Here is a 70,440-nt window from a genome sequence, read left to right on the forward strand (position 1 = left end):
GGAATGGAATGGAATGGAATGGAATGGAATGAATGGAATGGAATGGAAAAGGAAAGGAATGGAAAGGAAAAGGAAAGGAAAAGGAAAGGAAAAGGAAAGGAAAGGAAAGGAAAGGAAAGGAAAGGAAAGGAAAGGAAAGGAAAGGAAAGGAAAGGAAAGGAAAGGAAAGGAAAGGAAAGGAAAGGAAAGGAAAGGAAAGGAAAGGAAAGGAAAGGAAAGGAAAGAAAGGAAAGGAAAGGAAAGGAAAGGAAAGGAAAGGAAAGGAAAGGAAAGGAAAGGAAAGGAAAGGAAAGGAAAGGAAAGGAAAGGAAAGGAAAGGAAAGGAAAGGAAAGGAAAGGAAAGGAAAGGAAAGGAAAGGAAAGGAAAGGAAAGGAAAGGAAAGGAAAGGAAAGGAAAGGAAAGGAAAGGAAAGGAAAGGAAAGGAAAGGAAAGGAAAGGAAAGGAAAGGAAAGGAAAGGAAAGGAAAGGAAAGGAAAGGAAAGGAAAGGAAAGGAAAGGAAAGGAAAGGAAAGGAAAGGAAAGGAAAGGAAAGGAAAGGAAAGGAAAGGAAAGGAAAGGAAAGGAAAGGAAAGGAAAGGAAAGGAAAGGAAAGGAAAGGAAAGGAAAGGAAAGGAAAGGAAAAAAGGAAAGGAAAGGAAAGGAAAGGAAAGGAAAGGAAAGGAAAGGAAAGGAAAGGAAAGGAAAGGAAAGGAAAAGGAAAGGAAAGGAAAGGAAAGGAAAGGAAAGGAAAGGAAAGGAAAGGAAAGGAAAGGAAAGGAAAGGAAAGGAAAGGAAAGGAAAGGAAAGGAAAGGAAAGGAAAAGGAAAGGAAAGGAAAGGAAAGGAAAGGAAAGGAAAGGAAAGAAAGTTCATTCAGAAGGGACCTACAAAGATCATCTAGTTTTTCTTTCCTTTTCTTTCTTTCTTTTTCTTTCTCTTTCTTTTTCTTTCCTTTCTTTCTTTCTCTTCCCTTTCTTTTCTTTTCTTCTTTCTTTCTTTTTCTTTCTTTCTTTTATTTTTTTTTATTTTTCCTTCCTTCCTTCCTTCCTTCCTTCCTTCCTTCCTTCCTCCTTCCTTCCTTCCTTCCTTCCTTCCTTCCTTCCTTCCTTCCTTCCTTCCTTCCTTCCTTCTTCTCTTTTTCTTTCTTTCTTTTCTTTTTCTTTTTCTTTCTTTTCTTTCTTTCTTTCTTTCTTTCTTTCTTTCTTTCTTTCTTTCTTTCTTTCTTTCTTTCTTTCTTTCTTTCTTTCTTTCTCTTTCTTTCTTTCTTTCTTTCTTTCTTTCTTTCTTTCATTCTTTCTTTCTTTCTTTCTTTCTTTCTTTCTTTCTTTCTTTTTCTCTTTCCTTTCTTTCTTTCTTTCTTTCTTTCTTTCTTTCTTTCTTTCTTTCTTTCTTTCTTTCTTTCTTTCTTTCTTTCTTCTTTCTTTCTTTCTTTCTCTTTCCTTTCTTTCTTTCTTCCTTTCTTTCTTTCTTTCTTTTTCTTTCTTTCTTTCTTTCTTTCTTTCTTTCTTTCTTTCTTTCTTTTTCTTTCTTTCTTTCTCTTTCTTTTTCTTCCTTTCTTCCTTTCTCTTTCTTTCTCTTTTCTTTCTTTCTTTTTTCTTTCTTTTTCTTTCTTTCTTTCTTTCTTTCTTTCTTTCTTTCTTTCTTTCTTTTCTTTCTTTCTTTTTCTTTCTTTCTTTCTCTGTCTTTCTTTCTTTCTTTCTTTCTTTTTCTTTTTCCTTTCTTTCTTTCTTTCTTTCTTTCTTTCTTTCTTTCTTTCTTTCTTTTCTTTCTTTCTTTCTTTCTCTTTCTCTTTCTTTCTTTTTTCTTCCTTTCTTCCTTTCTCTTTCTTTCTCTTTTCTTTCTTTCTTTCTTTCTTTCTTTCTTTCTTTCTTTCTTTCTTTCTTTCTTTCTTTCTTTCTTTCTTTCTTTCTCTTTCTCTTTCTTTTTTCTTCCTTTCTTCCTTTCTCTTTCTTTCTCTTTTCTTTCTTTCTTTCTTTCTTTCTTTCTTTCTTTCTTTCTTTCTTTCTTTCTTTCTGTTCTTTCTTTCTTTCTCTTTTCTTTCTTTCTTTCTTTCTTTCTTTCTTTCTTTCTTTCTTTCTCTCTCTCTCTCTTTCTTTCTTTCTTTCTTTCTTTCTTTCTTTCTTTTTCTTCTTCCTTTCTTCCTTTCTCTTTCTTTCTTTTCTTTCTTTCTCTTTCTTTCTTTCTTTCTTTCTTTCCTTTCTTTCTTTCTTTCCTTTCTTTCTTTCTTCCCTTCCTTCCTTCCTTCCTTCCTTCCTTCCTTCCTTCCTTCCTTCCTTCCTTCCTTCCTTCCTTCCTTCCTTCCTTCCTTCCTTCCTTCCTTCCTTCCTTCCTTCCTTCCTTCCTTCCTTCCTTCCTTCCTTCCTTCCTTCCTTCCTTCCTTCCTTCCTTCCTTCCTTCCTTCCTTCCTTCCTTCCTTTTCTTTCCTGATTATATTTTACATTCCTCACTGTCCTGATGAACTGCTTTATGCTAGTAGCATTTTAAGTTTCAGCAGTGATGGGGGTACATTGTCTTTCTCTTTAGGTTATTGTGTGACCCGCAACATTTTAATGGTTAATATACACAGGCATCAGTAGCATGCTTATAAGCATTATGAGCATCAAACATTTATTCACCAAACACTCCTGAAAAACTTTGCAATAATTGACAATCATTGTCTCACTAGTGGTTAAGGTATTATTTTATTATCTTCTGTCAATCAATGCCACAAAAAATAATACTCTTCCAAATCTGCCTATCTTCTCTTCTGCTATTAATGGTGAGGAATTCCTCTGGTTCCTACTGAAGAAGAGACCAGAATGTCACAAAGGGTATTGCAGACAGTTTCTTGATTCATCTCAGAGACAGAAGCCAATTTTTACTGCAAAGTGCATCATCTCCAACAATTCCCTTTTAAAGAATTATGCTTTGCAGAGATCATGCAACACAACATGTGGGTTCTCTATGTCACACATTAGTCGCGTTACACAGTGCAGCTGGTACATGAAAAACACCAGACACTGCAAGAACTCAAGCAATTGCACAGTGGTACCATGGTCTAAACTAACCAGTCAAGGCAAAATTGCTAAACTCCCTTCTCCTGACCAGTTATTTTTCTAATGTCAATGACTACTGCCCCTCAAGTCTCAAAAAAAAAAAAAAAAAAAGAAAATTCCACCACCCCAAAACACCTAGCAGCCAGTGATTAATGCACCTTCATGCTCCTACTCTGTTCCATGGAAGCAGCTCTGAGGTGGTGAGGCAGCCCCTGCAGCAGGACTAAGCAGTCCCAGCGCTGGCCTCTTGGTGCTCTAACTGACTAAACAGGTCTGTCCTAGATCAAACAGTACACAGGGGAGATTTTTTTGAACTTTTTTTTTTTTTTAACATGTAATTTAAAAGACTAACCAGGCCACAAAACACTCCACGAAATTACTATCCAAAGTCATTCTTTCCTCTACAGGCATCAACAGTCAGGCAGAAAAGCACTGTTTGAGGGGGAATCATCGTCAGGGTGGGAATGGAGATTGACATCAAACCACAGGGTTACTGTGGAGGTGCCACATTCAGATTAACATACCCTACTGTTCAGCAGAACTAATTTGTTCAGGCAGTGTCTCACTGTCATGGTACCACTGCCTCTAGCTCCAGTACTATGGGCGGGGGGGGGGGGGGGGGTAGGGTCTGTGTTGCCTCCCACTCCACAGTGTACACATATGGTATCTCTGGAGATGAGATGCCAAATGGTGGGAGATGGTTTGTAGATAAAGCAGTAGTATATTGGATGATAAATTCAGATAAATGAACTCAACCAATTCTAATTCATGTAATAAAAATCTCAGCTACTTTTACTGTCCTGATGCTCATGCATTCTCAGTAACATCATAGTCATGCTTTCTCAGTAACAGCAACTTGTCCAATGGAAGTATTGTGAATCTGAGAGGTAAAGTTCAGTAGCAAAGTCCATTCTTCCACTTCTGTGGCTGCATTTCACACTAAGAAAGCAGGGGCTGACTGAATTATGTGGACAACTCTGCCATCTTGGGGAAAATTACAGTGTAATACTAAAAAGTCAATATTTTCTATGGGAACAAGATATCCCAATTAAACAAAGTCTTTTGTTGAAAACCCATTCTTCTCCACGAAACAACTATAAAAGATTTTCACAAAGCCCTCAGTGGTTTCACTACTGAGGAATTCATGCATGAGTCTATACTGATCCTAAAAATCCCATGCATGAATGGAGACTGACATGTGGAAAAGGTTTCTATATAGACTATTTTAATTATCATGAACTGTAGGGCATCTACACATGTTTAATTCATCTATGCCACTATAAAACTCAATCAGATTTAGGTTCAGTCACTTCCAAACCTGTATGAACTAACCTGGGGAAAAGGCTGTCAAATCATCATAAGAATGCACATGCTGAGACTCAAGCCACTTTAATGAAAGGTAAATGATTTTAGACTTTAATATATATCAGAAATATGTGTTTCTGTGGACAGATTCATAAACAGTGCCTTGGCACAGATTTGCTCTCAGATGAAACTAAAGCAGATCTTTTCTCAGAGGATGTAAGTTGCTCATCATCCTGAATTCCCATGGATTCCCTTGATCAAAGTTTTGATTAAGTATGAGGTTTCGTGTAAACCAGAACATTGCTTTTTGTGATGTAACAAGACAGGGAGCTTAAGAACAGTGATGCATTTGTCACATTTATCTCTCCATTTAACAAAGCTCCCTCTGAACAACTGTGCATTATTCATTAGGTCTGCACCAGTACTATGGATGCTGTTCAAGGTTCTGAGATTGTATTACGTACCCGCAATACACACACTTTTCGCTGGCAAAACCTGTGAGAGTATCCTATTCTTGTGTGGGAGGTTTGAGCCAAGCAAATGTTTTTTAATGAATAGTTTATTCACACATGAAAAATAATATCAACTGACTCGAATTGTGAGTTTAACCTATGTTTACCAGGTAGTGTTAACCCTCTTCTCAAATGAGGGATAGAGAAGAGAATATTATTGTACATTTTTTAGCACGTTTTAGCATTTTAAAAAAAATAAGATGTTTCAATTCCTCAAGCGAGAAAGCTAACTGAGCAACTCCTTAATGGAGTTTGCAATATTCCAGTATATAGTGGTGCCGTATGTACATTATAAACCAAAGTTACCTTTATTTCTGGAAGTAAACGGTTTTGTTAAAAGCCTACACCATACAGGGAAAAAAACAAACAAATAGACAGACAAACATTTTATTCATGTTATTTTACATTTAGAGGAGAAAACTTCAATTACATTGTCTTGGGAGGATTAATAAATTTTGATGGAAAAAAAGAACCTAAGCTCTTTTGTACAGCTATATATTCTTAGTATATAACTATCCCCACACCGATGTACTACTAACGGTTGAACATTTCCTGCAGGATGCATACTCCCCTTCAGAAGAGCCATTGATTAGCTTTTTTTCACATAACCTTTTTTCTTATTTTTTTTTTTCTTCCAGCCATGCATCCTATGTGGCTAACAAACCTAGTTTTGGCTTTGTAGGATGCTGCAAGTCTTCAGCTTGTTCTGAAATTATCCGTTTATTGGACACTTAACATTATCCATTTATGAGACATTTATTGAACACTTAACAGGCAAGAATGCAACTAACTTGAATAGGTCCTTGGAGAATGTGTAAGTAACGGACAGAAAACTACCCATTTACGTTACCTACTCAGTCCACTTTTTCTAATAGGATTGTGCCCCATACCATATTCCCCAGGACACCTGCTCTTCTGAATACAACTCAGAAACGTATTCTAAATGATGCAGTTTCATGGGACAGCAAGATGAGGATACATTTCCCAAAATATCCTTCAACTGAAATTTGTCATTCCATTTGCTACAGCTTCCTAGATCCGCTTTGCTTCCAAGTGACCACTATCAAAGTGGTATCAACGAGGTGATTTAATATTACTACCACTACTAGTTCGTTGTTTCAGGTGTGGAGGAGAGATCTGAAATATATTGTGACTGAAAAACAAAGAGATCCCTCACAATATACACACCTCATTCTGAGCTTGCAAACTGTCTAGAAAGGGCAAATTCAGAGATGACTCCTTTACCAATATGGGAAAGGGTCCTTCAGAGTACAGTGTATTCACTCACTAGGCTGTCTACTGCAACACCAGCAACACTAGCATAGAGTTCAGGCACCACTAGCTCAGGCACCTGCAGTACTGCATGGTCATTGCTGGTCTTTACAGCTTTCTGTAGCAACTGGATCAGGTCCGCAGGAGAAGGCCTATCAGTTGCATTCCACTGCCAGCAGGACTTCATGATGTTGTACCTGTAAGATGAAGAAGAGAGGAGCTGGGAATGAAAAGCACCAACACCAAATTTTACTTTACAAAACTTACTTTACATCTCATACTTAGAAAGTCTAGAGGCTTCCACTTTTTCTGCTTCATAGAAAGTCCTTTCAGTGAAATTTGCAACCAGATAATAACGTGTGAGGACAAAGGCAGACTTGCAGTTTTTTGCCAGGTTGTCAGTTGTGAGTATGGGAAAAGGGGAAAAGATTACATTTGGCATTACCTTCTGAAACAGTAACTGAGATTCTTATAGATACAAAAGCCTATGAATATTTAAAAAAAAAAAAAAAGTCTTCACGAGACGAAGTATAATGCCTCAGATCTCCCCTGTGGATGTTTAGATCATTTTGGAGATTTACAGGAGAATGACTACTCTAGAATAGCCCTATGCCTTGCATGGAAGCAGTGGAGCAACGAAATTCAAGGGCAGAGAAAGAAACAGAAACAAGAGCAATTTTCAAAAGCAGGAAGAGAGTTTTTGGCAGTCAAGGTTTCAGTAAGACGTGGCGGGCATAAGAACAAGTCTCCTCAACTATCAGGTTTCTATTTTGTACAGTCTAGACTTAGAGATCTTTGTTAAGATCCAGCTTTCTGTGTTCCACTTCCATCTATCTCTGCAAATCTCACTTTCAATTATCCATAAAGCAAGTGGCTTACATGGCTTGCTGGCAGCTTGAAGGCTGTTTCATAATGTTCCGTCTCTGCAGGTATGGCAAGATGTCAGAAGGTGGTACCTCAGGATATGGTGGAGCACCTGGAAGGGTAAAGGAGTAACAGCAGAAAACTATGAGATAAAGGTAGCAGCTTCTGTGTAAGAATGTCTTCATTTCCTACCAAAATCCATTCATTTCCTATCACAATTCACACTGAGAGAAAGCCTAAAAGCAACTGTCGAGACTCTGCAAGATGGAAAAAGACAGGATGCATAGTTAAATGCCCCAACTTTGCATTCTTAAATTGAGATTTTGGAATTTGTTAATTTGTCACTTCCTTCTTTATTTTTTTTAATTATTATCAAATCTTCTTACCTAATGTAATCATTTCATACAATAGAATTCCAAAAGACCAGCTGCAAGAAAAGAAAACAAAGCAGTGTTAAGTTTCCATTCTAGCTAGCTAGCTAGCTTAAACATATACAAATGACTAGGCATAACCTGCAGAAATGAGAAGAGAAGGTATGAGATGTAAAGCAGAGCATCGCACTGAGAATAGGTATGCCTTACTGTGAACTTCAGGACATGAAATGATACATGAAGAAGTGAAAGAGACAGGTCTGACCGACAGATTAATGTATAGTCCAAAAATAAAATCATACATGTCTGCCTTAATGCTAGGGGGTTTCTTCAGGAGCCGCTCTGGTGCCTGCCACTTTACTGGTACCATCCCTGTGACTGAGCTGGCACCGTATGCGTGAGCTTCATAGGCCAGCCCCAAACCACACAGCTTGGCAGTGAAGCTGTTCTGAAGGAGGACATTCCTGGCAGCAATGTCACCATGGAACAATTTCTTCTGTTCAAGGTACGCCTAAAAAGTTAGAAGAGGAAGAGACCTTCATCATTTTAAAAGGAATTCTAATAGACAGAAATTTTTACTGAGTTTGCACCCATCTTCCACAGTGCAGAACAGAGGTGTATGCTTACCAAAACGATGCAAGCATATTTGGCTCAGCTTTAACAAACTACATCCTCACAGCTTAGGCTAAGAAAACTTAAGCCACCATGCAGACTTGTGTTGCGATCAAGCAGGAAGCAAAAAATGCAGCAAATGTGAGCAGACTTACCAGAGCTGCTGCAACTTGCTGTCCAACTTCATATACTTGCCTCTCAGTGAGGTCATAGAGGATACCATTCATTGTCATTACATCCTAGAGATAAAAGAGCAGATCTTGGATCATAGCTGGAGGGTACTGAAAAACTTCACAGAATCATAGAGTCGTTTGGCTTGGAAGGGACCTTAAAGATCACCTAACTCCAACCCCCCCTGCCACTGGCAGGGATGCCACCCACTAGATCAGTTTGGCCAAGGCCCCATCCAGCCTGGCCTTGAACACTTTCAGGGATGGGGCATCCACAACCTCTCTGGGCAACCTGTTCCAGTGCCTCACTATACTTACAGTGAAGAATTTCCTCCTAATATCTAGTCTAAATCTATCCTCTTTCCATTTAAGACCATTCCCCCTTCTCCTATCATTATCTACCTGAGAAAAGAGTCCTTCTCCATCTTTTTATAAGCCCTCTTTAAGTACTGAAAGCCTCAATGAGGTCTCCCTGGAGCCTTCTCTTCTCCAGGCTCAACATTCCCAGCTCTCTCAGCCTTTCTTCATAGGACAGGTATTCTAGCCCTCTTGTTTCCTTTTAATCTAATAAAATGAATATTTTATAATCTTATGCTCCCTCAACTAATTTCATATATTGACTGTAAATCGGCTGAAAGATAAGGGTACAAGGATGGATATACGGTATGCTGGTAAGATAAGCACACTAGAGACTGATGAGTAAACCGGAGTATAGAGAAGAGATGAATAGGTTAGACAAAATTGGCAGAATACCAGTAAAGAATGACAAATACATATGAATGAAATATATATGAGTGAATGAAATACTACAAATTAGACTGACAAGTAGAAAAGCATGTCTGTAACACACAAATGAATATCTGTGATGAGACTAACAGTCCATCTCTCTTACTCCCCTGTGAGAACAAAGTAAGCATATGTTGCTTTTCTTGAGCAGTTTTCCACCCCCGACAATTTTCAATCTGAAGACTTCCCAAGATGGTTATGGTTTCAATATGTTCAGTAAACTTTAACAGGTTATCTTCAGTGAATTTATTCAGTCTTGTCTTGAACCAATTTGTAAAGCTTAAGTATCCACACTAGTTGGTGGAAAGGAATTCCATTAGTCAAATCCCTACTTTCTGAAAAATCATATACACTCATTTGTTTTGACCATGGCACTTATTAACTTTATTTGTTACCATCTTGTCTTTCTGCTGAACAAGACAAAGAGCAATCCCTCTGAATTTAGTGCTCTTGAGGTGGGAGAATGACAGATTTCTACAATAACATAGAAGTGTTTTGTTTCTACTCCTCTCTTACTAAGTCACAGAATATCTTGAGTTGGAAGGGATCAAGTCCAAGTCCTGGCTCCACCTAAGGCCACACAAAAATCAAACCATACATCTGGGAGTGTTGAACAAATGCTTCTTGAACTCTGACAGGCTTGGTGCTGTGACCAGTTCCGTGGGGAACCTCTTCCAGTGCAAAACCACTCTCTCAGTGAACAACCTTTCCTGATGTCTAAACTGAACCTCCCATTGCAGCTCCATACCATTCCCTCAGGTCCTGTTGCTGTCCTCAGAGCTCAGTGCCTGCCCCTCCGCTCCCCTCGTGAGGAAGCTGCAGGCCACCATGAGGCCTTCTCCCAGTCTCTTCTTCTCTAGGCTGAACAAACCAAGTGACTTCAACTGCTCCTCGTATGTCTTGCCCTCTGTGGAGTAAAGTAACTACAAAAATTAAACTAATATTCACATTTTAAAGAAAATGTATAGCATTGAAGAAGCTTTCAGGGTGGAGTGTAGCTGCCTACCTAAGCGTTCCCTAGGCTTCCAACCTTAGATGCTATTGCACTAGGGGAACCTGGTGTGCTGACTCTAAGGCACAGTACAGAGCGTAGAGCAGAGTGGAGACACCGCGGCTAGGCTCTGTGGCAAGATGGGAACTCGATTGTTCTTGTGCACACTGAGACCAATAAATTGCACATTTGCTACCCTGAGACAACAACCTGTCATGTTTTTGACAAAACGCTGTGCTCTAGTGAACTTTTGCTCATTATAATATCATTATAATACCAAAACACACCTCCATCCCAAAAGCTACCCACCTCCAAGGTGAAACCACCCCTCACTGAGCACACTCTCTGAATTTCTCAGAGCCTATACCTTTAAACGAAAGCAAGAAAACTTTTTACCAGTCATAACCAAGATATGCTTCACTAGAGTCACTCAAGTTCCACCTAAGGGATAGAAAATAATATAAATTGGCTTAAGAGAAAGGGGATATTAGGGAAGATACCATCAGGAAGGATACCTTCTGACATCAGTCAACGGGCTGAGCCTCTCTTCCCCCCTCCATTGGGACACCGTGGGGTAAGATTTGAAGACTTGGTTATACCAGGTATCTCTGCAGAAACTTAGGAATCTCTAGAGTCTTTGTGCCTTTTAACATGTTAATAGCCAGGCTGTGTACCTGTGTATTTCATGCATGTTAGATTGCTTTTGCAGACAGTGAATTTATCACCGGCAATCCAAAGAACCTGTGTAGCTGTTGCTGTAATAAATTGCACTTAATTGCATTGTTCCTAGCCATGATAGTTCTCACTGAACGCAGCTAGAGTGAGGGTGTGCTATGTTGTTGGTGAATCCACGACCATGATAGTTCAGTTCCTTGAATCCGACCAGACCCGTAACGGTTAATCGGCTACGCCCCTTAACGTGACACCCTCTAGAACCTTCATCATCTTCTTAGCACTCCTTCGGACACTCTCTAACAATTTTATGTCTTTGTTTTATTGTGGCACCCAAAATTGCACACAGTGCTCGAGGTGAGGCTGCACCAGGCAACAAAGTACAGTAGGTCACTTCCTTTGATTAGCTAGCAATGTTGTGCTCGATGCACCTCAGGGTACAGTTGGCCCTTTTGGCTGCCAAGGCACACTGTTGACTCATATTCAATTTGCTGTCAAGCAGAAGCCCCAGATCCCTTTCCATGGGGCTGCTCTTCAGCCTCTCGTCACACAGTCTGTATGTATAGCCAGCGCTGTCCCTTCCCAGGTGCAGGATCTGGCACTTGCTCTTGTTTGGCTTGATGCAGTTGGTGACTGCCCAGCCCTCTAATTTGTCAGGATCTCTCTGCAAGGCCTCTCCACCCTCAAGGAGTCCACATCTTCTCCATCTGCAAAGTTCCTTGGTATGCATTTGAGTCCTGCATCCAGACATCAAACCTTTCCTTTACAGAAAAAGCACTCTAAGAGGGGTGTGATGTAAAAGGCTTAGACAGCACCATCGATTTTGTTGTCTTGCTTTCTAAATTTCTAAAATATTGAATAAAAGCATAGGAAACAAATCAAAGCAAGGGGTTGCACATCTCCCATTTCTGTCATTCACAAAGCATGCTTAGTGTCTTATTCAAGCTGGACCTCCAGAGCAGCCTCTGGGAGAGTGCTGACATCGCAGAGCATTGCCTGGTTGCTCAGCGACTCTCTTGCACTATTGAAATCACAGAGCATTGCAAGTCTAGAGAAGAAATGTCCTAATATTTAGTTTCTTTTTTTGGCTTGTGGTGATATTTTCATGGGAGTGTATGTTTTCATAGAATGAGTCCCATGATTTTCACATTTCTTGTCAGCAATGGACCATCAGTATGTATGTGAAGCCAAGATTGCTTTTGTGCTTCTGTATTATTTCATTTTTGTCTATGCTGAATTTCATCTGTTTCTCTTTATTGTACAGTCATTCTTCTGCAACTGCTCAAGGTTAGCCCTTGCCCTTACTGGCTGTTGTCATTGTCAACCATCACCACCTCTTTCGCAACCCATTTTCTAAGATATTGACACATACAATGAAAAGCACCAGGTCCTTGCACATTTCCCAGCAGAACTTCATGGGTGACCCTTCTTCACTGCAAGTACTTACTTTTCACTCCTATCCTCTGTTTCTTGTCTTTTCATCAATTAGTTATCATTTAAGGACCTTCTCCCTATTGTCATGAGTACTCTGTTTCTTTAAAAGCTTTTGGAATGGGACTTCATTTAAAACTTTTGTAAATCCAAGTAGCTGTTTCATTCTCACTCTTTCCAATGCCTGTTTAACGCTTCAAGGAACTCCAATGGCCTGCAAAGTAGGACTCCTACTTACAAAATATGTCAACTTCTCCAAACTACAGCACATCTGTACAGAAATACACTACTTATAGACCAGTTTAGACTTTTGTAGAACATCTTTGGGGGATGAAAATAGTTTAGATTGATATAGATGGATGCATGGAGAGATTACAAGAATCTTACGCGACTTACACATAGATATTCACATAAGCAATTTAAGAAGATGTGCTGTCATCGCTTCTTTTGACTCACCTTCCGACATGTCCATAGAAATGTCAACAGGTCACCAAGAGATACATCTTCCATGATCATATAAAGTGGGAACCGGTCTACACAGCATCCAACCAATTCAGCCAGGTTCTCATGATGGCCAAGATTTTGATGGAATTTAATCCTTCCCAGGAAATCCTTTACTTCCTGGGGACCAGCCATATCTGAAAGAATCAAAGAAATCCCAGTCTAGCACCACATGGAGGCAGCAAAGAAAAGGGCAAGTAACTTAAAAATAAACATGACTGCAGTTTTCTTTGGTCCAATTAAAATGCTACTATGACTAGCTAACATGTTACTGAACACAGCTCTATCTAGTAACGACTGCAAAGTTCTGATCAACATCATGTCTTTGATACACAGATATGTATCAATACGTTTTCTGGCCATGTGCCTTACCTTGTAAGGCTTTCAGTATGACAGACGTAGTCTTCCTGGGGTTTCCAGTTTCCAATTCTGCTCTGTAGATGCTCCCATAGCGGCCATGTTTTATCACCTGGAAGGTGCCTGGTAAGAGTTTTTCTCGTGGTATCTCCAGTTCTTTCAGAGTCAGGGATGCAGAACTTAGTAGGCTCTCCACAGATGTTTCACTCAGCTGTATATAGTGGTTCTCTGGTGAGCTAGATTCCTGCTGGTTCCTGTCATTCACTGACGAAAAAAAAAATATACGTGATGCATAAAAACAGAGGGATGAACTCTTGCAGTAGGTGGCAATGCCCATCCTACTGTCTTTTGATTTTTGCTCCATACTGTTTTTGGAAATCAGGATGAAGTAAAGAAATGTTAGTGTATCATACTTACCCCAGCCCCTGAGGAGTTCAAGATCTTTATCTCCCACTCTACTTGATGAAAAGGCAGAACGAGTCTGGAGATCTGCACTGTATTTAACTATACAAACTTTCTTTCTGGATAAGACATAATTTGTATTTGATTCTCATGTACTGAAGCAACTGTCATTTTCTTTTATTACCACCTACTGTTTGTTATGAGAGAGACACACATAGGGTGCTCCCACACACGCCTTATCTTTGTTTTCAATTATTTCCTTTAAACTAGGCTGAAGATGCTTTTTTCCTGTGCAGAAACAAGAACAGTTCAGAACTGGACTTTGATTTCCACACAGCAGCATGTGCTTGCGGTAATGAGAACCCTTTCTTCACATTCTCACCGCTCCCTATTCTATTTCCTTTTGTCCCAATAGGAAGTGGAATACAGGAGTTTGAAATTAAATTTCTTAAATGACAATATATATAACAAGTTAACTAGGTGTGATCTGCATCCAAAAGACTGTCATACCTCTGTGAAACTCTCCCTGCATTAGCATCCATGAAGACTCTTACATAAGCACACTTTGCAGGTCTCACGTGATGTTACCACAGTACGCTATGTTGGTTCAGGTTTGTTGAGAACCATCTGTACTACAGATTCCATTATTGCTACCACAAGTGGGGTAAATGAGGGTTCCCCAATTTTCCTTACGTTCACTAGATTGCTGGATACCACTCGGGATCTTCAGAAACACTATTGCCTAACGGCTCAAACAATGAGGAAATGGGATTGACTTAGGACCAATGAAACCAACACGCTTTCCTCTGGAAACTATGATGGTTACCTTGTTGTCCAGATGGTGATGATTCCTCCCGCTTTGTTCGCAAGCCTCGACAATGGAGCCAAAGGATCACGGTTAGCAGGATGACAAAAAAACCCACTAGGAGAGCTGGGACAACAATCACTTCGGTCTGATATTCACGCACAACTACAAGCAGACAAAGAAAATGGGAAGCCAAGGCATAAGCATTGCTGTTTTGAAAAGGACTATGTGCAGCATTACCTGATGTGCACAAATTCTGTATTACATAGCAGTAATGAACCATTTCAGTAAACTTCAACCCTAAAGGTATGTGGGAGCATTCACCTGCTGCTCCTTGGAATAACAACGGAACACTTTTAGTGCTGCAACCCTATTCCTCAAAGGTGCTGAATATTTAAAACCTCATGAAGCCATTGGGACTCCTGCACCTCAGGTCACTTATTTAGATGCCTTAATACAGAGGTGAGGAACTGTAGCTGTGAGTGTAAATATCCTACCAGTGAAACATAGTTGGCCCTGGCAGAGGGATAGGAGGGATATGGGAAGGGCTGGACATTGCCGTGCTATCACAAATCTAGATAGCAGTGCTATACAGGTTCGACTACTTCCATTAAAACTATAGGGAGCATTTTAAAGAAAAAAATGTGGGATCACCTGATTTAGAATTTGACCCAAAAACACTATAATTAACAAGGATGTTGCAGGTGATCGACTCTCTTTTATCCTCAGATTTGGGGGTGGTGCTATTTTTGCACTGGGGCAAGGCACCATTTCAGTTTCCAAAGATTACATAAAGTGATGGAATCAAAATCTCACAAAATTGGTCCTTAGAAAAAAAGCAGATAATCTTACTGACTACGTCATGAGGTCTTAACCTCACCTTTATGACTCATTCAATGTAGAAATACTCTAAGACAGCTAAAATTATGTCAGATGAATCCCACCATAAAGGATGGAATCCCTATAGCAGTTTCCACCTTGAGACAATGCAGGGAAACCTCAGTCAAATCCTTCTGTTTGGGCTGGGATGCAAGTGGAGGAGGGGAAAGAGCTTGGTCCCCTTTTAGCAAAGCTGGCCAGCAAAGTTCAGCATATGAAAAATACTAAAGGAATCTGTGAATCTTACCACAGAGCTTGTCATTGCTGTTGCATTCCAGTAGCATGCGTGTGAATCTTTTCATGTCCCCTGCCATGTTCAATCACAAGCAAGTGAACCTCCAACCTCTGCCGTCTGCACTGACATGAAGAATATTAATGACATTTATCAGGAGGAAGGATGATTTAGGAAACAATTAGTGAAAAGAACATTGAGATTTCCACCCCTTAAGTTCAGTAGTAGTGCAAAGAAGCAGCACAGGGACTGCTGGGACACGGCTTAGAGAATGACAAAGGATATCTACTATCAAATCCCATGAACTGTACACTGTACAATCAGTGCGAATTTAAAATTAAGTTTTTTCTACAGTGCTACACAAACAATTTGGTACTCACAGATCTGAAGGTTGTCATATGCACAAACATTCATAGTCCTTAACTCAATCATATTTAAAGAGCCTAGCACTTCTTAGATGCCAGAATGACTTGGTCTTTTATCTTCTGGTCCATAATGAATGAACAAATCAGAAGCATGAATACAAAATGTCTGTTGTGCTTGACTAGAGTTCTTTTCACAACTCATATTATTGCCGAAGACTTAGCTTCACAAACAGTATCATCTAGAATGTTTTAAAGATGTTGGGACTTTTTTTTTCCTGGAAGTACTTTTTTTTTTTTTTTTTTTTTTTTTGCTATGGGTTTAAGGCAATTAATGTCAACAACAAATGCTAATAGTAATATCGGATTCTTATTTATACTAACATGACTTTATGGAACTTGGTGATAGATAAAACATTAAAGAGTTTGTTCTCATGCTTAAAATTAAGGGATGAATTTATGTTTTATCAGCTGTACAAAAGATGCAGTGGAAAGAGGAAAACAGAGTATATCTGCATTTTAAGATATTGAAAAATGTCTACTTCATTTTTTATTTCCTTTGATTCTTAATATGTTAGCAAAATCACCTGTTTCCAGAGCATGGCTACAAAATGAATTATATCAATGATACAGAAATAACACCAAGCTTTTCAGGTAAACTCTGAAAGCAAGCAAAGTCAAACAACCTTGACTATAACACATGAACATACTTACACACAAATACACAGGCATCACCCTAAGAGGAACATTCCTAGCTTCTTTCATTCTCAGACAAATACACAGATACAAAAGACAAGTGGGAACAGACACAATGGCATCACAGGACAACTGACTTTAGGACAATTAGCAAGCAATCATGTTGTATAATCTAAATCATAAACAGTCCAAGCTTTATCTTACCACTAGTCAACAGCTTTGCTTTGTACAGATGCTCATTAGAAATGCATGCTTATATTTAAACAAGGTGCATGCACAGGCTCATACAAGCACGTGCATACCAGCTGGCACTTACACAGAAACATGTTCATACGGTCACAAAGATCCACAAAAAAAAGCCTTGATGCAGCAACCATGTATATACTGCTCCCGTTTCTGTAAAAAAGGTTCCTACCTACCTTAGGTACCTCCCATTAGCAATGTCAGTGGGTGGCACCTGCATTTTCTAACCATATCCAGGCAGAACTATGTGATCCAGAAATAAAATCACTGGTGCATTAATTGCACTGGCACTCCCACTGGTTGCTATTGCTTACAGAGACGCATTGGTGTTACCAATGTAAAAGTCAGAGTAGATAAGTCCATTTACACTCTATCCTCTTCCAAACCTCAGAGAAATAGAAAAAGAAGCTGCACTTAGTGATACAATTCTGAAAAGCTTCTCAGTGCTACTTTCCAGGACAAGAACAAATGAATTCTTGTACTTAGCTCTGTGGCTTACTGGTCAAACATTAACAACATTGCAGTTCCTGCACTTCCATCCTGAGTTAGCACTCTTGTGGACTGTTCTGCTAACTCAGAAATACACAGATCTCATCTCACAGATCTCAGATCTTCTTATATATTTAATAAACATTTTTTACAGTATACCTGTAATGCACCCATTGAAGTTATGTGGAACTAACATTTTTAAATTTACAGGTGCATTCTCACCATAGAGCAGAAAGCATACAGACAGTGCTCAAATATTTATTTTAATATATGAAGTCAATTTTCCAGCATCAAGCAAGGATATGGGGAACAAAAATATGTTACGAGGTTCAAAACCTACACCTTATTGGAATTGTATTTTCCCTTGTCTCTGTCTTATGTTGTGCCAAGACCAGTGCTGTTTCAATCATAAGCACCTGGAAAACATATCCTGTATTATTTCAATTTAGAATTTGTATTGGACAATTTGTGCAATCACAAGTAAATATCAGTTTAGTTATTCTGCTTTTTTAGAACTCTTTTGCATATACTAAAATCTACTCGCTGGAACTCTTGGATCTTCATTTCTCTTAATTGTTTACTTCCAAAAATGCATTTGCTTCTCCTTGCCTGAGCCTATCTAAACTTTCAGGTTATTCTGATTTCCTTCTCCTTCTGTTGAAACTCATTATTTTTGTTGTTTACACAAATCCTTGAATTTCCTTTTTTTCCTGCGACATGCACTTTTTTCACCAGATGCCCTGTTGTGCAGCACATCAATGTGAGAACACCTTATACAAGAAAACTAATTGGTAATGAAATATAAAAATAAAATGTGATAGGCAACAACCACAGTACTAGGCTACTCTTCCTTCAGAATGCCAAAGATCAAGGTAACAGCCATATGTTTCTGTGCAGTTGCAGGCTCCGAAGACTTCCTGAAAGACACCTTCCCCTTGATACATTGACCAGAATGCAAATTAGCTTTCTCAACAAAGCTTCTCAACACAAGGAACTGAATGAAAGCAACAAGAGGCTGCGAAGTTCTCTGTAAAGAAGAGTTTTGAAAAGGCACCTGTTCCCCTGATAAGGGCTCAGAAAGAGGGGACAGGAGTTTCACTGAAAAGATCCGGTGAGACACGGGAGCTTTTGCTGTGGCACAGGGAAATATAGCTTTGCTGATAGTGCCCTTAAGAGTAATGCTCAATGCATTATTAACCATGTTCAGATACAACATGGCTCCATGTGGACTGTAACAACAACAATCAAGCCTTTCTTTGGCCAATACTTGAATCCAAAGCCCCACATCCAAGCTAAACACATAATCAAGACTGTGGTAGCTAGACATAGCAAAAGTAGCTGCCCTTAGACAGTGAGAAATACATAGCAATACTTAAGCAGAATCTATCCCACAGTCAATGGTGCTTGCAAAGTGCTACTAGGAGGCTACTGGGCAAGCCGCATGTGGAGCAGCAGTTCCACAGCCATTCCTTTGTTGACCGTGCCAGGTGAATTAGCCCCCATATCTGTCTTACACTGACCACTTACTAATTCCTCTGTGTACATCTGCCAACATGATGAGCACCGGGGAAAAAGGTGGTGTATTATCTTCAGCCAAGTTTGTTTGACAAGCTGGTCTGACACACTGGTGATTTAAACAAAGGATGGAGAACAACATGAGCACAGGAATAAGTAGCTAAAAGATGGCAATTGTGGGGGTTGCTTAAACAGGTTCAGGAAGCCCTGATGCTTAATACGAATAAGGTTTTGTGAACGCAGCTGACCTGAATTAAGTATTCACCACTACCAAACCAGTGGAGTGTCTTGCTCCTCTCTGCGCTCTTCCCACACCTTGTTTTCCTCCCAGATGTGCAACTGATCACATGGTAAACTGATTCAAAACACTATGCCGACAAGAATAATTCACTGCTATATTTGGCACGGTACTTTCCTACCATTTTTGTGAGCGGTACTAGTTCACCAAGCAATTTAACAAGTGTCAACACAGGCTCAAGGAAGTGGCAAGAGCATACATCCAGAAGCAGGAACAGGGAAAACAGATCTTCCACTACCCAGAATATTGAATGACTATTTTGTCTAAAGCTGTACCATGACACCATTCCCTGGGTCAGCACCAAGCCACAGGCACTGTATGCCAGCATAAGCCCTACTACAAATTTTTCCATTCCCTGTCACTCATTCCCATGCTCATGCTGCCCCTATAGTGCTAGCACAAGAATTTACATGGCAATGTGGTAAACTGAATCGAGCAGGTGATCTGCCCTAAAATAAATAATCTTCTCTTGCGTTTTTCATCAGGCTCAATTTATGCTTATTTAAGTGCCAGCACCTAAAAGTCATGAAGCCTAAGAGACAGACATTGCTGTGAAGACTGAGAAGTAACAGAAATATAAACTCTTATGTGTCAATGGAATATATGGGAATAACTGGCTTGAGAACTGCGCACACAAACTGGCTGCTGCCTGCACCTGACACATTCAGGAAAATAAGGTGCTGTATGTATTCATGGCACACAGTTTGCCAGTGAATGTATCTAACTTGCAACGTCAGTTCCCACTGTTAAAACAAATCCATGTGTACTGATTAGCTACTCTGGCTAAAGGAACAGGTGACTAAATTAATTAAATATGATAAAAATAAAGGCTAAGATTAATTCAGATCTTCATTAAACCGTTTAAACTGTGCTATGAGCTGATGTGGAAGTTAACGCACTTATTTCATCAGACTTCCTGACTTGCATAATTGCACACCACTTTATTATCACAATATGCTTCCAAATGTTTTTCTTGCACTCATCATAAGGACCAACTATAATATGACTGCAGGTAGGTAAGGAACAGCTGAGTAATTACTCTCTTCAGTCTAGCATACTGAATAGCCTGACTGATAAAAGACAAAAAAAAATCCTTTAACCATAATGCCTCCTATTTTATTCCTTGCAGCAGCAGATCTATACTCAAGCTTTTCCAGTCACCAGTTCTGTACTGCTTTTATTATTTTCCTTCTGTTGTATATGACCTTTGAACATTGCTACCAGTCAAGGCTATGACAGACGTTATGTGTGCAAGCGTGCTGCTCAGGTCATGCAGCTGGAAAGGAAGGGAGCTACTGGAAACCAAAATGGCAGTGAAAGCACAATGTCTGGGCTCCAGATAGCCAGGCAGCTGTGCACACTGAATGTGAGAGAGGGAGAAGAAAAATACCACAGAAAAGCAAACAGAGAAACAGAGACTTCTTCCCAGCAGTCTCCACCACTCTACATAAAAGCAGTATCCAAAACAAAAAACAGCTCCCACAGGTCTCAAACTGAACAACTCGATGCCTTTTATGTCTACAAAAAGCTATGCACCTGTTAGACTGCATGTCCTGTCCCTTCTGCCTTCAGAAGACTTTAGTGACTTTTTCCAACAGCCTGGCAGATCACAACATTTTTGCAAGGCTTCCCTGACCCACTGAGCCGTCTCACCATAAGGCACCTCTGAGCTACTTAGTCTGAGCAGCATCTCCAGCCGTGTAGAATGGGAAATTCTGACGGGTCAGTCCAGGTCATAACATACCAGAGCCACTTCACTTCTGTCCCGAACAGGGATTACTGATAATACCCTGTGGCTTACTGCACTTGCTGTCATAATTTCTCAGCTATCAAGATTCGGTATTCCAACTCACTTTTGCATCAGGTGGCAGCTGTAACACCCTATAAGAAAACAAAGTATTTCAAAAAATCCCATGCAGTGACTCAAGATTTTCTCTTGGTCCAAAATTAGAAGCAGTACCTGAACATCAAATCTAGGCTAGCTGCTACTGAAGCATATTAAGGAGTTAAAGAAAATCAGGATGACTACTTCTGAAGAGATATACCATGGAAAAAAAAGCAAATAATGAGGTTCATGCTACTATCTGGGCAGGTGGATCACTTCGGGCAAACCTGGCTCCTTTTCAAGGGAGCAGAAAAAATGGGCAAAGTCAGCAGTCAACACTGCACTGAAAAATATGATTGAAGAGGACTCTGCACTGTTGTGCTTTTATCCTAATGAGATTAGTCCAAACTGGCACCACGTCAGTGGAGATATGCAAGATTTCATGGTGCTAAGTTTAAGCAAAACTTAGATCATCTCACAAAAAATGAATTTATTTGTACAGCATGAGGAAGTCCTGAGTATAGAAGTGTGAAATCATACAGAAACTGAATGGTGATTAAGACAAAAATATTTTTTCTAATACAGACAAGCCCTTCTATAGTTTCTGAAATACTAACATACATCTTAATCACACTCCCCTTTATTAAGGCCACAAAAAATATTCCTCATAGGTAGTCCACAAAATAAAAGTTAAAATAATTTAAAAAAAAAAGTGACAAATATATTAACCTGAAGCCCTTAGTGAGAAAGAATATGAAAAGTCTAGAGGCCAGATTCATGAGCATACACTTACCCATTACCTTCTTTTTTGTAGTTCCAAAATCACAGGCTACTTTTGAAAGCACCAGCCATGCTGTATCTTTTTGACTGACTGATTTTGATAGCAGTAGCTGCAAGCACTTAGCCTGTACCCAAACCCCAGCACAAACCTAATACAGATATTCTGAAATACTGTGACAGAAAAAGCTGTACCAGGACGTAGGAAGAGTTGAGAGTTTTTCAAAGGACCACAAACACATGTAGTTCTTCTTGTAAAAAACACTGCATGATAAAAATACTGCATATTATGTTGCTGCATAATGGCTTAAGAAACAATGTGAACCTGCTTTCATAGACACACAGCCATATGGAAATTTAGCTGAAGTTATGCACACAACTTTAGCTTCACAAGTCCTTAACTTTTGGCTGTTTGTTGGTGCATTTAATGTAGATTGTCTTTATGCTTAAGTAGCTTATGTGCGTGTGCACATAGATGGAAACAGGTAAATACACAGAAAAAGCTAGATATCTGCACCACATACGATTATTTAGTTTCCTTACAATCAAGCAGTAGTGACAGAAATCAAATGCTAATCAATTCTGAACCCACACCTAGGCACGTATTATTTAACTGAGCACTGAACGTATTTACATACATGGGCACTGCATTGCCTTGCATTGTTTCAGTGAACTGAGACTGATTTTAAACAGAACTTATTTCCTTTCTTATTTTCTCCCTGTTTAAAACGTACCGAGAAGTTATTTCATTATTTCAGTTTTTTCATCAACCTGTGTGTAGAGGATATTACCTCTTCTATTTTCTCAAACCCCAATACCATTATGACAAGATTTTACCACAGGAACGTGTAAGTAACTTCTGTACAAGCAGTAAGCACACACATAGATGTACACACATGTACAGATTTTACAGTGCAGTTATATCCTAGTTCAGGTCACGTTTATGTTAATAGGAGTCTTTTCAAATATTTAAATAATCATCAGCTAGTCTTCTAGCAGCGTTTTCTCTCACTTACCTCAGTCACACCACTTCTCTTGCCCTGCAGTGCTCTTTCCCTGGAACTTGCCTGCTGCCAGCTCCCTGTTTGTCTGAGGCCACTCCTGATAGTGCTGACGGTTACCTCGTGCAGTTGTAATTCTTATGACTAAGTTCCTCCTCACTGATTTTCCTGCCCCTGACCTGCCCGGATTCAGTTCCTCACTCCTTGAGGTTTTCTCGGCCGTCTCCCCAGGGATACCGCACGAGCCTAAGCCCAACACGCACGCCGACAGGTAGGCGCACGCTCGTAAAAGGGGTCTGCCTGGCTTGCACACGCCAGCTGCTCTCCCACTGATGACAGACACAGGCAAGGCAAAGACTCCTTGGGCGGGGGCCTTCGAGCACAACTCGAAGGGCAGGCAAGCACCCATCGAGAGGGACGGGCTAACATAACAAGCGGAAACTGCGCACTTCAGGCTAATGGTTCGTGTTTAGAGATAAAATGGGTTCTCAGAACAGAACATTTGGACAACCCCCCTAAAAAACTCCACATGCTGAGAAAGCTTTCTAGCAGGAACACAACCTGGCAGAGAACATGAAAATGAACAAAGGGAGAAAAGATTAATAATACTCAAACAGATAGCTGCAAGGCAAGCTTTTTTCACATTCAGGCTTGCTCCCTGTATCCCTCCTGCTCAGGCTGTCCATGCATTCTCCAGCATTTTCCATCTCTGCTGTTCAGTTCTTCCCTTTCCCTTTCCTCTCAGTAGCCCAGCTTGGAGCTTCCCACACAGTCCTGATAATGACTCTCACTTACAAAGCCCCTTCAAAATCCATCCTAATCTCCCCAGTAAGTCCTGTTAATATTTTAGAACACACCCCTGCAACCTTGTCCTGTTACCATGCCCACGAAGTCACTGTTCAGCTCTGTTAGTGCCCTCAGTCCTGAGCAGCCATGTGGTGCATTTCAGTTCCTTAGTTCCTTCAGTTCAACTTCATTGCATTTCAGTTCCTCAGCATTTCTGCCCTGGGGACTTTCTTCCCAACCAACCAGTGTATTTGAATCCCAGCTGCTGGGCTGTAGGCTCCCCCTATCAGCTCAAAGACTGCCCTCAGCTATCACCAAAACATCTTGTGTTTCAGATTCCTGACTCCTGACTATATGAGCCTGTAGAAGATTATTTGCTTACCTACTTCACACAAGTGGGAGGCAGTTGTATTACATGAGGAAACAACATGAGACCTACCATCGAGAGACAAAGTTCATTGCACAGTCATTACGCTCTACTGGTGGCTTTGGAAAAGTAAAAAATCGTATGATCTCTGACAACTGTTTGAGCAAATCTGATTTATTCCTATTAACACTTTGGTGCTGTGTAAATTCATTTTGGGAAGTTTTTAGCCGTGGTAGAGGCAATAGCTTTAGATACTGAAACACAATAGTTAATTTATCCATAGGAGTGACTGCATATCAATGTATCCGTACAGCAGTACCTCCCAAACTTCTCTCTGGGAAGATTGTTCCACCTGGCATTTACTTTCTAGGTATACAGAATGGTTAAACTCATGAGTGGATCTCTTTATGGCTTGATCTCTACAGAGCCTGGCAGAAGTGAGCAAAATAATATTAGTGAAATAGTCACGTAAGGTGGACTTCCATACCCCGACAAACCAGCAGAGACAACTTCTAGACTGAAAATTTTCTTGAGTTACAAAGATCACTGCAGCTGCAGACTGTAGGCTCAGGCTCTGGTTTCTGTTTTCCTCCTCTTCTGGTGCTACCTTGCTTTGACTGTCAGCAGTATTTTCTCCATGAAAATGTAAAAGATCTGAGGATCTATACCTCACTCCTCATTAAGAAGCAGCTACATTGCAAAGGATAGTTCCTCATTTAAATGTGCTCTCTACTGAAATGTGTTGCTTTCCACAGGCACTTTCCCTAAGGGCAGCTGGGGGAACTTATTCAAATGTAATGTTAAATATAAATAAAATATAATAACTGATAGTCTTTCTCCGTTTGCTCTTTCTTTCACAGTTTCTACAGCCCACACCTGTAGAAATAAAGAGTAGGAAAGGCATGGGGTTAATATTCAAGGTATGCATATGCACAAGCAGCAACCCCTGCTGCTTTTAGTTTCTCCAGTCAATCTTTCTGCTGGGATCCCAGTCAGACTGGTTGGAGAAGATGTTTTAACAGTTCAGAGTTCAGACTTTAAACTACAGTCTTCCTCACAGATCATAACCCCCTCCCCCTGTTTGGTTAAGGGACAGCAGTCATTTATTGTCCTGTGAAAAGCAAACTTCTGCTACAAGTCTTCTATTGTGTGCACATCCACAAAGAAAACATTGCCTGTTTAAATGTCCTTCTGTTTTTTTCCCTTATGTAATTTTTTCCTTATGTATGATTAAGTGCACTGAAAGGTGATGGACTGTCAGTCTTGCTAACAAAAACGTCCTCTTTACCACATGCAGCAACCATGCAAACCACACACAACTGCTAAGTAACCTCAACAAAATGCTTCTGAGACTGAGTGGCAATGCAGCCACAAACCATTCAGTCTCTGTCCTATGTGATGAGACTGTTAAGCAGGCTGCTAATTTTGTAGTTCAACTTCCAGAAAGTCAGCAAACTCCAAGAAACTGTCACTGGTCCAGGAAGTAAGCTTCATATGAAGGGATCCTCTTGTTTAATCTTGCTGTGGTATCCACATTTTTTTCTGCAGTAACTTAGAGGCAGTAAGTTTTCTGACGTTTACTTTCACATCCTGTAAGATTTGAAAACCATGCCCATAGATGATGGACCATGACTGATCTTTTGATCAGCCGAAGCCCACAGAGGTTGAAAGGCTTAGTACCTCTTCCTTTGGTTCTACGAGCTAGCCATTCACCCCTGAGCAGGGTAAGAAGAGATGATCTAGAAGTGAAAGAAACATTCCCGTCATTATCCCAAGTCACTTCTGCCTCAGGAGCTCTGCCTCTCATGATGACAAGATATTCTGACTTGAGAACAATTCATTTGCCTCAATTCTTCTTGAAAATGGTGTGATTTTCAATTCATCCCTACTGCTTTTGTTATTTAAAATTTCCATAAGAATGAAGACTAGGAGGAGCTGCATTACATGAAGAAAAATGAGGAGAAAAAAAAGAGCTCTTCCATATAAAAACTAAATGACTGAAGGATTAATCCTCATCAGCCAGTTGAAGTTCCAGTAATTTGCCAGCACTTACACTATTTAGGGTGAGGCACATCTAATAGTAATCTTTTCCACCCACTTGCCAACCAAACTAGACCATACCTTTCCCAACTCTCTTCTTGAATCTAAATGGAAATTTCCTTTGCAGTTTTACAGTCTCTGCCTTGGTGGTCAGCCCTCCCTACTCAAACCAGATGCTCAGGAAAGACCCTGAAGGATGGTTAGATGCTCTAAGTACATAAGCTCAGTAGGTTACAGTAGTTTTCCCCTTTGGCTTCTTCGGCAGATTTTCCAGGCCCAGAGGCTTGGATTCATTTGACAGAGATGAAAAACTAAGTTAGGAGCATAGCTGCCACAGATTCTCTGTTATAGTTAATACAAGGTCATAGGCACTTCTGTAAAGCAGGTCAAGCACTAAAATCCTCTCTCCCTCCATGACAGGTATAAAGGGTAGCCTAGCTCCTAATTCACATCTTTGTCAAATGACAGAAGTTAGATAACATGCATCTGAGCTAGATTCTCGTTTTCCTCTTCTTCAAATAAATAATTTCCCAGAGCGAGAGCTCATTGGGATCCCCAAATCAGTAGTTATCAATTGATGAACTGTTAGACTGGAAGTTAGGTGCAGCACATACCATTTGCATTCCCTTCAGCTTTGTGTAGTTTCTTGGTGCTCCTGACCTTAGCAACTAACATCCTGAGCACAATAGGCATGCACATTCTTCAGTTACTTTTACCTTTTCTCTTTCAGCTTCTTACGTTCTTTCTGCTAAATATACACATTTTCCTCCTAAGTTCCATTTCTTTTGCCACTGCATTTTTACATTGTTCACATTTCCAAGTGAGAATACAACAGCTCCTCTTGGCAAAACTTGGAAGCCATTGAACAGAGGTATAATAACCTAAAACACCCAGTCTACATATTGAATAAATCGCATCACTTCACACAAAAAGAAGCAGAGAAGCCGGCTCTTCCCTGGCAAGGATGCCAATAGAGACCTCACAAGAACTAAAAAGTATGTATATCACAAAAGTTCACTTAATGTAACACTGTTACATAAAAGTATGTTTCCATTTAATAACACCTTTTTTGACCTGTAATTCACTCTCTACCATATCGCTGTGTCCTAAAGGACAGTCAAGAAGAATGACAAACCAAGGAATGTTGAAAAAATACTGTTCCTGTCTGCCAGTGCCACTGGAAATGGATTTTAGCCCATTTATTATCACGCACTAGCAAGGTACCTATTACTAAACTATTGGAATTACGTGCATACATTAATTATTGTATAAATAGACGATGTTTGCTGCCCAGATTTTCATGGAGTAAGGAAGCAATATATTAAAAAGCAACACCAGAGCTTCCTAACCACAGACAAACACACGCACACACAGCAGGAGGCAGCATCTGGGAGGCAGCTTAGCGGCACAGAACTCAGGAGCTGAGGTTACCAAACACTGAAATGCCTGTGCCACCTCAAACCGGGGGGCCGTCGGCCCAGCACTGTTCCTCAGACAGCCAGCAGTGTGAGGGAAACCAAAGACTGTAACAACATAAAATGACGTTTCTCACAACACCTTCCCTTGCCTCCAGCCACCTTTGGTATAAGCATTTATTTAGCCAGATATGGCCTTTTCTTGCCTATGCCTTGAAGGATTTTGCCCAACCGCCTTCAAACCCCTGCAAACTTTTAGCAACACAGTGCTCCGTGACAAATTCCTCAGCTTCCGTGAAAAGTGTTGTGCCTCTTTTTGTTTGCATTGAAGATGGATTCCAGTCTTCAAACCAGCTGCTTACTGTGCTGGCAGTGAAATAAACGGTGATAGCAAGAGACGACTAAAAGTTTTATGCACAATGAAAGCCTTAATATACTCAAACACTTAAAAACGGGACGAAGCTTGAGGTCGTGCAGATGAAAAAGCACAAGGCAGCCCAGACAGCTGAAGGTCTGTACGCTGCTCTGGTCTGTGCCACGATTTGGGGTGCGAGCCGTTCAGAGGGACCCGACTCTCTGCCCCCTATACACCACCTCAGGACTGTTACCTACGGACTCCTGGCAGACTGCGCGTCGTGTCTCAGTAACCGGCATACTTCTAGCCCTGCAAACACTTGCTCCATTATTGTTATTATCTGAAGGCAAAGACCAGGGAGACGGGCAGACTTTCCTGCAGGAGGACACGCAGACGCCCAGCCCCTGGTCTCGGGGCCCGGCTCCGGGGCTGCCCTCGGACCCGCCACGCCGGCCCCCTGCAGCCAGCCCCGCAGGAGCCCGCGGCCCCCAGGAGGCCGGGGCCGGGCGGCAGCAGGGAAGGGGGGGGTTACCTCCTGCCTTCCGGCCTCCGGGGAACGGTAACTACGTTTGGCGGCGGGGCTCCGGCTCTGCCGCGGACCGTGGCCGCTCTGGCAGGAGGGGCAGGCGGGCGGGACGCCCCGCGCCAGCCGCCCACCCCAAAAAAAGCCGTGTCCTTCCCCGGCCTTTCCCTCGGCCGCCTACCTCCCCGCCGCAGCGCTCGTTTCCGTGAACCACAAAATTTACCGGGTGGCTCAGCCCGGGGGCGCCGCAGCCGCGGGCGGGCGGGCGGGGAGGACGGAACGGCATTTTCTCGTGTCCCGTTGCCGCCCGCCCCTGTCGCGCGGGCCCCGCTGGCGGCGGGGAGCGGGGAGGGTGAGGCCTCCGCGGCCGCCGGGGCGAGGCGGGGCCGGCGGCTCCGTGAGGGGCTGCGGCGGGCCCCGAGCTGCGGGGCTGGGGCCGCGGCTGCAGGGTGGCACGGCAGGGGGCGAGTGGGCGGTTTGGTGCCAGACTGCGGGGTTCTGGGCAGCTGGTAAAGCTGGGGGCGCGCTGAGAGCCTTCACCGCGAGGCGTCCTCGTGAGGCTCGGTGTTCCGTTAAAACGCTTTAAGCCCCTTGTAACTCAGTGCGTTTCTGCCACATAACGTCAATCCACAATAAAAAAAAAAACACAGAATGGATACCCCCTAATTGCGTTAGATAAATTATGTGTTTTTGTTTGTTTGTTTTTTGTTTTTTTCCTGACAAAACCTATGCGTACTGCGTGGCATGTTTCAGTGCGGCAGTGAAGCTCTTCCCTCCATAGTTCCACCCCATCCATCTGTGGCTTTCAGAAACGGCAATCAAAGGCCAGGCTGTACGTTTTTGGTTAATACCAATGCTCTGAAACTTAATTTCTGAAGCTGGGTCTCTCTGGTTTTGCCCCTAAACTTTTTTTGCTTCCTGAAAATTTACATCCAAGTTAAGCTGAGGTTGCTTCCTGCAACTGAGCTGCTTATATGGTTACAGAAGTTACTATATGCAGTTATCTGGCTCGAGAAACACATGTGAAATGCTGAATATAAACGGAGATTTCATAACACATTGGAAAATTAGGTCAGAATATCTAGAGGAGATATTCTGAAGACAACTGTAACAGGAAAATAAAATTTTCTAATGATCTCTTTGACACAATAATCTTTGTTATTACAGATACCAAAATCTTTACCTCACACAAATACAGCATATTTCAGTGTAATTCTTTCTACTTAAGCTGATTTTAAAATGGATTGAAGGAAGCATGCGACATACAGTTGATAACCAGTAACTTCCAGGTCAGATTCTTAATGAATTAACATGTAAACTGAGAAACTTACACATTTTTTATTATTGATTTTTGTTCCAATATTGTCTTCTCTCAACTGTTAAAATCAACTCACCTCAAAGTAAAATAAAGTATGAAATACTTGCTTTCCTTGCAGATGGCCAGATCAGAACCTCAGGACAGAAATTATGAAAATGTGGTAAAGATGGTAGAGGACCTGAACAGAGACTTAGAGAAACTTCTGGAGGAAATGGAAAAAATGACAGGTAAAGGTCTTTGTTAAGAACAATATGGATTTGTCTACTAGAGTGAAGACGTTGAAGATTCATTATTTATATTTATTGCTGTGAACTTCCTCGTGATAGAAATGTAGCTGGAAAAAAAATCGCCATCAGCAAATGCCCTAACGTTCTTAACTGAGAGAAAGAGTGCAAATAATCAAATTGGGCATTAACACTAAGATGATGCTTAGTTCAGAGTAGTGACTGAAAGCAGAAATAATATTAAGGCATTTAATTTACAATGATTAAAACATAGATAACAACATAAAATGAAAATTTCATTTTGAAAAATGGTGGAGTACACAGTAACTCTCCAGTCAATGCATGACAATCACCCTGTTGGAACACTCTTTGCAAATTTAATCATAGTCCCTTATGTATGGAGAGGACTGCATATTCCTCTTCACATTCTGCAACAATTCTATCAGAAACTGTACAGCTAACACAAAGAGATGGAAATTGATAATTAGACTATTTGTAATTAATGATGATTTAGGAATGTTGTTGAGAAAACTAGTCAATTTATGGTAAAACAAAAGGGAAGGTATGAAATTTAAGAACTGATCTAATTAGGTTGTTCTTAATCGTTTTTCCATCTCCATGCTGTGATCTTTGGCTTTTCTTTTCCTCACCTAACATGAGCCTCCTAACTGTTACTGGTCTGGAGCTAGAATTCTTGGGTTTCATTCATTCATTTTAAAAAAGTCTATTACACCTTTTTTAATTACCCTTTTTGTTGTAAACGTTAGGTAAAAGCGTCCATCTCCTTTTTGTACTTTACATCTGTATACTTCCATTCTGAAGTATTTTGAGACATTTATAAAAAAGTAACACCAAACATACATAAAGTCTGGTCTGATAATAATGAATGTCCTTTATTCTTTTATTGAATCAGCCACTGCTTTTTTTTTTTTTTTTTTTTAGCAAAATTCCTGTCTTGGTAATATCTTTTGGTTTAAAGTGCAGGCAACCTGGATGGCATATGACATGGTAGTAATGCGCACCAACCCAGACCTGGCCAATTCCATGAGGCGTCTGGAAGATGCCTTCCTGAATTGCAAAGAAGAGATGGAGAAAAGATGGCAAGAGGTGCTAAGGGAATCTAAAGGTGAAGAGCAAAAAAAGGAGTAAATTAGTCATACTGTCAGAGCTACATACCTTGGAAAATCTCTCCAGTCTTTTTTTTGTCAGCCATGGAGGTTTCACAAACACCATGGAAAATAGATTGCCATTCATTTTACTAAGAAATACTTACGTGTATACATTTATGGAAATATTTTGATGAGTATACATACATGTATTAATATTGTTGAATATACAAGGTAACAATGTGTCTATTTTTATTGCATTCATCAGCCATCCTTATAGTGTATGTGAATATACAACTTACTTCCTGGAAGATCACACTCACTTCATAGTCAATATGTACACATGGAATAGTTTGACCTCTGAACAAATGTGTTGGGGCAAGAAAGAGTGTATACAACAGACAACTGCATTGCACCAGCATATGCCTATCAAGGAAAACTGAAGAATTACTTTTTTTTTCCCCAAATGAAAAACTCTAGATGTGCAGATTGATCAGGTTAGTTTGATGTGGGATTGCCTAATAGGTGTTCAGTGACAATTTTATTGTTAGATAGCTCACATGTAGCATTTTCATTTTGTTTCCTTGGATTTTTAACCATTTATTTGGACTGGTTATCCCAGAAAGATTGTTTCTTTCAAACTTTCTGAAGGTAACATGCCTTATTTAAGAAAAAATGTTTACAATTATAGACCGTAGTTTGTGTGGTGTGGTTTGTGACACTGCTGCAAATACCAAATTAACATAATTACAAAACATGCTTTTCTCCATACGTTCCTACTGTGGGATATTAAAAAAGAATAGAAAAAAGAAATTTAGTTTGTTGTCAAGGTGTGGATTAAAAGCATCACCTCATGGCTTGTAGTTACTGCATAAATGAGTATTTTACCTGAGCTGGAAGTCAGTGTAAGCTTTGAGAAGTAATTCCTCTTTCATTAAAATGCAGTTTAGCAATGCTAGCTGGCATTTCTAGAGGCATAAATGGTAAAGAATATAAAGTTTGAACTATATTCTTGACTTTTACACCAGCAGAAAACCTTCATTCTTGCCAAGGTAGGGCAAAATGGCAGAAGAGCATGATGAATCTTGCGCTTTGATTAATCCTTGGAAGATTTTCATGTCATGTTGTCACTTCGGCACCTTTGACAGCATTGGCGTTGTTCTTTAACGCTGCATTAAAAACTACTTTTTTGAAGAGGCATTGTCTTTAACAACTTATGTAGAAACTTACCAAATTTTGTGTGACGTTTTGGCTACCACGTGCTATGGTATAGATTGACCATAGGTTTCCAGAAAGCTCAGTTTTCATTTAGACACTTAACTCAGTGGCCAGCATTTAAAAGAAAACAAAAAGCAAAACCACAGGCAATAAAACTTTTTTTTTTTTTTTTAAGTCCAGCAGTCCTGAGAGAATACTGTTTAAAACCACCACTTCTGAAAAAACAAAATATGGCTTTTATCCATTAAAAAGTCCTCTGTGATATTCAGTGATGAGATACCTGTGGTCCTCTCCTGACCTATCATTATGTAATGTTGAATCTTACAGTACGTAAGTCTTTCTGAATACTTTATTTCTCCAGCACAAATGGACACAGCCAGGGAGCATAATTGTCAGGAGAGGAGGCATCTAGTATGATTTCTAGTAAAAATTTTTTCCCTAGCCCTGAAGTCTCATCATTTTACAGCTTTCCCAATCTTGGATTTTTTTTCTGTGTAACCACAGAGGTAGGCATTATAGCAACAGAAACCATTAAGTACACCTTAAATTTTTTCTCACCAGGAAGCAGAGAGATGATAGCACACCAATGCAGCCTTAAGAACAGGCACTCATGCTGAGGTACTAGGTCACCCCCCTGTGAGTGAACAGGCCAGGTTTGTGAATACCTGTGAAAAGTTGTTGTCTGTACTATCCTTTTTCTTACTGTTGAAAGTTCTTAAACTAGTAACCATGTGCCCAACAAATGCTTAACTATGATGAGCAGTAGGGACAAAAGTTAGGAAGAAAACCAAAGGTTGCAGGCAGGGACTACAGCACATACTTAGCTTAGAGAATCTGGCTGGATAAGTATACTAGGACTGCTGCCTTGTCCCCAAGCTTTTCTTCCCAAGTACATAACTGGAAGAGGCACGGATATACACCAGAGTAGGAACAGTTCATACTGTTTGTAATACAATACAGCAAGATGACTATTTTTTTTACTTCTAACAATAAGTTTTTGATTGATAATCTTGTGGAGATTGACAGTTCTGGTGTATGCATCTACTGCATTCTAGCCCACCTAGATACCTAAGACTTGCCACAGAAGCCACATCAAAGTATGGATTTTTCTGTGACAGGGGTGCACAATACAAATTCTGTTTACAGAAGTAGAAAGGATGTGGATCAACATCCCCATCTAGCGTTCACAACTTAAACTGTAACAGTAAATGCTAGGTTGACATCTTCTAATAATCCAGTAGGAAGATTTTTGTAATGAAAGTAAGTAGCAGTTTAGTTTTATGCTCACTCTCAGTGAACTCCACTAATGTAACTTCAGCCTGTGCAGCAGTTATTCATAGGTGATTCCTGTACTGTATTTTAAGGAAAAGCATGCTTTTTCAAACAGCCACAAAAGTAAGAGAAGGGGGCACTAGTACACTGCCACTCCATGATCTCAAATAGAGCAGTAAGGAGTTCTTATTCCTCAGTTCTTAGTTATTCTTCCCTTATCCACTTACAGTAACACTTAATAGGCACATCAGAAATCAGTTAAACTTTGTTTTTAAATTATCATTAATGCAGAGACCTGGACAGACAGTGGAATATGTTCACACTAGTTCATTTTGCATAAATAGATAGGTCAGATTTAATTCCACAGCTGATAAGTGTGTGAAGCTTAGCAAGGAGGGCATGGAGTTGATCTTTAAACACTTGTTTAGGCGAGGAAGTGCTCTGATGTTTAGCACTGCCACTTTTTTTTACAGTATTCACCACAACAAAATTTACAGTCCATTGTTATGTACTTAACTTGTCTGCAGGGAAAGAGTTGGATGCCTACAAGTATCCAAGAACCAGCAAACCAAGTCATATGTTGTCTGATACAAGGCTGTAATGACACACTATAAAATAGAATTTACAAGGCCTGGCCTAGGGGGGGAACTTTGCATTTCAAATGTAAGCTTCAGCTTATCAGTTCTCATCAGAACATTACCCCACACTTTGATTAGAATGTTATTTCCTCCGGTACTAGTGCTTACCAGTTCTGCTTTCCAGTTCTTATTATAAACCCAATTCATGTTATCTTACAAAGGTTTAGGAGGCAAGTCCATGTTTTGGATGTTTTACAAAGTTGGGCTATTTTACACATTGATATAAGTTTAGAAATCTCAGTCCAAATCCTTGCCTTTTCCCTGAACATAGAAACTAGAGTAGATGAGGACAGAACTCACCTGCCAGGAATCTCTACTCCTTTGTCATACACATGTACAGTGTTGCTCTGTACAAAGAGGGTTTACATGAAGTGCTATTCAATAAAGATTGTGAGGATTGTATAACTAAGTTCAGGAAGAGGTGTTTTAAGGATACAAATACACTACCCAAGGTTGGAGTAACAGCAACTGTAAGACAGAAACATGAAAAACGTTGGACATGTTGGAGAACGAAGCATGCAACAAGATAGCTGAAGGAACACACCCATATTCAGCAGCTGGAAGGAGACTGATAACACCTGCAAGATATCCAAACTTCACGAAGGCCAAACTTCAGGGAGGAACACAAACACATGCATTAGTACGACAGTTAATAACTTTAAGAACTTTGCTCTTCAACACAGAAGACATACAATATTTTACTGTTTTCAATAAAAAAGTTTTTGGGGGGGCTAATAAATTTTACTGCCACTACTCTGGAACAGAAGCTTGAATGAAGTGGCATTTATTACGTTAGCTGTCTTTTTGAGCAGATTTATCTCAAAGAGAACCTTGGATTCTACTGTTTACAGAACACAAGAGCCTTGCAAAACAGATTTGGAATGCATTAGCAGGATAATTTTCCTAATCTTCCAAACTCCTGCTGGAAGACAGTAACAGAAAAACCTAGCTATTTGAGTCACAAAATCAGAAGGCATTTTAAGTTATAGCTCCATTGTATAATTTTCTGTAGAAGTTGTTTTACATTCAAGTAGCCCTACTTAACACTGCTCACGTATCATCCAACATAGTTGGAGACAAGACATCTTTATACATTTAAGGATGTAGCCCTCATTTTCACACAAATGCTGAAGCAGTAAGATACAGTCATTCATTATTTTAAATGAGAACATGAACAAACACTTCAAATGGATTTGCTTTTTTGGTACTTGAAATCATTTTTATTTGTGAGGAACGTCACCCATGCTGCACAGTTTCAAATAGATCTTACCAAGGAAAGCGGAAATTTCTCCTCCCCGTGTCCTGCAGTGAACAGGACTGGCACAGAAAAAAGAAAACTCAACACACTTGGGAGGTTTAGCACCAGCATCCAATAAAAAAAGCATTTCATTTCAATTTCATTTCTTTGGTTGGGTATTTTTCCCTTTTCTTTTCAGTTTGATACCAAAAGAAAAACTGAAAAATTCAATACTAGCAAAACATTGAAATTCTAAAAAAGAAAAAACCCACAGTTGCTGTTGAAACTGGGGAGGTTGCTCTTTCTGAATCTCGCTCTCTTTCTCTTCATGCATCTGTCTTGCAGGCGTTCCCTGGATCTCAGCTGCTGGTATTATTTTTAAGTTCTGATGTTTCAAATCTTTGCTTTCATCATTGTTGAGTATTTATTGCTTGAATATTTCTTTGGTGTTACTTTTGAGTTGTACTTTAGGACACCTGTTGAAAAGACAGATTGAAAACATATCACAGAATATGTAACTTAATTTCACTTCACTGTTGAAAAGGTGGGATGTCAGAAGGGTGAGTGTTCTGATTAACAGATTAAGCATGACTGGCATATCCTATCTACAAACTGAAAATACAGCATCTTCCTACAGCAAAACAGCACCAATTCATTAATAGATGCTATTACTGAAGATACAGATAAAGCAAGACTTGTTTACTCACAGAGAGAAAGAACAGTAGACAGTTCCTTGATTCACCTACACAAGGCTCTCAGAAGTTGCACGTAACTTACTAGATAGCCAGACATATGGGGATACAGCCACAACCCAAAGTACTAGAAATATACACGATCCTGTTTTAGTTGGAGTACAAGAACTACCCATATTCCTTACCTGAGAGATGGTAAAGGTGCCTCAGGAAGCTGGACATTACTCGGCACCACTCTGCTCAGTCACCGGAGCAGGATTTTCAGCAGGTGTTTCAGTCACCTTTGTCTGAGACACAATAAACCTTGTTAGAGGCAAAGACTAAGAAAATCCCTTCTCTGTTCAGTGGCAGCACCAATATAACCCAGGTTTTTATACAAGCAAGGAAGATGAATCTTCAGAAAATATAATTTTAGCATATTTCTTATAGTTAAAGCATTACACAAATCATTTTTGATATGCTTTTTTCAATACAGCTCCAACATGGAAGAGACTACCTCAGGTGGATACAGAATGAGAGATTTGCTCACTAGGTAAAGTCTGTTTACAACCTGGATTCATCCAGTTCAAGCAGCTCAGAAAATTGATCCAAAGCTTTCAGAGCTCTCTTATCCTAGAAAGAGATGGTTTGAGGATATTTGAGGAAGCTCAGAATGTTTCTACTTCAAAAGAGTGTTAGCGACTCCAACTAAGAATTATCCAGAAGCAATTCCTATCCCACTGCTGGTTCCATTTAAGGTAAGCTGCTCAAATAAGTTCATAAGGAACAGGCAATGAAACCAGCTGCCTCTGTCAGCATTTTGGAGTCAGCCATCAGTAACCTCCAACACTCCAATACACCTGGTAAATCCTCCCAGCAGAACAGAGGCTCGTGAATATTCATATCATCAAAACTCAGTTTCTGCTGCATTGCCAGGAGCATGCTTACCTCTTTCCCATCCTGAGCTGACGCATTGGGTGGACGAGGTCTACGCCGGTAGTTGTACGGGCGCCTATACCCACGGCGAAGTGGCTGCTGACTCATAGCATTGGCTTCATGCTGGTTCTCTTTGTTTTCGGCCTCTCCTGCCACTGGGGCAGGGCGTGGACGTGGGGGACCTCTGAAGAGGCAGGGAAATATGTATCAAGTACGAGGGAGTCCTGAGAAGGTTAAACTACCTTAACTTCAGCCTAGCAAAAAGACCTCTCTAACCAAGTACCATCTTAATGGTTTCAAATGCTAGCAAGCAATCCCTTTGCAGTTTGGCTGTCATGTCGTTTAAGGAAAAAACTTGTTTCATTGGAGTAGACAAGCAGCCTGGGTGTCTCTTCACCACTGAGACTACATCAGCATGTTCTACTACTTGTCTATAATAAAGAGGTAGTTAGGCCATCTGAACTGCTGGCTAAGAGAAGAAACAAGCCAGCAGTGGCCACATAACTCTACCAAGTTAGCCTTGGACTAGCCCAGCCTTATTTGTAATCGAATGGTTTAATTCCTAGTAATTCCTATTACACCCATGAACCACTTCTGTATACTCCCTCTGAAGTAACCAATACAATGTTGCCCCTCTTGACCACATAAAACAAGGACAAGATTTAGAGGAGCAAGTGAGGTCTGCTGAATGGCATACTAATACAATTCAGCTCCTGAAGAGTAGTCTCTATAAGGAATTATGAGAGACAACTACTGGATTGTGTTCACTGGTCTTATTTGTCACTCATCCTCCAAGAGGAAACAGAAGTCACAAGAAGTCAGGAATCTGAATAAGCTTTTCCACTTAAAGTAAGTTAAAGAAATAGTTGGGCAACATCTCAGAATGTGTAACAGTCAGAGGTTGGGTATTTCATATACTGATATTTTGAACTACACTGAATCACTCAATTATGGAATTGCTCCCTCAGTGCAAACACATGGAAACTAGAGTGGCCATGTCAGAATTAAGACTGAAAAATAAAGAAAAATCCTATGCTGGCCAATTAAAGGGATGACTAACACGTCACTCAGCAAGTTATGCTGCATATCCCATTGGAAAGCATGAGTGCTCATGTACAATCTAAACTTTGACTTAACCCAAGAATAGCCTATTTGGTCACCCATTTAGTCCAGTTTTATGGATCCCTACAGGGATCCCTTCACCAGCGCAGGATACTGCAAGTTCACTGAAATGCTACCATACAATCTAATGGCCTCTAAGAGATAAGGCATGACTTGAATTTTTCCTGAACAGTAGGCTTTTTTCTGTACCTACAAGAGACACCAGTGCTTAGAAAAAGGCCTAAGCAACACACAGGACTGTGCTAGATACAGACAGACCAGTAGTCCAGCAATGAACTGCAAACTCCTATGCTACTACACGTGGATGCAGTCTATATGAAGTATTAGAGCACACATTGCCCCTGCAGATGCTGGATCTACCTGTCCCAGATCAAGTGGAACAATGGTGAATCTAGATTCAAGGAGACATAAGAGTTCAGCTAGGACAAGAGAGCTTCCAACTCACTTCAATGTTGCTCAGTTATGAGAAGTAACAATACAAAACTTTGCCCTTTCTTGACCTATTCCTGGCTCTGAGTAACATACAGTCACATTAAGCTATTTCTACAGTAACCTCCTTACTCCTAATAATTAGGAGAAAGGTATAAATATTAAAATGCTTCTCACCTCTCCCTACCACTCACATGTACATGAATGTTGGGGAATACAACTTCCTACTCTAAGCTTTTATAGACCACATTTATTTGCAATGACAAGCAGAGAAAATAGCACAAACCTGCGGTAGCGGGGACGATACGTAGGATTCCTATGGACTTGCTGATTAAGTTGTCCTCCTTCTGTGATCCCATCCTTGATTTCTCCCTCAACACCCTGCAAGCAAAGTAAATCAGGAGACCAAGATAAAGATGAAGTGTTATCTTTCTTCGCAGGTGTATGTTGACTCTATAGCCCAAGGATTTGAATACCAGTTCAGACAGAACAGTAAGCCTGTACAAGGATCCCAACACATTAGGTTCTACATTCAAAGCATAGATACCATACCATAAGGCTTTTGTTTTAGCAAAGTGACAGTGGGGGCAGAACAAGAGTTAAGATGTCCTTGTTCCTCCTAGTAGCAGATAAAGCCACCTGCTGATGCCGCCTCCCTCCCTCTAGAGAAAGAGAGAAACCAACAGTTCTAACACATACCAGAGTGCATTTCAAAACAAATGTCACTGAATTGCAAGAGGTAAATGCATTATTGAAAGGTAGCCATTGATCTGGACACTTCTGAATTAGGATAGCTACCTGAAAGTCATCATGCTCAAAGTTGCTTCAGACTGCTTCTGGTCTGGCTCCATTAGAGAAAAACATTCCCTCACATCTCCCTCCCTTCTGTGCATGTCCCAGCATAATTATAACTTCTCTCCAACATGTGAGCTAACAGTTGGAATCTCAATCAGTTCTAACATGTAGTACCAGAAGTTAGAAATCATGAAGGCCTAGAAGGTCTTGTCAAAAGGACAGCATGCCAGAAGTTAAAGCAAAGCTAACAGTAAGGAGGAATGCAAAACTGTTTTCAGCCAAAACCTCTCCTATAGGACTTGACAATTAGCATCACGTTCACTGCTCTTTAAAGACACACAGAAATTCAATATTGCCTTTTAATGGCACAACCTAGGTCCACTCCTCCCTATAGAAGCCTGCATTCTCCCTACAGAAACCTGCATTGAAATCTCAGATAAAGAACAGCATTTCCCACAGTGACAATGACAAAAAGGAATGACTGAACTTGATGAAGCACTACTGGAAAACAATGCAGACACTGTTTTCCTATTCACCTTGAACTGAATTTTGATGCTTCAGTATTTTAAATGTGCTTGGGTTGCACAGCTAGTTGAAAACATTGAATTGCTTAGCCTAGAAATACCAGTAGTATCACAAAAATTAATACATTCGTTTAACTGAAAGTTAAATAGGTCTGCTGGCCAGAGGTCAAGTATGCTTCCAGAATAAAGCTGTTACACTGTTTCATTAACTTCTGACAGTGTAACCAGAAGCCAAAACTTGAGCTTTGAGATCTTGTTTTATTACACTAATAGTAAGTTTATTAGATTCATTGACTGCAAAAGCTTCATCTGTATTGTTAAAACATCACTACATCTCTAGCACACAGTCCTGTTCATTTAACATATTCCACTGAAAGCTTCTAATGTAAGATACCTGCTAACACATTAGGTCATCCTAAAAGATCAATGTAAGAAGTTGGCCTGGCCAGCTTCACTCCACATTTTTCCTCCTACAAAATAGGCAGGCATACTGTAACTTCCCATGAAGATATGAAGCTTTATTCTCTCCCCAAATGAAAGCGTATTTTTAAGCATTAGCTGAAACTGCAAGGTGCTTTTTACTCATCTGCTTCCTCCAATTTATTCGTGTTCTTCCATTTCAGTACTGTACAAAAGCTACTGAATGAGCCATTTATATTTTCACATCTGCACAAGAAATGTCAGCCTTTAAAGTGTTTCCCAAACAATTTTGCCCATCTCTGACTCATTCGTTCACAGGATTTAGATGACCTCATCAGTTCAAGGTTATTCATGATTCATTGCCTGTATTAACATTCCGACTACAGCTCCACACCATGTCTGTTACCACAGTTTGTGGAAGACCACAGCCTCTTTTCTTCAGTGAATGCAGTTAAGAAGCATCTCTGCTCTCCACAGAACCCTCCGAGCAATCCAGACAAATGTCCATTGAAGCTGGTTAAAAGATTCATATTCTTGAAGTTTCTTCTTGTTCTTGAAGAAAATCACAGGTGTTCAGGAACAGGCCCAGCAAATTACATCCAGAATACAGACATTTGAGCTAGCATGGCAAACAATGGATAGCATCTAAAGTTTGCCAAAAAACACGAATAAACAAAGAAAAATCTCTTGCTGGGCTACAAGGTTGAACTACATTTGCTAAGTGAAAGCAATGAGAAGTTCCTAAAACCTGGAAGACCGCTGCATCAAAATTCACCTTAAACTAAAGCTGAATATTACTGCCATTCTTAAGCTATAGCACTGTTTTTTTTTAAGCTGTAAAAATTTTTTTGAATCCTTTGCTCTTTACTAAAGAAAGTATTGGTGACATGGAACTGAGTTCTTGAAGAGTCACCTCTGCAGCCTAGTAGATCTAAAGTGTATCAGGCGTAGGTACACTGAAATTTCTTTTTCAGATGTGCAACAACAGTTGCTTATAAACAATTGAACTTCCTTGAGACACTGAAGTCTAAGAATAGCGTACTATGAGTACCCAAAAAGTTTCAGAAGAGTTCTGAAAGACAGCTAGATGGAAACAACTCCAAGTCAAGCAGCAACACCTTTAGTTCAGCTGTGAACAGCACCACGGAAATAGCATATACATACTGCTATGGCTCAGACATTGCTACCTTCCTTTCCCCTTTGCAAATCTAAACAGAATGGTAAAGCAGAGGCCTTGTTAAAGAAAAAGGGATATTGGAAATAAGCCTCTTGAAATGCAGTAGTCTTGCAGTTGCAAGATGAAGAATGTGTTAACTGATACAAGAAAAAAATTCCTCAAAAGAAATAATGCTTCAGAAGAGGATTCACTCCACTAGGACACTCAGAATGGAGCTTTTACTTGTTCGGGCTACTAATTAATCAGTAAGTCAGTAAAGAAGGCCCATTAGAACTGGTCAGCCCTCAGGCTAGCTCAGAACATAAGAATGCTCCACTGCAATACACAAGGAGTTTAGCAGGCATAGCTGCAGCCAGAGCTGGCATTCTTGGAGAACTCGTAACTAAAGTCATGAGAAAGTGTCACTTGTGACAATCTTACACATCCAGGTCTATGGGACTAGATAGGATACAGTTAAGAGTGCTAAAGATGCTGGCCAGTGTCACTACCATCTTTGAGAAGTCACTGCAGTCACACAGTCTACCTAGTTACTTTGATAAAGAATGGTATGCTAAGGGGATGGTACTATGATGTGTCCAAAATCTTAGAAGTAAGTTCTGTTCTGCTGTCAGTTCACAGATTACACCAGATCTAGAGGACATATCAATGCTCTGGTGGGCAGGTCTGACATTCAAAAGGGTTCTCAACAACCCAAATGGAAGGAAAAAGCCTCATGCACAATAAGCACCCAGGTTAATAACTTTAGGTGGAGCATTTGCAAGCTTTGAAGGCTGTAATTCTTCTAGAAGTGATACCAGAGAAAGACCAGTACGTTTTCAGTTTTCAAAAGGGGCCTCATATCAATCACCAGGTCACGAAGCAGTTAAGGCCTAGTACTGCCCCTCCCAACACTAACATGGAGACTTGGATATAAACAAGCTTAAGAAAACAGTATATCACAATTTGTCCCCCTTGTGTATACTTTCAACTACTGGGATCCAAACAGTATCACATGCAAGCCAGAGTTTTAGCTGCATACATTTCCATTAGACATCCAAGAGAATACGTCCCAGTGCAAGAACCCCGAGACTGAATGTTCCCCATGTCCAAGACAGGTCTCACATTATCACTCCTCAGGCAGAAGGAAACAGCTGCTTTCCATACTCAGCAGTACACAGGGGTGTCAAAGCCTTGATATGTCTGCTCATTTAAAATTTGAATCAGCTCCAAGATAAAGCCAATACTATCAACTAAACCATTCACTGAAGACAGTTGAGGGAGATTTTAATTTTAGGAGAGCAAAAGGAAACAATCAGGAGTTTTACTCCTGTGTTTGCTCCTCAACAAGATAGCTTAACACCCAAAAAATGCTCTAACACCATTCAGAAAGATGCTAAAAAAAGCCTGCAGGACACCCAATAATAAGGCTCAGTATTAACATCAATGATATGCTGGACAAAGCAAAAATATGAGAATATTACTGAAGAACACTAACAACTTAAGCATTAACAGTTTAGCACATGCCACCGTTGAACCTGTTGTTCCATCTCCTGACAAGAATGGAAGACGGCTGTGGTAGGACAACCATCACTAAGAAGTCAAACTTACGCTTCGAGGTGGTCCACGGCGTCGGCCAAAATAGCCACGTCGATAGCGGCGCCGGTCTGCAGCATAGCGACTGCCTTCTACAGGGACTCCATCTGGACCAGTGACATTAGCTGCTTCTGCACCCTAAAAGGCCAAAAAAATTAACCACAATTCTGTGAGAAAAGAACCCGAGCCAGAAGGGGAAGAAAGAAACAAGGAATAACTTGTTTGCATGAGTATAACATCAGTTCCCAGCTACACAGATCCTTTCCTCCTGTAGTGCAAAAGCAGGTCTGTTATTCTCACCCTGCAACACAAGAGTTACAACTGTATAAGCTAATGAGTTGAGATCCTACCAGACTAAGTTCAGAGGGTAGGAAAAAAACAGGAAAAAATCACTGATTAAAATATAAAGATCCAGAAAGCTCAGAGAACTCAAAATGAGTGAGAAAGTAGAAGCTCAAGAACTTTCAAGTTACCAGACTCCAAACCAAATTATTCAGGGGAATATATATATATATATCAGTTGTGGCCTGCAGACTGCTAAATAAGCATTAACTGTTCTATCAAGTAAAAGGATCAACACTTTAGACAAAAAACACTAGATGTACAGACAGTGCTCTGTGTTACTTCCCATGAGAGTGATGAGTGATGTAAACTCTGTATTACACCTCTATAATCTTACCTTCTCTCCCTCGACCACATCAAATTCTACAGTCTCTCCATCACCAACACTGCGCAAATACTTCCGTGGATTGTTTTTCTTTATTGCCGTCTTTAGATAAAGAAAAATACATTAGTTAATCTTACTCATTATCTTACTCCTTCATAGCACTGTAGATGAGGGAAGAATTATATTTTCCTGTTACAGTCCCAACTCCACATACCAGATCAGTCACCACACCAAAATACTTCAAAAATATTGATTCCCTCCCTCCACTTTATTACAGGGCCTCCTTCCTCCCTTAGTCAGGGTTCGCTCCTTTTTCAACACTCACAAGCTTAAAAGTTGCTGCTGCCCCAGGACTCCCCGTTTCAAGCCTACTAAGTATCAAAATCTTTCTGTATTTCCATACACTCAAATGGAGTGTTTGGTCTCCTGCAAGCCATACTGAAGTAGCTCCAGCAACAACTGTGACCCATTCCTTTACAATCACTAGGAGACCTGCTGACCATGTACAAAGATGTTAAGATCATGAGTATTTTGTAGGAGGTGGCATTAACTATAAGGTATCATGACAGCTCTTTGTAACTAGAGAAGAATTATGAACTATGGAGTAACACAAATATGCATTTTACCTAAGCACTCTAAGGGAGACCCCAGAAAGTTAGGCAAGTCCCTGTTGAACACAGGGGAATATTACTAGAGCATAGTCATCTCTTTCAGACAAGAATCCCCAAAATACTATTAACATTGCTTGCAATCAGAACCAGCTGACATCATCCTATCCTCTAACCCCAGACTCACAGGAACACCCAAACATCCTAGAGTGATTTTCAGCCTAACAGCTATGGATGCCTTTCAGTTAGTAGAACATTGCCAGGATTTCAGAGAGGCATTTATAACAAGGAAAGGCTACTGCCAGTTCATTAAGTACAGGTTCACAAACTGAAAGAGATCAGACAACATTAAGCACACATACATTGTAGAAGACAATCCAGGGAACCAGCTTTTTACTAAAGTCCTCTTTGATTAAAGACCAATCTACTCGAAGTCTCCTAATATGGATGTCTTGTTAGCATGAAGGAAATAGATGTAGATCCAGTATATAGAAATGCACAAATCCTGCTTAAGAAGTAAAGTACATTTACAAAGTAAAATAAGAGAATTGTAATATGTCTGCAGCCGAAGAAAGGAAGGCAGAATGAAGATCAGAGAAGTTATTACCAGCGCATGGCAACTATAGTCATTCAGTCAACACTAGCCCCAAAATATTTCCCACTGAAGTACTGAAAGAAAAATTCTAGTCAGTTTAAAGTTGAGCTTGACCAGTTTAGGAAAAGTATTTTCATTTGTTGCTGAAAACAATCCCCTTTGTTTCAGGCAACAGGCCAGCCTGTCCTTGTAGCCCTATAGCTCTACATCTATCCAGTTTTTCTCTGTACACTGCAGTGTCCCTGAAAGGCTCTTAAGCCTTAGAAGAACATGAAAGTGTAGATAGTATTGCTACCAAAGCAAAAAACAATCCAGGAATTTTTCTGATAGGAAAGAAAACAGATAGGAAGAGATGAGATAGGGAAAAGGAAGAGAACGAGCTGCTCAAGCACATTCTTTTGGGAACCACCACAACAAGCAGAGACTCCCACCTTCAGCCAGGACAGCTTTGTTTGCTTTCTTGCTGACCTCTTAGTAACTGCCCCATTACTAAAACCACCTGGAAGTCCTAGGTTTTCCATAAATGCTAAGTACTAGCACTAAAATCATTACTTTCACTGTAGATTAAGGGTTTAGTTTTTTCACTACCATTGTACTGAGACAATTGACGTGACTCTGAAGTCTCACACTCTGCACATGATGGATGTCAACAAGCTGCATTTCAAACTCCTCCCCTTCCCTGTAAGGGCAGAGGAAAGAGGACTACTAGACATCCTTTCAGCAGAGGGTGTACTTAAGATTAATCAACCTATTCAAACTTTCAAGAAAGATAATGGAAGATGAAATCAACATGATTTCATGCGTACTGTTTCAGACTTATGGACAAAAGCTTCAAAGTTCAGGATTTGCAATTGAATGATCTGTCAATTGGTGATAGAAGCTGCCATGCAGTAGGCTTTGGGGTTATTTCATAAAAGCATACACAAAGAACTTTGAGAATATCTCAAAACTTGACAGTAAGTGGATGGCTTTACTACTACCTCAGCTGTAGGTAAACACTGCAGAAATAAGCTGCTAACAAGCCTAAGCTCCAAGCTTAGAGAAAAAGACTTGTACTCTGTATATCCAGAGAGGAGAGAGCACTATTCTCCCTGTTACTGTTCACCACCATTCTGCAAGCTCAAGCGCCTTTGTGTTAACACAGGCAGCACTGACAGCTAACACAAAGCCTTTCCTTTCCCAAGGGAACACTGATGAACAGACAGCTATGATAAACTTCAGAGCTAGTTCAGTACTTTGTTTGGAAGAGTTCTTTCTGTACCCTCATGATATCACCACATCATGTGCACATCCAGCATTGTCACAGTGATAGCCAAAATTCGTCACATCAGTTACTGGTACATCTATACCAGGTTGCACTATAAACACTGTGCATGAAGATACAGCCTGGCGAAATGTAGAAAAAAAGATTAATCTCCTTTGCTGCACAAGCTTCACCTCACTGCTTCTTGACTCAAACTATGCCTCAAGAAAAGCTTCTCTAGCTACCTACACTTTTAATGGTGTTAAGTTGCAGAACTCCCTCCTCCTTCCCTCTCACACTCCTTTGTGAGGATACGTAATGCCCACTGCTTGCACTGCACCTAACTGACACAGTGCCCTCAGCAGCACCTCACACGAGCAAACTGCACAAGGACAACAAGCAAGACAAAGCCAAGCAAGTCTTGCCCTTCCCCAAACCACTGCTCAGGTCCCCCACAAGACAAAGGGTTAATTCAAAGCAAGCCATGCATGCCCTAAAGAGAAAAGCATTTTAATCTGTGCTCATTTATAAATAGCATCCAATAGACACACACTGAGAGTTAACCCCCATTCCGATCATGAGACCGGGCTGTTCCCTCCCCACTATGTGCGCGCCGAGGGAGGAGGAGGGTGTATCTGTTCAACTAGGTCAACCTTATTCTAAAGGGATTAGATGTATAATCCAGCCCCTCCCCGGGCAGGGCGTGGGGGAAGGGGAGGAGGAGCTGCACAGGCACTAACACAGAACAGCGAGGGAGCTGCTGGCAGGATGTTTGCTTAGCCATGTTTGAATCGCCTTCCTCACACCACTCCCTGCCCGGCAGCTCCTGCCCTGAGTGGCCAGGCAGCAGCTCCCCAGCACCACGCAGGGGCACCAGGGCAGAAGCCCCAGCCAGGACACCCTGAGCAAGGACCTCCTCCCACTGCACCACCAAGCGGAGAGCAGACCCATCACTCCTTCGCACCCCCGCTTCCTGCCATTGTCCACGGACCGGAACAGCTCGGGATGGAAAAGTTTAGGAACATCTGATCACGGCTGACGTAGGCTGCATCTGGAGGAATCTACACTGCCATACAGAGCCCCCAGACAGGTTTAATCAGATGCAAGCTTGCATGTGATGTGGTGTTTCTGAAACACCAAGCCAGTTTTGCTCAGTGCTCATGCCTAGAGCATCTTATCTTCCACAGCTGAAAATCAAGTTCTTGCCAGCACCAGTTTACATACAGGTAAATAATCATCTCCACGGGTGAGACAAAACAGCAGATAATAGCATCCTGCTGTGGGCCTTCACTGTTTTGAGTCTGCACAGGCAGTCTTAAAGAAAAACACTGATCTGTGTCATGTTTGTCATCAGTAGGACAGCTGGTTATCTTCACACAGGTCTCAGGGAGACCTTGTTTGCCTTCAGGACAGTTTTACAGTGCTGCCTATTCAAAACACCTTTCAGTTATGAGAACTCTTCCCATCTCCCTCCACGCACAGATGCTGTACCAGCAGCCAGAAGGGAGTATATCAGTGTGCACACAACACATGTTCATTAAGGAAGGAGGTTAACTGTTAGAAATTTGTATATGAATTAAGACCTCTTGAGAAGTTTGTATACACATTGAGAGCTCTTGCTCCCAGACCACTAACTAAACTGGGAATGTGTACTGGGAATACTTCCTCATATCTTCACTTGTTACAGGCATGAGTCTTACTCCCTCCTGGTTCCACCCATTTTAGGGATAATGGGTCTAAATCCTTGACCCAGAGAAACAGTTAGCCTGGGGTATTTAGTCATGAAGCTACAGGAGCTAAACTGACTCTTGATGTTTACCAAAGATGTTTAACTACATATGCACATACCCTCTCCATCTGTAACCAACTCTGAGTGCAAGTTCACCAGCTACATTTCATGGAAATACTGTCACACCACGAAGAAAGCTCTGCTTTTAAGGCTCACGTGGCCTGCAGACCTTTCACAGGGACAAGCTCCAAGGATAGTATTTCATTTGCTGGTGAAGTCTCAGATGATGCAAAACCAGATCCATGCCAGCCAATCGGTTTACATCAGCATGGAAGCAGCATCCTCTGCCTTCCCATTAGCCGTCTGTGACCCAAGACTCCCGGTACAAGCTTAGTACAGCCTACTGACAGTTCAAGGAAGGTTAGCCAATGGCAGGCTGCTTGGCAATCTCTCCCTACTTGGGCACACTTGGCACACAGCCTTCCTCCCCTTCTTCCCAAGAACAGCTGCCTCATGCAGCAACAGCTGATGGCAACCCAGCCTGGTCAAGAGCCAGACTAGATCACTTTCTCTCCAATACCAGGGAGGGCAGACAGAACAGACCTCAAAGTGAAAAAAAGGGTGGGAAGAAACAGAAGACACAGGAGGAGCATTATAAAGTGGGGGAAGGGAAGAAGGACAAACAGCAGAAGTATTTACAAAACATAGGAAGTCTCCCTGAGGGTGGGGGAGAAGTTTAGTGTTCAAATCAGAGCAGACAGAAGACAGCATGAAGGTTTATAATACCTATTCCTTCAATTATGACTTCAGAGAGAAAGAAAACATACCCTCCTATTCCTCCCTGAAATGCATGCATGCCAAGATGTGATATTTGGAGTAAATATTCTAAGGAGCAGCAAAGATAAGCTGACCTCAGCCACCCAGCTATTCCAGAAGCTACACAAGAAGCCTACCACAGGCCAAGGATAACACACATCTGCAAGTATAATTACTGCTCTCTTACCTGATGAACAAACACATCTTCTTTGGTATCATTTCTGTGAAAAGAAAGTGATAAGTCATAAGACTTCACACTAACATACTTAGATAGAAATCCCTGACTTTACAAGTAAAAAAAACCTCCCTTCCCCCAGGCTGTTGTACATCCCCTGAATTCCACACATTCTGTATAAGGCTGTACTATCAGGACCTTGCTCTGAATTTCCAGTCATATGTTTAAGAGCAGAAAGGAGCCCCCCCAAGCTCTTCTTAAGGATGGGGGGGGAACAGGAGGGAGGTTCCCTGTAATCTGCAGGGTAGCATTCAGTATTTTGTTTCAACACAGGACAGAGTAATGACTAGACTACTTGCCTTTCACTATTCCACCACTCCCTCCCCCCCTCCCCCCCCCCCATCTTCTACAGGGCATGCAACCTGAGCTACTATCCTAGAGGTCAAGCAAGACTATCAACAGGACTGGCCACAGCTGTTAACAGAGCTCTTCTTTCAGAGAAACTCCAGGCAACTCCACACAAGAGGTGCTAGGAGCATCCACTGGTGGGAGAACCAGAAAAGAAGTCATTAGACTGTCTAGATTACACCAGCCAGTTCAGACGCCTGCAAACAAAACATGAAGATGTCAGAGACCTTGATTCTGTATTCCCATACAGCAAAAACAACCAGACCCTACAGTCTGGTCACTCAATTCTCTGCAGAGGGAATGGCTGGGTCCCTCACAAAGAGTTTGAGGAAGATATGTCATCCTAACTCTCCTGTGCTTGGTCTGACTGACTTCAGCTTGGTGCAGCAACTTGTTAGCTGTCTCACAATATCCAGCTGAAGGCTCCCACTTTCAAGCACTACAAAAGACTAAGAGCATTTCCTAATTCAAGCTTTTCTTTTATATTGCACCAGATAGTAGTCACTAGATACTGGAATAGTAATTTCAGCATTTCCTGTAGCAGAACTGGCTTCAGATCCTGAAAACAGGACTCTCATTCTACAGTGTCCAACTTCACCAAGTCTACCTGTTGTGTAATAGATTAAGAACTTGCAGGACAAAAATGAAGTGCCAGGTATGTCTTTTGCAAGACAACTGTTCTATGCAGGGGCCTCATTTCTCATAAATCACACAAGAGATTTAAGCTCAACACCACAGATATTCCAGCCTTAAAAACTGGAATTCCCTCCAGTAACTTGGAAGTATTGGTCTCAAACACATAAGGTTGAGATGTGATGAGCCTGACTTACAGCTCAGCCCTTATTGGTGCCATTCAGATATTCATTTATATTCAGAGAATGAAGTTCTGTGAACCCAGGCCTGGAGTATCTTCTCATATGAGAGAAGCTCAAATTGCATTTAGAATGGGTGTTTTGACTAGTCTCTAAATACACTTGATTTTTTTATCCAAAATTTTTTCCCTTCCCCCATCCTCCTGCCTTCCTCACATCTTTAAAAGAATCCAGGTAGTCGTGAAAGACCATACAGCTCATTAGAATTGAGGTATGTTTACTCAGACTACATTTGTACAGAGTTTGACCCCCCTCCCCCTTGTGTTGACCCCCCCCCCCCACACACACTTTCTATGAAGGGTATATGGTGGAAAGAGGCCCAGAGAAGGCATCCAAGTTTACTAAATGCCTGGCCAACCCTGGCCACTAACTGCCTGAGCCGGTAGTCAGGTCTGCTGTTGCAACTACTAATGTAAGGCATATTATCTGTACCACAAGTCTTAGTACATTGTGTATACAAAATAGTTTAAACATACCTGTTGATAAAGCCATATCCATTTCTCACATTGAACCACTTGACGGTGCCAAGAACTTTTGTGGCTGGAAAGAAAAGTTAAAGTTGCTCTAGAACATAAGTACAGAAGAAGTGATTCTATGATTAGTATTACAAAAAATACTTTTATACAGGCCCATGAAGTCAGACTAGACTGATTCTGCTCCCTTAATGCTTAAGGTATTCATCTCTATTTCAGCTTATACTAATGTGGTAGCAGGCACAGGTTAGTGCCTTAACTTACTGTTCTTCATTAAGAAGTTAGCATGCAGCATCTAAAAATGAAGCCCAGCTCTATTTTCAGAATTGGCCATTCATCTCTTCTCTACTTCTTATCCCAGAAACAGGCAATGAAGCTGTAAACCTGCCATCTACCAGTTTTCTTTAGTTTAGTAGCTATGTTTCACATCTAGCTGAAGCTATTTAGAAGTCTCCTCTTTCACTCAGTGTCACCCTTTCTTTACTGGAAAACAGAACTGACTAAAGAAGCAGTATCACAAACACCACACAACTCTCATTTGAAAAGGGCAGCACATCTTTATTTTGGATGAGCTCTTTCTTGCATTGTCAACTTCACTTTAACCAAAAGAACCCAACATTTGTTTTTCTTTTTATTCCTACTTCTGGAAGCCTTCCATGAAATATCAGCTATAAACTGACCAAGTACATGTCCTGAGGGTTCTAGGAAGAAGACAAGCTCCTGTCTCATACAATACCAAATTTGCATCTTATTTAGAAGCCATACTGCAGTGTTTTATAGGATCTGGTGAAACCTGTTCCTCCAACATATAGGTTCCTCCTGTGGGAGGAACTCGAGTGATGGAAGAAGCTCAGCCTCTCCTTCCCTGTCAGCAACTGGGTGGGGACAACAAACTTGTACTTTCCAAACCTGTAGGAAAGAGAATTTTGGGCTCTATTCTTTAATAGATGTTATTTACTACATAGCATGACCACGCAGTCATCCTATAATTTATACAGCAGATACCTGAAAGTGGTCTCATCAGGCAAATGCCTACTTGCTAAGAGCCTAACATATGTTCAGGAAAAACAAGCATCAATTAAAGGGAAAAAGTCTAGAGAGTCTCCAGTTCAGAAGTCCAAGCCAGTCTGCTAAAGGCAAGAAGAACACACTGCAAACAATTAAGTTCACTTGTTTTACACCTGCATTCTTCTCTGTGAACACTCACTAGGCAGTTACACAGCTAGACAGACTTTCAGTCCCATACAGTCTTGCCATTCTCATATACCTGAGAGACAAGAAGAGTGACCACCTCCTCCTCTCAATACACAGCTATAGAAGCAGTGTTTGCTGGTAGCAGTCCATTGTTGTACTGTTGCTGTGGTCTACTGAAAATAGTAACAGACTATTTACCATACCATTACTATTTATTCACTTTTCAGAAGTGAAGGTTTTGGCAAATGTTCACATTTAGAATAAACAAAACCAATTTAAGACTGAGACTGTTATTAGAGAAAAAACTACCTAATCCAGCATCCATTCCCAGCTTTCTCCTTATTTTCAAGAGAAAAACCCGAGTTTCACTGCTTCGCATTGACTGTGTAACAATAACCATCTTTGGCATCAACATTTATAAGTGTGCTTTTAGGTTTAGTTTCATGGGGACATCACCAGGTACAGACACTTACTGCTAACACGAAGACACTAGAAACATGCAAGACCTCACTGTATAAGTCAAGGGGGGAAAAAGTGAAGGGGGTGGAACAAGCACAGAAACAGGAGCCAGTTGTGCATGCAGGTTTTAGCCTGCTGTAATAAACAAGGCTAATACCACTGATTCCCTCACGATCATCCTTTTCCTCCCCCTCAAAATAGCCATTGAATCTGTTGGCCTCTTTCAATCAGATTAGGAAGAGAAGCCTAGAAGTTTAACAGAAACCCTCACAGAGGAACCAGAGAACTGGTGTGAGGAGCAGCAGTCAAAACTCTGTGTGGCCAGCTGGCTGCTGACAAATGGAAATCCACACACATGGTTTCAGAGCTGGCTCGAACAACATTTTGCACAAGCTGTCAAGAATATACTGGAGACTTCTGTCAGTCTCTAGAATAGCATACTGGGGAAATATTCCCTATCTGCACAGTCTTACAGTCTCCCCTAAGCATTACTGTGAGGGGAAGAACATCAGACAATAGTATTATACTCTATGTCCACGTGACCATGGCACAGACATTGCTAAGCCTGAGCTGTCATAGTGGAGAGATCAGGCAGGAAGAAGGACAAGCCCAGAGGAAACCATAACCAGTTTCACTGACAATTCAAAGATAGTTGATGCAATGAGTCCTATCCCACTAGGGAGCAGAAGTCCACGTATTTCCACGAGACACTGTACACCCATCAGAGGAAACAATCATCAACTACTCCTACCCATGCCCAAATTACTAAGTTAATGAAAACATGGCTAAGAAAAATATAAGAGAAAGCTGATTAATCTTTGCCCTTACACCTAGAAATCAGACCCTCAGAGCACGTCTCGGACCTTGCTTCTAATGGGATTTTTTTAAGAGGAGACTTTTTTAAACAGGAGACTTAAGTGAACATATTTACAAGACCGTTAGCAGGGACATTTGAGGTAGGCAGGTATACAAGTCCATTTTGAATTGGCATCAGTCGTCGTTTTCTCACATCTCCTAAAGAGCTTGCCTAGCAATAAGACCAATTTGCAAAAGCATTGCTGTGATAGGTTATGTTCTCTGCTAGACCAGAACAGGCAGTTGTTCTTTCACTCCCCCATGAAGCAATAGCAAAAGGTGAACTAGTTAAAAACATTACTAAGAGCGAAGCAAGCCGCGTTAAGGCCAGAAGCGGCCTGATGTAGAAGATACCAGTGTGCCTCAACTGATTACTCACAGATCTGATAACACAAGAGGGAAAAACCACGCAGGCTGTACCTACGGTTGTTTTGCTAGCCTCCCTCCTACCTCAGCTCCTGTACCTGCCACACTGTGACCTCAATCCTTCTCTTGAGAAGAAGAGAGGATGCTGTCTTCGTGAAGTTCAGGGCTCTGCACTTTCTCTTCGGAGATGTTGTGTTAGCAAAGTTCAGGACTGTACGCTACCAGCCAGCCTCACTTTCATCTTGCTAGCCTCCTCGAGTCACGCAGTAGATTACAAATACGATTAGCCGTGTATAAATAGCAGCCTATTTCCACTAGAACTGCTTCGCTGCAGCCTGGCCCTTTTCAACAGGTTGATCCAGTTTAATCGCAGTCGGGAAGACAACACGCGCCGCCACCCTGGGCTCGAGCATGTGGAAGGCAACCCGGCAGCCCCCCCCCCGCCTGCTGCCGATGAAGCAGCGGGCTAAGAGGAGCCCCCCCGGGGCCGCGGGCGCACCGGGCGGGCAGCCCGCCCAGCCCCGCTCCTGACTCACGGAGCGGAGGCGGGGAGCGGCGGGGGGGGACGGGGACGAGGACAGCGGCACCGCCCGTCCCGGCCACGTGCAGCCCCGGTACTCACCCAGCACTTTCTTCTCCGTCTCCGCCGCCCCGGTGGCGGCGGGGGCAGCGGCTGCAGCAGCACCGGGCGCCTCGGTGGTCGTGGTGGTGCTGGCGGCGGCGGCGCTGCCGGGGCTCTTGGGCTTGGCGTCCGGGGCGGCTGCGGGCGGTGCCGGCGGGGCTCCGTCGGCCGCCGCGGTGGTGGGGGTGGTGTCGGTGGGCGCCGTGGCGGCAGGGGTGTTCTCCGCCGCCTCGCTCATGGCGACAGGGCGGGTCGGGGTGGGTGCGCGGCGCTCGGCGGGCGTCCTGGGGCCGGCGCTGGGTCTTACTGCCCCAAAATGGCCCCGCCGAACTTTTAACGCAGGCCGCGGGGGCCGGCGCCGCCGCCTCGTTTGCATTTAAAGGGGAAGCGCCGGCCGGGCGGGGCGGTGCTCGGCGGGCAGCGCCCAGACGGGCTGCTAACAAGTCTCGGGCTGAGTGTGCGCCGGCGAGCCGTGCCTTGGAGTATGCTTTCATAGAGCCGTTAAGGCTGGAAAAGACCCCCACCATCATCTGGCCCAACCACCCCCCTACCACCAATGTCACCCACCGAACCATGTCCCTAAGCACCAGGTCCAGCCTTTCCTTGAACCCCCCCAGGGACGGTGACTCCACCACCTCCCTGGGCAACCCGTCCCAGTGCCTGACTGCTCTTTCTGAGAAGAAATGTCTCCTCATTTCCAACCTGAACCTCCCCTGGTGCAACTTGAGGCCACTCCCTCTAGTCCTATCACTAGTTACCTGTGAGAAGAGGCCGACCCCCAGCCCCCCACACCTTCCTTTCAGGTAGCTGTAGAGAGCAATGAGGTCTCCGCTGAGCCTCCTCTTCTCCAGACCAAACAACCCCAGTTCCCTCAGCCGCTCCTCACAGGACTTGTGTTCCAGGCCCTTCACCAGCTTTGTAGCCCTTCTCTGGACACACTCCAGCACCTCGATGTCCTTCTTGTAGTGAGGGGCCCAAAACTGAACACAGTACTCAAGGTGCAGCCTCACCAGAGCAGACAGAGTACAGGGGGATGATCACCCCCCTGGTCCTGCTGGCTGCACTATTCCTCATACAAGCCAGGATGCTGTTGGACTGCATGAGACATCACCTACTTCTTCATGAACTGTGAACCTGGATTTGATGGATATCAAAACAAAAAGAAAAAAAATCTGTAATGCAGACCCTCCCACAACTGCAAGCAGACAAAGCCTTAGCTACCCCAGAGACCAAAATTGAACTAGTGAGCTGTTTTGAAATTCAAAATGCCATCAGAGCATTCAAGGTACTTCCACCCACACCGGCATCAATGCTCCCAATTCAATTACTTACTCCACTTTCCAAATCCTGTATGGAAATTATTATTGCAGTTCTCCTCATTGCACCCCACTATACACATAAGAAACAAAAAGATAATTTGTCCCACAATTTTGAATCCTCCACTCTATGTTTATTTTCTTACTTTATGTTTATGTCACTTTGTGAACTTTGTGAACTTTTACAATTTTCAAGGCACAAAATTTTGGAGGATGCTTATCTGAATCAATTTTTAAAGGAAATCTTATTATGCGTAAATGTTATGAAATGCTTTATCAAAATTCAGACATTTTTCAAATTTTCAATGCAGCTGATAATTATTTTTTTCTCATATTAATATTAGAATTTTATTGAAAAAAACATTCAACATCAAAAAATTACAATGTACAAGCCATGGAAATGTACTGTACTTTATTACACTCTTTTTTAGAAATTTAGCAATGTTTTCCTCTATGTTTTAAATTATTTTAATAATTAGAAAATTTAAGAATTACAGGGTAGTCTCATTTTTCCTTCCCTGGCTGACAGTTGGTAACACACTTCCTTTGCTTTGGTACTCCATCCCTTTTCAAAAGTTATGTTGGAAGAAATTAATCTGCCAACTTGGATAATAATTATAACTATCATATGTTGAGACTAATTTCGGCATCTCTATGCTTTCTGAACAGTTTTGATCACCTATTTGCAAGTATTTTATAAATTTAGAACAGTGCAGAATCACAGAATGGTTGAGGTTGGAGAGGGCCTCTGGAGTCTATCTGATCCAGCCTCCCTGGTCAAGCAAGGGACACCTGGAGCAGGTTGTTCAGGACCACATCCAGGCAGCTTTTGAAGATCTCCAAGGAGGGAGACTCCACAGCCTCTTCCATTGCTCAGTAACACAAACATAAAGAAGTGTTTCCTAATATTCAGATGGAAGTTCCTGTTTTTCAGTTCGCACACATTGCCTGTCTCTTGTCCTGGCACTGGGCACCACTGAAAAGAGCCTGGCTCTATCCTCTTTGCACCCTCCCTTCTGGTATTTATATGTGCTGATTAGACTTCCCTGAGCCTCTTCTCCAGGCTGAACAGTCCCAGCTCTCTCAGCCTCTCCCCATAGGAGAGGTGCTCCAGTCCTTTAATCATCTTTGAACCCTTCTGTTGGACTTTTTCCAGTATGTCCATGTCTCTCTTGTACTGGGGAGTCCAGAACCGGACACAGCACTCCAGGTGTGCCTTCACCAGGACTGAAGAGAGGGGAGGGTTACCTTCCCTCAGCCTGCTGGCAATACTTTGCCTAAGGCTGCAAAGGCGCATTGCTGGCTCATGTTGAACTTGGTGTCCACCAGGACCATTTCTGCCAAGCTGTTTTCCAGCTGGGTGACCCCCAGCATGTACTGGTGCCTGGGGTTGTTCCTCCCCAGGTGCAGGACTTTGCACATCTTGTTGAGCTTCATGAGCATCCTGTCAGCCCATTTCTCCAGCCTGTGGAGGTCCCTCTGGATGACAGCATGATCCTCTGCTGTATCCACCACTCCTCTCTGTTTTGTGTCATCAGCAAACTTGCTGAAGGTCCACTCTGCCCCATTATCCAGATTGTTAGGGAAGATGTTAAACAGGTTTGGACCCAGCATTGACCATTGAGAGTATGCTGCTAGTTACTGGCCTCCAACTAGACTTTGTGCCACTAATCACCACCCTTTGGGCCTGGCTGTTCAGCCAGTTTTCAGTCCACTTTACTGTCTGCTCATCTGGCCCATACATCAACAGGTTCTCTGTGAGATTCTTATTTGGGATAGTGTCAAAGGCCTTGCTGAAGTCCAGGAAGACAATGTCCACTGCTCTTGTTTCATCTACTAGGCCACTCATTTCGTCATACAAAGCTATTAGGCTGGTCAAGCATGATTTCCCCTTGGCAACTCCTGATTACCACTACTGATCTTGCCCTTCATATGCCTGAAAATGGTTTCCAGGATTACCTACTCCAGTGGTTTTCCAAGAACTGAATTGAGTGTGATTGACATGTAGTTTCTGGGGGCCTCCTTCTTGCCCTTCTTGAAATCAGGAGTGATGTTTACTTTCCTCCAGTCTTCAGACACTTCAACCAATCATAATTATCAATCAAGGATTATTCAGAGTGGCCTCACAATGACATCCTGCATCCCATCAGGGCACTTTACGTATGTCCAATGTGCTTAAGTATTATCTAATAAGCTTATCCTCTCCCACCAAGGATACATCTTCCTTGCTCCAGCCTTTTCCCCTGGACTCTAGGACCTGGGATTCCTGAAGGCCAGTCTTACTAGTAAAGACTGAGACAAAGAAGGCATTCAGTACCTCAGCCATTTCCATCACCTGTATAACCAGGCCCAACCAGGCCCACTGTCTCCTTCAGCAGTGTCTCCTTCTCCTAGTCTACATTTGGTCACGTATGAACTTACAGAAACCTTTATTGTTGTCTTTGACATCCTGGGTCCGACTGAGTTCCAGATGAGCTTTTTTTTTCCTAACCTCATCACTGGATGCTCATTGCCTCTGTATTCTTCACAGGTTACCCGTCCATGCTTCTACCCTCTGTATGCTTTCCTTCTGTGTTTGAGTGTGACCTGGAGACCATAGTTCATCCATGCAGGCCTCCCAGCATTTTTGTTCTTTCCTGCACACTAGGACAGACCTCTCTTGAGTTTGGAGGAGGTGACTGCTGAATATCAACCAGGTATTTTGGACCCCTCTTCCCTCCAGGGCCTTATCCTGTGGAACCTTACCAAGCAGCTCTCTGAAGAGGCCAAAGTCCGCTCTCCTGAAGTTGAGGGTTGTCTCCTTGTGTTTTGGCCTGCTGCCTCCTCTCAGGAACTCCACTATTTCATGGTGACTACAGTGAAGTCTGCCTTCAGCCTCCACATCCCCAGTGAGCCCCTCTTTGTTTTTAAGTATGAGGTACAGCAGAGCACCTGTCCTCATTGGCTTCTTTATCACTTCCGTTAAAAAGTTGTCATAAGCGTTCTCTGGCAACCTTCTGAATTGCTTCTGCCCTGCTGTGTTGCCCCTCCAATAGGTATGGGGCATGGTTAAAATCCTTCACAATTACCAGGGCTTGCAAGTGTGAGGCTGAAGAAGGCCTCATCTGCTTGTTCTTTTCTGATCAGTTGGCCTACAGGAGACACCCACTACAATGTCACCTGTACTGGTGTGCTCTTTAATTCTTGTGTTGCTCACATCCTTGTGTTGGCTCCTCATCCATCCCCAGGCAGAGCTCCAGGCACTCCAGGCAATCTCTCACATAAATGGCAACTCTACTTCCTCGTCATCCCAACCTGTCCTCCAAAACAGCCCGAATCCCTCCATTGCAACACTCCAGCCATATGAGCCAGCCCACCACGCATCTGTGATCCCTGTGAGACTGTAGCCCTGCAATTGCACACACATTTCTCGTTCCTCATGTTTATTCCCCATGCTACATGCATTAGTGTGCAGGCACTTCAGAATGGCACCTTGATTTCCTAGAAAGGGTCTATTATTGTTTTGTTTTGTTTTGTTTTGTTTTGTTTTTTGATCCTCCAACAGGGTCCCATGGTAGAAGAAAACAAAACCCTGTTGCAGATACCAGCTCTGCAAACAGTTGTTGACACACTAGCCCCTCCTCCTCCTCCTTTTCACACCATTTCCCCTTTCTGGTAGGATGGAGGAGAGCACCACCTGGGCCCCCATGCCCTTGACTAGACCCTAGAATTAACACTGCAAATGGTGGAAATATCAAGCTTGAGTTACTTGTAAATTGGCCAAACTGTGATAGCTTGGACTGAAATTTGTACTTTTTGTTTGAAAAGTTCAGTAGAAGACACTTAGTTCTGAAAATGAGGTGAGGTAAAAATTCTTTGCTTTTGCTCATTTGAATTTGTTTTAGGTCTTGGCTTCCTAAATTGCAGTGATTCCATGCTTTTGAATGGAAAGTCAAAATCTAGGTGTGGTACGTGTTTTATAGTTCCTAACTGAGGGGAGAACAAAGCCCCTCACCCTCCAGATATTAGCAATCAAATTTCTCCAGGTAATCGCCTTCTGAAAAAATATTTTCATTACACAGTTAGTAATGATTTGTGGAGTTGAACTGAAAAATTATCTGAAGCTGCTGTCTGGAGGTGCACTGAGCATGCTCCAGCTCATGCCTGCTGTTTGAATTCTGTGTCTGTCATTCCCGCACGAGTACCATAGGACACTCCGACTGGCCAACCATCCTTGCTATTGCAATTCTTGTTTGTCACTGTGGCACCAGTCACCAATATTTGGAGCGAGAAGACTATCCCTTCTGTGCTCTTCCATGCATTTCCTGGTGCCCAAGTTACAATGAACACAGGAAGCAGTAGATGACTGGGGAGCATGTGCTACAGGGAACGCAAGAACAGGGTTTGCCAGGGACTGAAGCACCCAGGATGAATATGTCAGCAGGGGATAAAATACCAGCATAGCAGCCAAGAGAAAACAGTGGCTGAGAGAGCAGAGTTTAAGGTCTGGCAGCAAACAAAAAGAAATGAAGGCACTAAGTAAGCATAAGAAGGTGTGAAGGAGAGTAGATGATGATGAATAGGCCAGGGGGAATGAAGGAGCACCCTCCTGACAGCAGCTTGGGACTTGGGACTCTGCAATTCATCTTCCTTCCAGGACGAGCCCAGAAGGCCATGAGTGTTTCATGCTCCATGTACTTTGCCTGCTGTTGCTCCAGCTCCCCAGTTGGAAGGTGTCTGACCTGAAGCCCTGGAGAGCCAGACCCTGTTTCCCATGCAGCTTGGTCGGCGTGTGTGTGTGACAACTGCACTGTTCCTCAGCATGAGGTCTATTGCTGTTAAGGTTTTACTCTTGGAAGGGAACTGAAACACATTTTACAAAGACACTGAAGCAGAAAAGTTAAGCAAGGAAAAGTAAAGAAATACTAGAATTGATGCTACTTGTAAGCTTGAGGTTCAGCCCCCTGATTTGCAGAGATAATTATCCATTTCTTAATTAGATGATCACATATTCCTCTTCCCACAGGATCCTTCCTTTTTCAGCAAATGGGCTGTCTTTCAGTAGTCCCTTTCATCCTCACTCAATGTGCAGCTCAAGCTATTACTTAATGCATATTATATAACACTTAGACTAGATGCAGAATTATTCATTCCTTTTTTTTTTTTTTTTCTTTTTTATCCTGCAGGGCTTGTACTGCTATATATCCATGGTTCATAAGCATTAATGGATGCATTTTATCCAGCAGCTCTTGCAAACAGCTGAGATTATTATCCCATTCTAGGGATGGGGAACTGAGTCAAAAAGAGATCAATGCTCCTGTTTTCAAGTATCTGCTGATTTTGGGTAGCTGCTTGAATAATACATGTGTTTCTTTTCCATGGAACTTGCTCTTCTTACAAGCTGGGTGGGACATGAGACACCTGCACGAGGCTAGGACACATGGCACAGGAACATGGGAGATTCATACCTGCAGATGGAGGTCAGGTGAGATACCCTAAAGCACCCAGAGTGTCATTACACACTGAATTATGTGTATTGTGTACACAAGCAGAGCTCCCATCAGCTTTAGCTGTGCATGGGAGCACACAGGCTGAGGGGTGGCTAGGAAGACCCTGGGTACTGCGAGGAAGGATTGTTTTATGACCTGAGTCCAGGGGAGGTTGCTTTTGCAGATCCTGAGTGGTAGGATATGTCTTGCTGCTGCGTCAGGCTGGGAGCCTGGCCTTCTTGGAGGGGTGGGGTTTGAACCCCACCTTTTCTCTCACTCTTTCGCACTGGTGTGCATAAGTTGTCGTTCGTTGTATCCTGTGAGTTTCTCTCCTTAGGTTACTGATTCCTCCCATGGTTTGTGTGGGCAGCCCAGGGAACCCAGCTTCATCTTTGTAATCCCCCAGGTACCTGCATTAGATTGTGCAGCTCCTAAAAATCAAATACTTTGTGATTTTTATAACAAATATCACATTTATCCACAGGGCTCTCTTTCATAATCCTTGCCTCTGGAGTTCTGTGTTAACCTAAAAATCTGTGTTTGCATTCCCTTGTACAGAACTAACATACTCCATGCTGGCTACGGAATAACCCTTCACATGTACTGCTTTGGGCTTAGATACTAAAAGACAGATTGGAAGTGCTAAAATTCATCATTATTCTAAAAAATTCATGATTTTAAACAAACCCCCATGAATTTTGAGTGCTGGGAAATGACAATGGTATGCTATAAGAATTCTAGATCAGATAGGTAGAGTCTGTTTGAGGATTTGTAGCGATTAATAACATTTTCTGCTTATAAAGTAGCTCCTTAGGGGCCTTGACCTCTACTGAGAAATTTAAGGGGAAAATAGGAGTTCTGAAGATTTTGCACAACATGAGATGTACAAGGTATCTGCATCCATCTTTCTGAAACAGAGCACATTCATGCAGTAGACTAGTTCAAACAGCAGATTGAGCTAAAAAGTTTTTTAATTAGAGAATGTAGTGTTAACTGAAGCTGAAATATGTGCAAATACTTTGATACAAACCGACTTTTGTAAGGTATTTCGTGGAAAAAAATGTGATAACTTTCAATAAAGGGGAAAGGTTTTGCTTCAACAATTGCAGAAAGTAACATTTCAATACAGAATTTCCAAATTATTTTTATTATGTAAAACAAAAAAATACTTTTTTTTTTATAGTAAACAGTATTTTTCTGGGGATATATTTTATAAAATACAGACATTTAGAAATACATATTTTTCTTTCCATTTTGGAAAAGAAAGACATTCAAAGCTACAGAACTGCCTTTAAATTGGAAAACCTATATCTTCTCAGATCTATTTGGAAAAGTAAGAGACTGTATGGGCTTTAAGCATGAATTTAAACCACAAATTCTTCAGAATAGAAGCTGTCCTACAGTATGCTTTTACACACATGCTAGCATAATTGGGACCTTATATTCACTGCGGCTGGTACCTATGTTGATGTTGTCATAAAATTGGAAGTACAATGCTCTACCACAAGCAGGTTACTTAAACTTTCCACTTTACATTCCTTATTGAAAAATTAAAGTTATGGCATTTATCAAAAGACAAAAAAGTTTTAAAAGGAGAAGATAATAAATCAAAAAATGCAAGACTCGATCCACTGAGTCAGTGGAAAAATGGGCTTGTGATTGAAGTGTATGGTTGGATCTAAAATGTAGAGGATTGATTGATCTTAATTACTTTTACATTACATCTTATAACATCAACAGATACTTCTCAAGTAACATCTTTAATATTGTTTTGAAGCCAGTTTGTTGACATTTCACAGAATCCAGCCTTTTTTTTTCTTGTTGTCGTTCCTTCTTTGTTTTGTTTATTTGCTTGTTTTTGAAGACTTCTATTATGAAAAAAAACACCTTACACTGACTTTAATGGAAAGTATTGATAATCTTGTAAATCCTTTAATCTAGAATGATTCAAAACTGTTCATAGATTGAATATCTGCAGGGTACAGTAGTCAAATGCAAAAAGCTGCTCCACTAACCTGTATCAAGAATACTTTACAGTAATGGCATAAGAGAGAAGTAAAGAATATCTTCATTAAAGCTGTGGAAGGTTATCTTGGAAGAAATAACAAAGTTACTGTGGTGGAAAGGTAACAGACTTCAGAAGTCATTGTCCCTTGATCTTCATGTTATTCTGCAAGATACTGCCAGCGCACAGTGAGAAAAACGATACTGAATCTGGTATTATTTTATTATTATTAATTTTTTTCTGGTGGAAAATTTATCAGAGATTGCAATGAAATTAGATCACATTCATTAATAACTTTTGCCAAAATAAAATCAATGAAGTACTCAAAAATTGTTAAAGAATTCAGTTGCATATGCTAAATGAATGCGTAGGTAGTCTACATACAGTACACCTGCTTCAGCATGGCAAGTGAAGACCAGCCCATCCCAATTTAACACCTAGCTTGGCGCTGTTCTGGGAAGTGTTGGATCAAATGCTCTCCTCTGAGGGCTTCTGTGTACTACCAGACAGAAGATGTGTTTCAAATTTGGTTGAAGTAACTGAGAATTATTGTCAATAAAGAATTTTTGGATCCCTTTAGGTGGAAGAACTTAAAAGGACTGTCTGTTTTCCTTCAGGATTTTTGTGTTATAAAATGCAGAAAAGCCTATAAGCAAAATAATTTTGATTATTTGGGAAATACTTGGGAAAAAGTTTGGGATAAACTTGGGAAAAAGCTGATGATGATGGAAAATGAGAATTTCTTTGCTAAGAAATCAAGGACCTGACCAATAGTCAGTGAAGGCCATGGAACAATTTCTGTTGGCAGATTGACATCTAAAAAGTTTTGATCAGCTCCTGAGTGTGTCAAAAACTGGGTAGTTGACAAGGCTAAAATATAGTACTGTACTGCCATGCAAATATGCCTTTTTCATGAAGAAACTGAGGAAGAAATTTAGCACAAGCTTGCTAGAGCCGTTCTTGAGCTCACTCGGTGCCTGGTGAGCCTCTGCTGCCCACTGCCCTAGCTTAGTTTCCCTGCCACACATCATCCTGCAGAACTGGTCTCAGCTTAATGCAGAGTTTTATCTTGCTGGATAAAACACACCATTCTCTACATCAGACCATCCATTTTCTAACCATGTTAAAAAAGGTGCAAGCATTAGTGTCCACAGACTGATAAAGCCGCTGAGCTAACCTTCCAGCAGTAGCATTTATAAACAAACATTTGTGCACACACCCAGGCACTGAACCTTCCCATATGTCTTTGGCTCCTTTCTAATCTATTAAATAGCAGCTAACAGAGGGGTAGCCTATTCCCCTACTTGTTAACTACTCCTACCTCTGGTCTTTGCCACAGAACCCATCATTTTCTTCTTCCCTATCCAAACTATCTGCTTTGGCTTCATCCTCCATTCCTTTCTCTGGATGCTCCCCTGTATCATTACTCCAGCCAAGGCTTCCTGCAGAGTCTTATGGGTTAACGTGACATAAAGTGAATGCACAATAGGAGGTGTTTTTCTAATTGAGTATCTGGAAGGACCTTATCAAGAAAAGGAATCTGCTCACTTGAGCAATGAATTGTGTAGTGACAGTCACACTGGCTTGCTTCCGTGTCTTTGTTTATTTACAGTTTTAAGAAGACTGGATGAAAGCCAGCTGTTGGCTCCATGTGAAAAGGCAAAGGAACAAGATGTCTACATTTACAATGAACTTTGGAAGCTATAATTTGTGTTACAGTGACAAACAAGTAGAGTACAATGTACCTAAATTTCAACTCAGAAAACCATTCCTCAGCCACATACATATACCACAAACCACACATTCACAAATCTGACTGCATAAAAAACACAGAGACCACACACACAGAGAACTATCCCAACACATCCTTTCTTAGGTTACAGATGAACTTGCATTTGCCTGTGTTACAAAACAAAAACTCGGGTTGGGAGAAACCCTGATCACCCTTCCTGCTTGGTCAAGAAAGATAAGAGTGAACTGACAGTGAGCACCACAGATCTATGTGGAACCTTGACTGGACTAAGATGGGGAGTTACAGGTCAAATCTCAAGCAGAGGCGCAGCATAAGAAGCTCAGCTTGGTACAGCAGTGAGAAAAGTTGAGGTTGAGAAAGTAATGGAGAGGTGTAGAACACGCAATACTCCTTAGGTGGTATAGGAACATCTTACTGTGTCCTCTAACATGTCTCTCTGACATGGTCTTTCCCTTGCATTTCATGATTATTTTTGATGTCATGAATATCGACTGCTTTTTTAATCTTTTCCAAAGTGTTATTTTTCATATCGCTGTGGCAAATACAATGGCAGTAAGTATCTGGGGTATTTGAGTGGAAGTATGAAAGGAATATAAACTGGCCTCTGTCACTGAGTAAATAACACACTCCTTTACCCATGAGTATTGTCTACACATGCACTTTGTAGAAAGCGTATTATATGTAAGTACTAGATTAAGTTTAAAAGAGCATCTGTCTGCGATATAGGATTCTCCTTTTGCCTGTCACAGTGACTGAAGACCACAGAGTTAATAAATTCCTTCTCCAGTTCTGAGAATGTCATTGGCTTGTTTTCTTGTCCTCAGGGAGTTTTGCAGAGGAAGGATGTGTCAAGGCAGGCATGGGCTCTGTGATTCTCTTCTAGTCTGGAGCCTGCTCTTCGGAGACATCCTTTCTCTGGTTTCTCTGCGCCAGGTCCCGGTAACTGTAATGTACCTAATGGCTGCACTTGCCTACAGGGAGAATGGGTAGGGAGATTGAACCTACTCAACTCAAAGTTTTATGGCAAGTCGTTAAAGATATCTTAAAGGTCAGAAGTGGCAAGTGAAGAGGGGAGTTGTCTAAAGCAGTGCAAAAAGTTTATGATTATGATTAGTAAAGAAAAGCACTGGAATAAAGAAGAATTATCTTTGTGGGGCAAGTATCTGCAGGCAGGTAGCAACTCTGTACCTGGCATAAGGAGACATGCCTATAGCTAAGTCATTCAGTATGTTTTTCATAAAAAAAAAACAGTCTCAGTCTCTGTGGGGGTGGCAAAAATCCCATTTACTTTAAAGCTAAGTTGCATAAAAGCATATCAGAGTCACAAAGAATAGATTGCAGAGAAGAATCCTGCTCTGCCACATAAGAAAAGTGTCCAAGGTGTGATCTAATACAGTACCTTTTCATTAGACATTTATAAGACCTTATGAAATGCATATGCTCTAGAAATTCCTCCTAAGAGGCAACATGAGCTGAATCCTGTTGGACTAACAGCAGTTCTCAGTGAACTGAGAGGCCAAAATAGCAAGACAGCTTTTCTGGGAGGTTGTGTTGCACCAGTAGGGAAGGCTGTGGATTTGGAACCTGCTGTTCTGTTCTGGCACAGGGAGCTCTGGTGCGTTCAGGTGGGCTTATCTAGTGCTTGCTTGTAGGAGGAGAGAAGAAATCCATCAAAGGCCCCCCATAATTAAAATCCATCCTGTCCTGTTTTCTTTTGTCAACAGCAAACATGAAAGCATTGACCTTTTCTGAACGATTTCTACCTTACAATGTCTATCTGATTGTTTACAGGAGAGTAATTAAAGCTACAACACTAACTGGGGCAGTAGAGCAGGGACAGTTTCCTGAAGCAATGAAATCAACCAATACCTGAATGTTGTTATTGTCTGGCATGCAGCAGGATGTTGATGTTCAAAGAGCAAGTTGCTTTCCTTCACCTGAGGGAGCTTGAAGGTCCTTGGAGCCATTTCGCCAATCCTGGTTGCTGGTTAGGCCACAAAACCTGTGATGCTTTTGAGGTTCATTCTCAAGGTGGATTTCAGCACCTTTGATAAAGGCCTGTTTTAAATTAAACTTTGTGAGATTGTGTGTATTTTTTTTTTTTTAACAATAAAAACCTTGCCTCAAAATGAAAAAAAGATCTTGTCTTCTTTCTTTAATCATAATTTCTCCTCAAATACAGCCCAAGGTTGCCACTACACAAGCATTGCATCTCAGTTAATGTGGCGTAATGACCACACGGACACCAGGGTTCTTTTAGGATCAGTAACTGCTACTGCTTTATTGATGACATAACTTCAACTCTCTCTTACTGAGGGCATAACTTCATCATCTTCATTGAGGACAGGCTCCCTTCTTATCCCATTCGCCCCACAGCAGTACTTTTCCACTCACTATTCATTGGTCAACGACTTTGCCTGGCAACAGCAAACACCAGCAACTTCCATGCCTTAACTGCTAGAGAACAAGCAGCCCAAGACAGCAAGGCGTCTCCTGAATCACCCTTCTTTGTTCCCTCTAAACTCTTTACATTCCTGATGGCCCTGTCGTTAAGAGTCCGATGTTAATCACCAATCGTGGGGCTTGTCGACCCCCATGGCCACACTCCCGCAAGTTAATTCATTCCAAAAATCCTCTCTGCGGTTTCCTTATTGGTACACTGTTTTTCGGGAGAAATGTATTCCACGAAGTGATATGGGTCACACGAGGAACCCTGCTGACAGAAGCAATTCACTTCTCGTGTCCTAGCCTCTCTCTGATGTTTCCTGATTATAAAATTGGGCGTGGGTGTGTGTTTGTGTGCGAATGCCAGCCATCATCATGAATATGAAGGATGTTCTGCTTTACTCCACCCCACCACTGAATAAAGATTTGAGGTGGTGATGGAATTTACTTTCCTCTGAAAACACAACATTCAGTATTGTCTGAGATAATAAAAAGTCAGGTTCTGTTAAAGCCAATCCTATTACCCTACCCTATACAGCACTCCTCCTTACCTCTTAGGAGTTGCTGAACTCACACGGGAATCCTGCTAGGAGAGTCACCACATGCAGAAAGGTTGCTACACTTCCTTTACCTCCTGTCCCTCTTTAAGCTGGATTTTTTACTGTTTTTGTTATATATATATTTTTTTTTCTGCTGCCTGAATTATTTCCCTGTTCTTTGACATTTTACTCCTGTTGCACCAGTGAGTCCTAACAGAGAAGTGGCTCTTTTGGCTACTCTCTTTTCACTTTTCATTACCTAAAACTAAAACTTCCCAGACAGCCTTTTCTTCCTGGCCCGGTCCCTGGATGTGGACTCCAAAACCATACAACTCTTTACTGTTCCAACTGGATCTTTGTGTTGGGAGCTTGGTGACAGGGCACATGGAGAGAAGGTCAAAAGGGAGGGAAGAGTCTTGCCAGTGTGTTGAAAGAAAGGGAACTCAGCTTTTAGCAAGAGTATTTGGAATAAACACCAAGAACTTTGAGATTCTGGAAAACTGTATTGGTTTTGTTATTTTTGTGTAATTTAAAAGGTTTTGTTCATATTTTGAAAATAAAGAAATATTTCACAGTAATTTCTAGTTGCCAAAATTACTTCCCCCCCCCCCCCCCCCCCCCCCCGAGTAACTCAATAGCTGTGCTGAAAAGCTAACAGTGAATCAAAGTGATTTAGGCAGGAAAGGAAGACAAACTTTCCAAGGCCAGTAGAAAAAAGATTTTAACCAAAACTTGTAGCTCTCAAATACACAGAGGAGAGGAGAAACATGTCTATCTGAGACAACGATGAGTATATTCAGTCATAGCCAGTAGATGGCAGTAAAAGATGGGGAGTAATGAAGATTAAACCTGTAATTTAGAAACGGCCTGCGGGTTCTCATTTCTATTCAGAGACTTTACTGTGTCCTGGTGCCATGCTTTGTTTACAGTTGGATTAGAAAGGCTGCATTGCATAGTTTCTTGGAGAGCTATTTTTTTTTTATTATGACTTGTGTCTTTCTCCTTAGGTTTTTTGGATGCACAAGAATGTCAATGTTTCTGTACAACAAATCTTTGTTTTCACAATTTAATCCCATGAATAAGATTTCCTAAAGAAATGTTGCAAGCACAATGGCCAATTTATAGGTAGGATCTCCCACAAACGGCTGAAACTCAGCTTCCCCTTATCAGTAACTAGTAAGTATGGTCCAGCAACTAAACAACAGCTCATAGAGAAAGTGAAGAGTACGGCCAGCTGACGTACAGATATACCCAGTGGAAGCAACTGGGAGCCCATTTGTCCACAGTAATGTTTGGTCAGCACTTGGATTAGCAAATTGAATACGGCAAAGAAAAATAATCCCAGGACGTTGAACAAGTGCAGTGGTCAAAGCCCAGGCTGTGCATTTTACACAAAGCAAAGCCTTGTGCAGCAGAATACTGCATAGGCATGCATTGTGTGAGCTGAATGAAAGGCTGGGCATTGTAGTTACAATGTCACTCTGGGATAGATGAGCACCTGGGCATTAAGGGACGTGACTATCTTCTGTCACAGCAAGAGAGGTGAAACGTGAGAGTGTAAATCTGGCGGGAATCCTGGGACACAGATGTTTTACCCTGACTTTGCAGCCATGCTCATCACATCACATCTTTAGGAGATTTATCATGCTCCGTCCCCAAACCAGTTTGTTCCCCTCCTCCCCTCCCTCATAAATGCCCTCTAATTATCACCTGTAGTATTCCATACTTCTACGCTACAATCTGCTAAAGCTATGACATATAATTATATAAACTGTAATGAACATAACACAATTATGATTATATAATATAGAAAATACAGAATTAATATAATTAATGTCATTACAATACATTAAAAATCTAAATCTAAATAATAAAACGTGCAGTTCAGATTGAAAGCAGGTTGACATTTTTCACAGAAAATGTCTTCTGACAAGAGAAAATTACTTCAAAGTTCTTCAAAATCTGCAATTTTTTCGGCAGGTGAAACTTTTCAGAGAAACTTTTTCAATAAAAATAGAAGCATTAATTCCAGGTTTTCTCAGGGGAAAGCCATTTAATCACAAGCTATATGTAACACTTAGAAGAAAGAGCATCCTTAAGCTGAGTCACCAGCTACCAAAGACTCCTGTTCTAGGCCTGCCTCTGCTGAGAGTGAGAGATCTCTCATGTCATGACCCTACAAGGGTTTAAATTAATTCTACCTTACACACATTGCGGGAGGCTGAACTTAATTTAATGGCTTCTGCCTGATACCCCAGAGGAACGCATGTTCACTGAAGACTCTTCAACAAGACACTTTGGTAAGTCCCAATTTGTATGAATTTCTCCTTGAAATGTACTATTGTTCCTTTTCCTCTCCATTTCACAACTGTCACCATTTTAGAATCACAAAAAAAAAAATGTGGGAAGAAGGTCACCTAGTCCAGCTCCCTGCTCAAAGTGGGGCTAACTTCAGTGTTTGATCAGGTCACTCATATTTTCTTGTAGAGCTGAGAAATCTAATAAAATACTGTAAATAGGACAACTGAAAAGCTCATTGAATGACAAGGAAATTCTTTGTCATGGCATTTCTTTAAGGCAGAGCTGAAGGCATTCACTGACATACCATTATTAATACAAAATTACTTGTTCTTGTTACAGTCTCTGCAAAGAAACAGTGTAAACTGCACGTGATTCCTGTTCCTGTTTTGTATAAAGTACAACCATCAGTTTGCACCAGCCATATATAAAACACAAGTTAGAGTGTATAAAACACTAATGCACTGACATACCTAGACAGGTCTTTATTGATGGTAGTGACTTGTACATTTTTTAATGCCATGAGAGCTGTTACCGAGTTCTGCTCACTGTCTGGTGAGGGGTGGCTTTGCCTTGCCAGGTATTTTCTGCAGTTAAATTTGGGGGTCAGTAGTCCTCTGAAGGAGTGTTAAAGCTGAATACCAGGTTAAGATATGAATCACAGGAGAACCCTTACAGGGTTGGGCTACAAAGTTTGCATTTGAAAAAAATTCTGCTTGGGTATAGCTTGACAGTGCCATGAAAGAGAAACCTTCTGGAGCCAATCTACATTTATATGTAAACTGAATGAACATAATTCTTCATTTTCTGCATACGAAGAACCAATTCAAGTCTTCTACATTCTGCAGGCAAAGCTTGTGTTGTTGTCCCAAAATATGGTGCGTGAACCAGACTTCTTGACTTTGGAAGGGGAACAGGGAGGGAAAGGGGCAGAGCTGGAAGAGAAAGGCAGGGGAGAGAGTGCAGCAGGACACAATCCTTCCAGCAGCAGCTCCCAAGCCCTCCCT

The 70,440-nt window shown here is 41.5% G+C and overlaps 3 protein-coding genes across 23 annotated transcripts; 1 reads left to right on the top strand and 2 right to left on the bottom strand.

Moving 5' to 3' along the window:
• Window positions 1-5,202: 5,202 nt before the first annotated feature.
• Window positions 5,203-28,232, bottom strand: STYK1 (serine/threonine/tyrosine kinase 1). 10 transcript variants are annotated; one of them, XM_066977052.1, is made up of 10 exons: window positions 28,092-28,232; window positions 15,192-15,296; window positions 14,087-14,230; window positions 12,874-13,122; window positions 12,457-12,638; window positions 8,106-8,189; window positions 7,641-7,849; window positions 7,354-7,394; window positions 6,983-7,079; window positions 5,203-6,300 (listed from the first exon to the last, which is right to left on the bottom strand). In XM_066977052.1, exons 2-10 carry the CDS (start codon window positions 15,256-15,258, stop codon window positions 6,096-6,098), a joined length of 1,278 nt encoding a protein of 425 aa, XP_066833153.1. In that variant the 5' UTR covers window positions 15,259-15,296; window positions 28,092-28,232; the 3' UTR covers window positions 5,203-6,095. The 10 variants fall into 10 exon arrangements, with proteins under 10 accessions (XP_066833153.1, XP_066833152.1, XP_066833147.1 ...); XM_066977051.1 differs by having other exon boundaries at window positions 28,050-28,189; XM_066977046.1 differs by lacking the exon at window positions 28,092-28,232 and adding an exon at window positions 28,050-28,070 and having other exon boundaries at window positions 15,192-15,301.
• SYCE3 (synaptonemal complex central element protein 3) lies at window positions 22,632-31,333 on the top strand. 12 transcript variants are annotated; one of them, XM_066977121.1, is made up of 5 exons: window positions 27,772-27,904; window positions 28,622-28,700; window positions 29,036-29,157; window positions 29,305-29,413; window positions 30,390-31,333. In XM_066977121.1, exons 4-5 carry the CDS (start codon window positions 29,305-29,307, stop codon window positions 30,557-30,559), a joined length of 279 nt encoding a protein of 92 aa, XP_066833222.1. In that variant the 5' UTR covers window positions 27,772-27,904; window positions 28,622-28,700; window positions 29,036-29,157; the 3' UTR covers window positions 30,560-31,333. The 12 variants fall into 12 exon arrangements, with proteins under 12 accessions (XP_066833243.1, XP_066833222.1, XP_066833228.1 ...); XM_066977105.1 differs by lacking the exon at window positions 27,772-27,904 and adding an exon at window positions 28,081-28,220; XM_013197230.3 differs by lacking the exon at window positions 27,772-27,904 and adding an exon at window positions 28,256-28,469.
• A 3,499-nt stretch (window positions 31,334-34,832) lies between these two features.
• On the bottom strand, window positions 34,833-53,897 carry YBX3 (Y-box binding protein 3). Its single transcript, XM_048055415.2, has 9 exons — window positions 53,610-53,897; window positions 50,117-50,180; window positions 48,373-48,406; window positions 43,207-43,296; window positions 42,543-42,665; window positions 38,326-38,420; window positions 36,501-36,672; window positions 35,759-35,860; window positions 34,833-35,357 (listed from the first exon to the last, which is right to left on the bottom strand). Exons 1-8 carry the CDS (start codon window positions 53,845-53,847, stop codon window positions 35,795-35,797), a joined length of 882 nt encoding a protein of 293 aa, XP_047911372.2. The 5' UTR covers window positions 53,848-53,897; the 3' UTR covers window positions 34,833-35,357; window positions 35,759-35,794.
• Between the last annotated feature and the right edge of the window lie 16,543 nt (window positions 53,898-70,440).

The sequence above is a fragment of the Anser cygnoides genome, chromosome 1 (assembly GCF_040182565.1).
Source record: "Anser cygnoides isolate HZ-2024a breed goose chromosome 1, Taihu_goose_T2T_genome, whole genome shotgun sequence".
NCBI lineage: Eukaryota > Metazoa > Chordata > Aves > Anseriformes > Anatidae > Anser > Anser cygnoides.

What these genes read in the sequence shown, in the direction of transcription:
- SYCE3 (XM_066977142.1), top strand. Translation starts at nt 29,305, where the DNA reads ATGGCCAGATCAGAACCTCAGGACAGAAATTATGAAAATGTGGTAAAG. An exon ending in GGAAATGGAAAAAATGACAG is followed by an intron (nt 29,414 to 30,389) that starts GTAAAGGTCTTT and finishes TTTGGTTTAAAG; the next exon opens with TGCAGGCAACCTGGATGGCA.
- STYK1 (XM_066977052.1), bottom strand. Translation starts at nt 15,258, where the DNA reads ATGGCAGGGGACATGAAAAGATTCACACGCATGCTACTGGAATGCAAC. An exon ending in ATCACCATCTGGACAACAAG is followed by an intron (nt 13,123 to 14,086) that starts GTAACCATCATA and finishes TTTTTTCGTCAG; the next exon opens with TGAATGACAGGAACCAGCAG. An exon ending in TCAAGCTGCCAGCAAGCCAT is followed by an intron (nt 6,301 to 6,982) that starts GTAAGCCACTTG and finishes TTCATCTTACAG; the next exon opens with GTACAACATCATGAAGTCCT.
- YBX3 (XM_048055415.2), bottom strand. Translation starts at nt 53,847, where the DNA reads ATGAGCGAGGCGGCGGAGAACACCCCTGCCGCCACGGCGCCCACCGAC. An exon ending in GGATATGGCTTTATCAACAG is followed by an intron (nt 48,407 to 50,116) that starts GTATGTTTAAAC and finishes TTCTTTTCACAG; the next exon opens with AAATGATACCAAAGAAGATG. An exon ending in AAGATGTGTTTGTTCATCAG is followed by an intron (nt 43,297 to 48,372) that starts GTAAGAGAGCAG and finishes CTTTATCTAAAG; the next exon opens with ACGGCAATAAAGAAAAACAA.